Source organism: Diplotaxodon limnothrissa, linkage group LG1, assembly GCF_057381915.1.
Source record: "Diplotaxodon limnothrissa isolate DT_005_m linkage group LG1, D_limnothrissa_male_GT1.1, whole genome shotgun sequence".
Taxonomy (NCBI): domain Eukaryota; kingdom Metazoa; phylum Chordata; class Actinopteri; order Cichliformes; family Cichlidae; genus Diplotaxodon; species Diplotaxodon limnothrissa.
The window spans coordinates 9,859,507-9,931,595 of NC_140596.1; the positions used below are offsets into that span (position 1 = coordinate 9,859,507).

Consider the following 72,089-nt stretch of genomic DNA (forward strand, 5'->3'; position numbering starts at 1 on the left):
TCTAGAAAATGATCACCTGTAGTGTAAATCTGAAGCGCAGTGAGTTTTGCTGCATGTATGTGCAGCAAAACTCACGCTCATAATAAACAATAGGCAGCATGGCCTTTTAGGACTAAAATGACTGTAGGTAATAATGTGTTGAGGGTAAGTGAAGACCTCTGGCACCCAGCGAGACCCCCAGCTCTGCTTCTTCCCTCCCCTTTAGCTGGCCCCTTCTCTCTCTGCAGGCACTGAACAAAGAGAGGACCCAAACAATGGATCACTCTAAGAGTTGAATGGCTTTGCGGGTCAAGCACTAACCCCCTCCCTCTCCCTGTTTGACAGAAACACAACCCACACTTGTTCTGCTGAAGAGAGGCTGACCCTCCCGGCAAAGAAATAATGAACACTGTCTGGGCATTAAACTGATAAAACTACGGGGACTGGAATCAGTTTGGCAGACAAATCACCTCTAATGGCGTGAGGCTGGAGCCTGTCTTCTGTCCTGTCTCTCTCCTCTTCATTACAAGTCTACTGTACACTGTCCAGGCATCCATATAGTCATGTTAAGCTGCTCAACAGAGTTCATAGCTCAGGACGTGACCTTAAAGAGCAGCTGTCCACTCTTTTTCTTCAGGCATCACTCGTTTTTTACATTTACTTCATTTTCTGTTTTCAATCTTGGTTGCTTGTAATGGTGTTGCAAACAAAGAGGCCATCATATGCAGTCAACTGGAAATGTGTTTGGGGAGTTATTTGCTAGGCAAATTGACTGATCAACTGCCACAGAAGCCTCTGTTGATAAATAAAAGCTCCGCCTATCACATCTCTCGCAGCATCAGGGTTCAACCCAGACATTTGCATGTTTCATAGTCAAATTTGTTAAAAATACGTTTGCAAATCATTTCTAGAATTTATTGTGCACCTTCTTCCTGGAGTTTCACAGCAGCTGGCAGGTTGTAAATCACATCACAGAAAGATGAAGAATTTCTTTTCAACTGCCTTCCTGTGCATGTCTGAACCATCATGTTCAGTTGTTGTATGGATTCAAAAACACAGTCAGGCATCTGGTGCTGTAAGGTTAAGGAATTGTTTTAATGTTATAAATTATGTGCAAATGCAATTAGATCCAGGTCTGTTCATAGCCCCGGCAAGGTACGATAAGATAAAACTTAATTATCCCCATAGGGACGATGGGTAAGATCATCATCATTTACTGATGCCTCCCTCCTCCGCTTCTTCTTCCTACACTTTAACTTTGCTCCTTCTTAGCTCTCTAACGCCTGTATGGTGTATCAACTGCATTTGAGCTCCTGTCATATTTGTATATGGCAGCCATGACACTTCTGCGGAGCTCAAACGGTGGTTTTAAAGCTCCCTGTCTGCATGGGCAGCTGAGGTCTGGAGGCATCCAAGCTGTTCAGTCTTTCACCTTCGCTCGCGGCCCCTCCCCCAGGTCAGCGGCCATACATTAGATCAAGCTAGGCCTCAAAGGGTCAAGCAACCAGTGCCAATCATTCCACAGTGCACGATACGCAGGAGGGCAAAAAAAACTATAAGCCTTTATAAAAAATATTATCTCTTTATCATTTGGTAGTCAGTATGTTTTCCCTGATATAGTATTTATCCCTTATTTGCAATAATGTCACGAGTTGAGATGCCAAATTTAATCTGCCTTCAAAATCTACTACTAGTAAAGAACTGTGTTAGAATTTTAATGTTATATGTGCAATTTCCTGAAAAATCTCCCATATAAAAATAGAACTGTTTTTACATGCTGTACAGGTATTTCTGTTTAATGTAAGCAGTTTAAATAATTCATAATGGCTATTTTATACTATTTCCCAATTTAATGTAAATTAGCAGTCATTTAAAAGTGTTCAATAAAAATAAAAATAGTAATAGTAATATTAAAATGGCAACAACAGTGTGACAGACATGTATACACCCTTTTCTTTTTTAACCCTGTTCTTTCCAAGCTCCTTACAATAATAACAACATGGTGTTTCTGACTGCTCTCTGTGTATCTATGCCTGCATATACTCCAGACTGCACTGTAAGGAAACTCTATGGCTCATTTGCCTCTGCTCCTGCACCCTGAGAATTGACTGTGTAAAAGAATCATCCTCAGCTTGAATCTATTATCACCTGATCCTGTACTGTTGCAAGTCTGCCAGGTCCACGGATAGAACAGTCTCACGTTTAACCCTTTCCTCTCTGCTGGATGGCATTCTCTTTCCCTGACTATTACCAAGAGTAAATGTTTTTCTTCACCCTCTCCAATGAGTAATTTTTGGTGTCGAACTTGTCTCTAACCTTTTCCTACCCCCTTTTGTTTGGCTTTTGTTTGGCAACAGCTGTTATCATGGATTTCTTTTTCTTTCTTTTTTTTTGGTCAGCTGTGATTGCTTCGGGCAAAACAGGAGCAGATGGTGTTTTGCTATGCATGAATGGAGCGTTAGAGGAGTTGGACTGAATAGGCCAAGTTTTGAATGGTGTCTACACAGCACCTGCCTCTTGTAGCAGCAGGGACATCCTAGTGGCATGATCTGTCTTGGCTTTGCTGCCATCGTAAGGGATGAAAGAAAGAAAGGGGGAACCTTGTTGGGTACCGTCCATATTTATTGATTTTCCTGCAAGTCGTGGCATAATGTGGTGTACAGTCAGTTTGAGTTAATTGGATGTGACACAGCATGCACGTGTAATCTATCACTCTAGTCTCCTGGTACACTTTATCAGTTTTGTTGCCATAGAAACATGTTGGCTCTGTAATAGCCTATATTAACAGGCTAAGTAAGTTGCAATAAAAGGCAATTTCAGAGTTGGGATCCTCTGCTGAACACAAAGCCTATAAAATACTGATGAAATAAATCGGAAAGTGGCAGCAGGGGGAGAGCGAGCTGGATTTTTATATTCTTAAACTAAACAAAGTCCAAATAAAAAGAAACTGCTATCATTTCCATGCAATGCAGGGACATCTGTCAACCTCTGGGGCATGATGATCTGTCACAATAAAAAAAAAGAAGCTTTTTCAAATCACTGACAGCTTGCTGAGCTTTTTTTTTTTAGAGCAACTGTATAATTCAACTGAGGATAAATGCTCCAGATGCATTTGGTCTGCAAAACACTGACAATGCACAATAACAAACTGAGCTAACCATAATAATCTGAAACAAACCAGTCCCTAACTCATATTTTCACTGATGTTACTGTTATAAACAGTTTTTCTTTGGACTTTCGATGTTTATTCCATGACCTTTATTACGTTGACTGTAAGGTAGTAGTGGCTTTCTTATCTGCTTTCCATTTCTGCTTAAGCTACACTCAAATACATGGTGTTTAAACATTGTTTAAACATTAGATAACAGCAGATTGTGATCTGTTTCAATATTCTATTTATTATGATCACATACAGTTAATCATTTACTGTTGTGGGGAAAGAGGATTATTCATTACTAGCACCAAGTCACCAGAGTACAGACCAGTGATGTGCGTTTTTCTTTTGGTGCATGCTAACATGGAGGTATCAGATCTGTGACAGCGTAGCAGTGCACAAGCTGACAGAGGTCACAAGACTGGCAGATCAGACTTACCTTAACAGAATTCAACAAAAGCAGGGGATAAGCCTAATGGCTGAATCACTCGGTCTCCAAGGCAACATCATTGTGCTGAATTCCGTGGATGGAAAATGTGTGTACACATGCATGTTTCTTGTGCAAACGTGTTTGCGAAAGATCAGAAAGATGGAAAGGGAGCAAAAGAGTATAAATCTAAATATTTATGCATGGATCAAGTTTTCTGCAGCCTGATAAATTTATAATTGTTATATTTGTTATATTATATTTCCCCTAAAATTCATAAAAATAATATTTTAAAATTAAATCAAAGTGCTAAATTAACTGACTAAATCAGAAAGGTTGCAAAGGGTATCATAATATTTACACTAAGCCTATTGAATATTCTATTAACTTTGCTAAGAGTCTTTGTCTGTGGTGCTCCTTCAGTCTGGCAGGTCAAAAGTTCTCTAAACAAGCGTTACCATTGGTCAGGGATGTCAGCAGTCCGGCAGACTAACAGAGCAGCCAGCAGCCCCTTCCAAACAAAGTTCACTATTCATCTCAAAGGTCAATAGTTCTCTATGTGAAGCTCATCAACGCAAGGTCAAGAATTCTTTAAATGTAGTCAGCCATTTCACTGGAGGTCTGATTCCTCCTAGTAAACAAAGCTTGACATTGGACTTGTAGAGGCAGATGTCTCTGCACTCTACTGGATCAGGTCTTATTAGGGAAAAAAAGGGTTGTTTTTCCTCCTTTTTCTTTAGGAGACAATGTTTAGGTTGCCGTATCATAGTGGCAGGTTCTGCATCTGCGACCAGACTGTGCGAGTGACTGCAGCGTGGGTCTTATGGTCAGATGGTCAGTGTCAGCAGGGCTTTTGTTAAGCTCATATTGTATCTGTGCAGTGAACGGGAAAATAACAAAAGAGCAAAATAAATCATTAAAATACAGAATCCCTTAGCTTCCACATCTGACTCCTTAGTCATCCTTGGCACTCTGCCCACCAACTGACCTCAGTGGGGAAGAAGGGGACAATTAGGTCACTTCATGACTGCATTACTCAAATGACATATTAATGTCATACTGCCCTTCATGCATTTCATCAGCCTTAGTTAATGATGAGGACAGGAAGAAAGAACTGCATAAGTTATTGACTGCTTCATTCTGTGATCATATCATATTGCACCGAGGAAACAAATGATCTTATGGATACAAGGCTGATGCATAAGGCAGGTGAATACATTTATTTATTCACCTATTCAGATGAAGCCAGCCTTCATGATCCGGGGATGTATAGCAGTGTATTATTCTTGTAAATTATGTGTGCGTGTATAATGGTGTTTTGAAAATATCTGTAACCTTTTTATTGCACAGTCCCATAACTCCAACCCTGGCTATGAGATATTTGTACACACAGTGACCGCAGTACTGAGGGGTTATGGAATAACAAGAAGCTCCATGCATTATTAATGGGCTCTGCTGTGAATCTGTTCAGAATAATAACAGCGATTTCCCAGAGCCTCATTACTGTGTGTTTTTAAAGCATGTGTTTGGTATCCATGGACACCCGCTCTCACATTCTCTTCTTCCCCCTGTATTGAGATTCAGGTCATGCACGGCACTTGCTGTTTTTAATTTTCATTTCATCATAAGCACTTTAAGACTGTTGCCAGTGCTTATTTGCAGTTTTCCTGCAGACCTCTTCACTCAGGCTTCTGACAGGACAGATGCTGCAATTAATCACGGCAGAGAAATGGGCATCACTTCCACACCGAGCTGAAGAACCAATCACCGCAGCAGCAGAGGCAGCAGAGGCAGGCCTCCGCTCCAAATTACAAATGCCTTCCTAAAACTAACTAATTGAAAACAAACCAAAATGTGAAAATTCTATCAAGCCGCTATCACAGAAGCGCAGGAGCGAATTCACTTTCCTAATTTGTAACTAACATTAACCCGTGTTTAAAATGTCTCAGCTGCCATTGGAAGAAATAAAGGCCCCTTCTCTGGGCCAGTGGATTCACAGCCTATTGTGAAGATATGATAATTATTGTTTGCCTGCCTTCCCTCCCCCGCTCACCATATTATTCAAGGGAGCACAGCAAACCCCTGGGGATGTCTTGGAAATGAAGTGATTTTAAAAGGGAGTAAGAAAGAGGCAGAATCCAGTGCACTGGTGTGTGAGAAGGGGACTGTTATTGAGACAAGTACCAGTTACATGCTGACCTCGTCCAGTATCAACACTGTTTTTACACACAGTAACAATGGACTTCCATTCAAATCACTGAGAAACAGCACACAGTATAATAAAGCCAACATGAATGCTCATATAACCTTGTAAAGTATTGTTCTCATAGATTTACTTCATAGAAAACATACAAATTTATCTTTTTATATCTGGTGAGCGCTATGAATATCTATAACTGCGGTTCTCTTCAATAACTAACAAGGAAATAAAGGAGTTACGAATAGAAATTATGATTAATATAAATTTTGAAAGAAAACAGTTCCTTCAAATAAATATTTGTGATTGAGAGTTTAATTTTCAACAGAGACACAAAGAAATATATAATACTTCATACAAAATTATGGCTACTATCATATTAGTGGTGGAATGTCTCTGGATTCGTCTTCATGGCTGAGCAAAAACTCCAACATTAATTTACTTTTTCTATCTTGAGCAGAAAACAACCTTTTCAGAACTCCATACGGATATGCATCGACTCTATGGACAGTTTTCAAATGCAGTTGGTTTTTAAGCAAAATACAAACAAAATTAATTGCTGCTATTGTAACTCATAAAAAAAGTATAAAAGAGCAGAAATGCACTATGTGATATAGCAATCCACAGGTCGTTTAACAATGTTTTAATTAAAGCCTCACATATTAAAACTTTACAACAGGTGATATGAAAAATGTACAACATTTTCTTGTTTCTTTTTTTCCCCCGGGACTTCTGTACAGCTGGCAAAAATACCTCCGATGCCTTTTCAGTTGGCTTTGGCAGTGCAACAAACTGGCTCTGCTAGTTTTCTTTTTTCCATTTTTTTTTTTTAAACAATGACAGTATCAAGGAGCAGAGTAAAAATACATCAATCCCCAAACCATCTGCCTTGATCCAGAAATTTGTATTTACCATAAAATATCCCCTTTCTTACACAAAATAAAAACATAATTTAATTGTTAAACATCTGAAGTAAAAACAAATAGATTAAAGAAGACTTTTTTTGGGAGGGTGCCAGTTACACACTTTTCGGCAAATCATCTGGAGGGTAAATTACTGGATAAAGGAGGTCTCGTCTCTTCCCACTCTACGAAACATGTACAGCAGATTACAGCTAGAGTGATGATGGGATGAAATAAATGATTTATGGCAGTTTCTCTCTCTGTCTGTTCAGTCGTTCATCCACAAATCTGGATCCCAAGACACTGTCTGCATTTGTGAAATGTTTTACATTTGTGTTCCAACACCACTGGGCCTCCAACATCCGATGATCTGTAGAGTTACGTCTGCAAGAATGATGGGTGAAAGAGAAAGGTTGGACTAAAGAAAGTTTGCTATATACCGGCCAGTGTGGGAGCAAAGACGGATGGTTACTGGTTTCCAGCAAGGATCCTGTGAGTCATTCAGTCCAGGCAAGAGCTGATAAAAATCCTTTTGATGAAACGCATTCAGAGCGTCCTCACACTGCGCTGAACTGACAACTCTGGCCTCATAAATAAAGCTTTATTGTTAAATAAAACAATGAAAGATTTGCTTCTTTCAACATACTGTGTGTCCAGTCAGTTCAAATTGAAAACTGAAAGACCTCACAAACAAATAAACAATCACTGGGTGCTCGCCCTAAAAGGCTTCTGTCATAGCTTAGCCTATTTTATAGACAAAAACCCAGTTAACATATTAATCCCCTGTACACGCATGTGCATATCTGTCTATAACAATGGACAAGTTCTTTGTATAACATTCTAAATCTTACACACACTTCTTAAGTGCAACTTAGAAAAGCAACATGTTTGATGCTTTTTATTCTATTCCTGTTCTTTTAGATAGGACTTCCATTTGGCTCAGTAAATGCTGACCTGGGATAGGACCTGGGCATGGGCCTGAATTTGGGAAGGATGCGGTTGCTGCTGTGAGGCTGGCTGCGGGCTGCCAAGTGATGCAGAGCCTCCCACTGAATGGGGTGTACCAGGAGAGTGTTGAGGTGGAGAACACTGGGCCTGGTGCTGCTGCTGCTGCTGATGATGATGATGTTGCTGCTGTTGCTGTTGTTGCTGCTGCTGCTGTTGCTGCTGCTGCTGCTGGAGTTGTTGAATCTGCTGCTGATGCAGCTGATGCTGCATCTGCATGTGCTGCAGCTGCATCTGCTGCTGCTGTTGTTGCTGCTGTTGCTGCTGCATGTGGTGCTGCTGCAGCTGTTGCTGGAGATGATGTTGGAAATGCTGATGCTGCATCTGCTGCTGGATTTGCTGGTGATGCATCTGCTGCTGCTGCATCTGATGATGCTGGAGGTGCTGCTGCATCTGCTGCTGCTGTTGCTGCTGCTGGAGCTGCTGCATTGCATGCTGTTGCACCGGTTGCATGGGTGGGCTCATCTGAGAGACTGCTGTGGACTGGGCACCTGCCACCATGGACCCTCCAGCACCCATCTGGCCGAGCAGCTGCGGAGGCATCCCAGATGACATGTTCTGGTGGGAAACTGTAACAGAGGTCACGATTTGACTGCCCCCTAGTCTCATCTGCAGAGGCTTTGGGGCAATGGCCCGTGGCAGGGCTTGTTGGAGAGCCTGGGAAGCTGATGGCATGGAGGGGTGCTGGTTGAGGGGTGACGGCAGCACCAGGCCAGGGGACAGGCTTGTGGAGGCCAGGGTCTGCTGCACTGAGCGAATTGTCTGGGCTTCAGCTGATTCTGCTGCAGCCTGGATAAGTGAAAAACATAAAAACTTATTACGATTACAGATTTCACCCATTTAAAATCCCACTACCTCCCTTTAAATGACTAGCATATAGTATCTAGTAACTACTTCAGTCATTATAAGTCCTCTACAACTTCACAGTGCATAATATGACACAATGAACTCAATAATTCACATCACCTTTCGGATAAATTCACACATTTTAAAGGTGAAAAGAAGAAATGGTTTCTCACCTTGGAAACCAGGCTCGCACGGTATGCTGCTAGAGCTTTTAAATATTCTTTCTTGGCAGCTTCTGTTTTGCTTTTGTAAACCTGTGATGACACAAAAATGTGTGTGAACAGAAAATTACAGCTTTTAAAATGGCAAATAATAATAATTTAAGGTAGACTGCATACTACTTTAGAGTGGCGCTAAACTCTGTAGTACCTGCTTCTGTTCCTCTCCAAGACCATCCCACATAGATGCCACAATCTTTGACACTTCTCCAAAGGTGGCATTAGGATTCTGACCCTTGATAGCAGCCTGAGTGTCTCTAAAGAAAAGGGCATAAGCTGACACCGGCTTCTGGGGCTCATTGGGATCCTTCTTCTTCTTCTTTTTCGGGGTCTTAGATTTCTTTGTGGGATCAATGGGGGCTGGTCGTTTCTCCCCAATGACCTGAAATGATGGCAGAGTTGACATAAGGACAATAACAAAATTGCTCTTTAACAGAGTCTACTTTTTACTGCTACCTTTTAATACAGTAATCCAAATCATTAAAAGTTTGCTCACCCTGTTGGCTTCATCCTGCTCATCCTCATTGATGGAGCTGGAGGGTGAGGGTGTTGCAGACTTGCTGGCAGGAGGTGAGGGGGAAGTGTGGGTGATGTTGGGTCCTGCCATGTTTAAGGTTAGCTGTGTGTTGAGCTGGGATTGGTTGATGGTGGTCAGCTGATTTCGTGACATCATACCATTGGGGCTGTTCATGCTGATGATGGACTTCATCACCATGGCTGGGTTGGATGGATATTGACGTAGATGACCCGGGCCAATGTTCTGCAAACAAATTCACATAATGGCAAACACCACTGGTTAAAATAATTCAATAAAACTGTACTTTTTAAAAATTCATGTTTTTGTTGACTGAGGCCTTTTCTGTTTTTTTTTCCCTGTACAGACTTCATGCTGCACCTAATTTATTTCTGCTATCCAGCTTGAATAGCTGTACTCGCTGTGACACCATGCTGCCCAAAGCTTGAGAACCTGTATTCCTTTACCACAGCAGAAATGGGGTCATTGGATTCTGTGGGTTGTTATGTAGCAGATTACATGTCATGATGTCCTGGGTCTTAAATGTCTCTGTTACAAGACATGATAAATTATCTCAACACCCAAGGCGCCATCTTTATACGTCAGTAATAGATGACTACACAGCTTGGTTGATTCATTTCAAAACTCTATTGTATGGAAATCTGTGACACAGCTTTAGACTGCCCAGTCCCTGTAGGGGAACAGTGGACTTCAAATGCCACAGTAATATTACATGTGTGTGTGTGTGTGTCAGTTTGTATGCACTACTTTATTTAAGGTTATACAACTCCGAAGTAGGCACCTTTCAAAGATCATGCTTCACTGTTAAAGAGTGGGAAAAAAAATACTTGTACAGATCAACTCCATAAATCAGCCAGTTGAAGGAATGAAGCTTAAGAGGTTTGGACAGGTCCCATCCATTCTGCCATCCAGGGTATAATGTAATAACATTTTCTCTTTCACCTTTTCCTAGTAAAACATTCAGTTCTTGAAAGAGTCTTAAAGAAGGTACAGGCGAAGTGTTTGCATTGATTGTGGTGAGGAGGAAATTACGAAGCCTGCCAGCTCTCCAGAGGGAAGACTGATCAGACAGCCAACAGAGCTGACATGGAACAGAGAGGGGATGTGAACACAACAGAAAAGGTGATTTGTTCTCCCTGGGTACATCCATCTGGTATTCAGCAGCACAAACTCAATCTCTCCCAACATCAACACATCATAAACCCACGCACCTGGCTTTATTGAAAGAACCTTATGAATGCCCGTCTTCGAAAACAATATTGTAACACCATTCCAGACAGAAACATATTGGATCTACAATCCATTTCTTTCTCATATGCCATGTCTACTGCTTATCATAAATACAATCTATGAAATGAAAATGGATTTATATTTACATGAAAGAGCGGGTTTCAACAAAGAGATGAGGAAAAGTTGGGGAAAAAAATTTAAAAACATATTGTTATTGTTCTTCAAATATGGAAATCCTCACAAATAAAAGCTGCAATAAACAAGCCTGCAACCAAATGACTGTGATTTACATATCAGCAACCCACTATGTTCCAAGTGCTATTGTCATCTTCATTACTGGGAACACGATGGCTCACCGTTTGCTCTTTGCTCGCTACGAACATCAAAGATGCACACACTGAGCTCATTAGTCGTGGCCATCTGTATAATAACACTTTTGCCCAATCCTTATGGTGCAGTTTTGACTTAGAGCAGTGGCTCATTTTGCTGTTTGGGATGTGGTGAATCCTTTGAAATGGCTTCAAATTAAATATAGTGCATTAAAGAAACAAAGAAAAAAAATGTTTTAGTGATCACCTTTAGACACATCATTATATCACATTCAACACCCTGCTAAATATCTGGTTTTACAACATATTTCTACAATAACCAGAGTACCAGCAATTTAGCACCTCACTCTACAAAAAAGCAACGGCAGTTGCGTCACTGAAATGCCAGCATTAGAACATCTGATTTGAATAAAAACATAACAGCTAATAAGTTAGTTGAAGAAATCATCTTAAGTAACAGTTGTCTTGATTGCGAATATGAATCTGATACTAGGGAGGTTTATTTATGTCCCTCTGGCTCCTCATTTGCATTTTGATTGCAGCATTGTCTGGAGTCACAGCAGACATCCAACCAGATAGTTTGATAGTCATCGTAAATCTGCAAATAATTCTTTATCTTGGGTACACAGTGGCCAGATGTGCCCTCCTCAATCAGATTTGTGCGTTTCTAGGTGTGCTCCTATCTGTGTGTTTGCACATCAAACACTAACAAGCTGAAATGTACTCTCTAATCAATAAAAGGTTTTTTGAATGTAAATTCAGTTTGTGCGATACCCCATTGTGTTGCTTTAAAATTGCAAAGCTGAAATGACTAACAACAAAATAATGATTTTTAGAATATTTCTTCTTTTTTTGCAGCATAGATTGTTTTGTTTTGTACATTATCACCAACTTTAACCACTCTGAACACAGCAGCAGCATAAAGTGTTCTGAAAGCTAGCACATGAGTGTAAAAAAAATGTTTATTAAATTCATTTATTTATTTTTTGACAATGCATGAAACCCTTTCCACAATAAACGCAGGTCAATAAAACCAGCAGCGGAGCTGAAAAAACAACATTATGCATTCACCAAGTGATAGAAATCTCAACACCGATGTCAATGAAAACAGACTCTAGTCTGTTCTTAAAGATATTGAAAATCAGAATTTGGGAAGAATTTATGAACAGTGGCACCAAGCTGTAACAGGCTGAAAAGAATGTTAGCAAGTTCAATTTCCATTCAATCAATGCCAGAGCTCTTGGAAATGTTCCGTGGCAGGAGAGGAGTAAAATCATCTATATGTTAATTATAAGGATGAATCCCCCAGTAACTTTCGCCAGCATGAAAGGTCAGTCCTATTAAAGATAGTTTATCAGTGCTCTGCACATATTCCTTTACTCTGCTTCTAAACGGGAACATCATTTTATTTTTTTTTCCCTTCCATTTTCTGCAACCTGCTGAAGTCTGTGCTTAAGCCAAATGAGAAAAATGGAATTTTGAATGCCGGTAAAGGCTATAATAGCACGAAGATAAATTGTTTTTCTTTCCTCTGCCCTGTCTCAGTCAAACACACTTCGCTCTCTTTCCCTCTCTGTGGTGTGCAAACTCACTCCATCCATCTCGCCAACCTCTAACCCCCACTTAAAAACAAATCTCTCTCCTTCTCTCCTCCCCCTTCAAACTGCAAGGCCAGCAGGTCCCCTCCCCCCTTTGTCTGGTGCAGCCACTGACCCATACCCCTTTCCACCATTTCTCCTAGTGCATTATGGGTATTTAAAACTTGTCCAACATGACATCATTTCAGTTTGTGAGCTGCCTGAGAAAAGTAAATTACAGAATCAATCATGCAGAAGGTCAAGCTGAGACTTCATTACAAGTATTGCATGCCTGCATGAATATCTTTCATTTCTGACTGACCCAATATGTCACAATAGCTGTCTGTCGGGAGAGGAAAGAAAAAAGAAGAAGAAGAAGAAAAAAAATCTCTTAAATTGATGTACAACTCATGTCAGTGCTTCTTGGCTTGGAAAGGAGATAAGAGGACCGTGTAGAAAAACATGCTTTCTGCAACACTGCTCACATTTTCCATTTGATTCAGGATATAGTGGTTTTTGACCAGTCAGAATTGTGGGTATTATACTCACTCACAATCTACACAGTATCGTGGCATATCAAATCATGTGAACGGCAAACTACAAATGGCTTTTTCAGACTTACTTTTATCTTGCATGATGGATGCCGTTCAAACGCTACCATCGCTTATTAGCATATCTTTGCGGCTGCAAAGCTAATGACATGTGAAACAGCTAGTTGGTAATGAAAAATATATAATGCATTACCACATAGTGGTAAATGTAATAAGACAGCAGGGCTCATATCTTCTAAATATTGATTTTAACATCTAATACAACCGGTTTACTAGTGTAGGTATCAAATCCAATCAGAGAGGACACAGAGCCCATTTCACTACATGCTTACACGTGTCAAGAAAACCCTCAAATGTGGTGAAGGCACCAGGTGTTTTTTGAAATAGAACCCAGAGACCCTTGCTGTGCAGCAGGGAGAAAATCGAGAAGAAATTGTGAATAAAGCAATACTGGCAGCTCTAACTCCAGTACTATTTGGCACTATTGAGACTCAATCACAAATCAGGAGGACACATGCTGGGAGACAAAAATGAGAGTCAGAAGCTTGTTAGGAGAGCAGATTAAATAAATAATGACTTCAGATTCAGGGCTTGCCAGGCACATTGCAGCTGAGAAAATGTATTTCTCTTTGTAGAAGCCCAGCATCTGTGGCCAATTTGCAAGACATACGCTGAACATTAAGGGGAGAGGAATTAGCAGAACACTTGGCAATGCAATGACATGGAAGAAGCTTTTTGAAAATAGCCCAGGTATATTTGCTGGTTGGGTTTCTCATTAAGTTCTGATAAGAGACAGGCTTTCACACAGGCTAAGTATTCTACATGAGTAAGCTAGCACAGAGGAAGGAAACCAAGACAAGAGTTTGGGAAATATGAGCATGGTGGCTTGATGAAAAATGTAATTGCAATAGTGCACGGTTTATTTGTTTGCCCCTGAAGCCATAACAAATAACACAGAATGTAATCATGTATATAAGGTTGTCATTCCTTTATCAGTGTGCTGACAAAATGACAAAATACCCCTGTTAGGGCCTTCGTAAATCATTGTCTCTATATATGGAATACAGTGAAAACAGTGCTGTTACTTATCTCATTTAGTTGCATTCTCTTCTCAAAGCAAAGATAAAACCACAGATGAATAGAATTTCTAAAGGCATTGTCACAAGACTTTTGGGGATCAATCCCATTTACAGGAAAAATGAGGGGCCACCACAAGTCTTCCTGCGGTACAATGTGCGATGACTGATAACGAGTGAGTAGTGTGCCGACGACAATGCCACGAGGCAAAGAGTAAAAACCCACATTCTCCCCTCAGTTTTTAATAGAGTCTCTGCACAATCAGAGACATGAGCCATGCAATTGGTGTTAAAGAGGAATAATGTTTGAGAATCAAATCTAATCCTCCAGCAAGTCATGAGAACAGTCAGGAATGTAATTGTGTCAAGGTTCCGTTTCTTCCAGATGCAGAAAGCTTAACTGACCATGAAATGAAAATTCTTTAGGCAAAAAGCCTTCAGGGGCTCACTTACTGTATGCAGCAGAGATATTTTAAAAGCTGCAATTATTTCACATGCCAGAAGCATGGGAGCAGGAAAAAGAGCTGTAAAAATGTTACAGTCCTTTCCCATATGGAATGTAAATAAATATACCTAATATCACTGTGATTCAACAAATGTGTTAGGGAGAAATGGGGACAGAGGGTCTAAAACACATTACATTTATTCACACACACTTCTAATAATAATAATGGCGCCTCATCTCAATGCAATCTGATTTGTGACTCACAAAGCAAATGCACCATCAATACCATCATCTTTTTGCTGATGCCTTTGTCCTTTCAATTCTTCTCTCCTAAATGAATCTTCCATTTTTGTAATGGCTCTGTAAGACAACTAGGCAGCCAGTGACATTTCCATTTTTCCTCCTCAGTGCTTCCATGATTGTGGCATTTGAAAATGCCTGTCCAACCTCAGACAACGATCTCACAATCTGTAGCACACAACAGTATCAACATAAAGAAAGTGATTATTTCACTCTACAGTTCTATGTTTAATCAAGTGCAATAATATTAACCAATTAAAATTATACGTGTCAACATTTTACTAGTGGGATAATTCTCCCCAGTCCTAAACTCTAAAAATAGCATGTGTCGTTACTGAAGACCTCATGTGACACTTTGCTGAAGCGCAGATCAGCATTTACAGCAGGAAAAAAAGGTTTCAGGAGGTAACATGAATTAAATATGAGCATGTGAAACTGTGGCACGTTTGGGTCCCATTTTCACCGTCCTCCTGGGGATGAATGAGCATTGTACTCTAACACCTGTGATCTATTCACATCTGTTCACCTCATATAGAGAGGGATCATTCACATTCCTGTTTTGTTTTTTTGCTGTTTTTTTTAACAGATAAAAAATGCTCATAGTAAGTAACATAATATCATGACATTTACTCAATGTGATCATATACCTCCTGTGTTGTAAACAAGGCCAGATGCTGTGCCAGATGCACCGACAATAGGAGGCATGCAAAACTCTGAAGGTGACATTACGGTATGGTTCAGTAAAAGGGCCTTCTTATAAAGGTGGATTAGTGCAGCTCTCCAAATTCTGTCTTAAAGTCTTTCAGTTTGGATACATCATCAAAAAATAAATCTGGAGAGTAGGACACTTGCTGGAGAAGCACTGGTGCAAGATTTCTTATTCTAGATAAATGAGAGCAAGATAATGGTTTTTTTTCTTCACTTAGTTGTGAGATGGCAGTGCTCACCACAGACTGGCCGTTGTTGACAGACACCCCTTCTTGGTCCATCATGTTGCGTGAGATGGTAATCGAGGGCAGATCCAGACTCTGTGGGGGAAACTGGGGGATTAAGGGACCCCTGTGTGGAGCTGGGGGCTCAGGCATTGCTGGGAATGGCGAGTCCACTTCTGACAGACCCAGACCGGACTCCGTCTCAGGTGGAGGTGTAATGGGAGGAATCTCAAACTCCTCATCTCCCAAGCTGGGTGTATGAAAAGTCTGCAAGAAAGAGGAACAAAGAAGAAAATTATGAAATCCACCAACACAAAAGAGGCAGGAAGCATTTGTTGAGGTGGGCCTTATCTAACAGGCTGGAAGGAAACCTTCAGGGATTAAATCAGATGACTTTGTTTAAGAGATGGAGTGTTTTAGTGGAGTGGTAACACACTTTTCTGTAAGTGCACTAAGATGTAACATTTCCTAAACCTATTAAAGTCCACTTTAAGGAAAAAGAAGGAAGAAGGCGAGTGTGGAGAAAGACGTCAAAAGCAAAAATATCAAGCAGCAATCATGGGAGAGAGAGGATACATGATAAAAGCCCTTAATCTTGGGGATGTTGGGTTGAAGTGCAGTGAAAATACACGTCACAGGGAGATGGGTTTAAAGAACATTTTCAAAGATTATAACGCTTGGCCAGAAGTGTTTCTTTTTGTTCCCCTTGCCTGCACCCTTAAATCTGCTCATCAAACAGCCTAATCCTTCTGCCTTTCGAATTAAAGCTTTTGGTCACACTTAATTTGCTTATGTGCCTTCTTGGAGATGGAACTGTTCACCTACTTGGGTCTTGTTTTCATCTATGCATTGCATTAAGCTACTCTCTGCAAAGCCAAAATATTCATACCCTCACAATGACCACACTGTTGGTTACTTGGAAGCACAGCAAGCCTAGCACCTAAGATAGCAGGCCCTGCATTTATGTGAACCTGCAACCTCTTTAAAGCACAGTTCACTTACTGAAAGTAACATGGTTTAAAATGCTCACACTGAGTAAAACAAAACTCATGTTAAACTCCAAGAATTCTTGGAAATGTTAGGGTATGTGGACAAAGAGAAGCTACCGGTAGTTCTGCATCAAGAATCTGCTTGAGGTTGATCACAAACACCACTTTCTTGGCCCTGCGTCACTTTTATAGCAGCGGTTGCTTGTTAAGCCTCCTCCCAAATCCTCATCTAGTTCCTGAAATTTCTCAGACAATCATGGCATGAAAATAATTGGCAAAAAAACAGAAGGAAGCAGGCACTTATGCCAATTCGAACAGCCACAGATGAGTTTCCCCCATGCCGATTCACCTTTTCACACACCTGCCTGTAATTCTCAGAGGGATTGAGAGTCCTAGAGATGTTCATGCATTGCTTTTTGAGATAAGCTCCTTTGAAAAGGGTCCTGTTTTTCCCCTTACTCTTACCACTTACTCACATGTAAAGCATCATTCAACACCCTATAGTTCTGGCATGGTGTAAAAACAGGAATGGGGACCTTAACCTCAGCAGAGGTGAAGATGTGTTATCTAAAACACCTATAAACCTGATATTAACAACCCTGTCTTCCTCTGCTCTGCCTCTGGTAGGTAGGGGATAGAATAACAGAATAGAGACAAGGGAGGGAATATGCCAACACAGACCTTGATTAGGGAGTATTAATGTTCCCCTTGCTTGCTTTAGCACACAGACACTTGAAACTAATTCATTGCCTACTCAGGGCAGCTGTCTTGACAAGCACTGATGAATTCCAGTGGCGGGAGAAGCTAATAGAGTTTTTATTCTCCCATTTTCTTTCTCTCTTCCTGCTCCCTACCACTGCTTCACTTTTCAGTGCTTGTTTCATAGCTAGAGAATCCGTTCTCCTTTCGGAAGGAGCTAAGGTCATATTCAGGGCCTCTGGCTCTCAAAGTGTGAAATAAATCACAAGCACCTTAGGAACATTTACTAACAGTCCACTGTTGTCATATTATGCTCCAGTCCACTCAAAAAACCACTGAAAGTTAGTTCACAATAATGCCTGTTCAGCAGCATGTGAATGAAAACCCAGTGTACGTTTATAAGGTTAATAAAACAAAACTGTCATGAGTCATGGACAAAATGTTCCAGTAGCACATGGAAAAGATCAGAGATCGTCTATCATCACAGCCGTCATTCAACTTTTTCAACTTCCCCCGTGGAGCAGGGTCAATCCCCATACCAGCCTTCAGATCTATTGCCCCAGTCTCATCTGGATCACATCATGCAACAATCTGAAGACATTGGCACTCTATCATAATCTCTCTAACAGGAGAGTTTCATCCTGTCTTGTCCACTACAGCCAGATACACTGCTTAGGCTGTGATTCTATGGCCACATTCATCCACGTAAGCCCTGCGGGGATGTTTTTGAGGGGGGGAAAAAAAAAAAAAAAAAAAAACATCACTAGCATTTTTTTGCTCTACTCGACTATGAATACTATTTGCTGATCTAAGTAGGTTTCCTGTGGCATTACTCTGTGTAAGGTAAATCAGGGCAGAACTATATAGGGCACTGGCTCCTATATTCTGGTGCATTGTGGCCTGAATTACAAAGCCAACCTAGAGATTTGAGACAAATGTCAAAGAGGAAGGTTGGCTGAGGTCAGCTACACTTTTGTAAGGGAGCAGTACAAGCATGACTGTGACCTTTAAGTGAAACACAGACATGTACTTGGTGGAAAGGAATGCTGGTGTTTAGTATCTGCTAAACAGCATGGAAGTGGAGGATAGCGAAAGCAAAAATCACAGTGGATGTGGGAAGATGGAGCAAGATCGGTATCACAGTCTGCGCCTGTATGCTTTGCCTCACTCTGTTAATGATGATACAAATTAACATCAACACCAGGGGCACTGATAATGGAGACATGGAGTTTTTGCCTCATATAGGGGGGAGGTTATGGAAGATGTCAGCTGTCTGTGTAGAAAAGGCCCTCTCCCTAGGGAAGAGGTGCCAGATTTTACTGGATCCCACAGAGTGTTACAGTGTTGCGCACTGTCTGGTGTCATTTCACATAAAGCCAGTTTAATTCTTCACCAGGAGCAGCTTAGGGGGCTCTGATCGGAGATTAAGAGATGCACAATCCACTTTCTTCGCATCACCAGCCTGATTATCCATTTAAATTGTTCTGAAAGGCTCAGCAGAGCCAAGTGCCAAGCCAGATGCTGGCTTGGGAAGTGCAGGCATGTACATGTTAAGGGGTGGGCAAAGCAGAACACAACAGACAGAAAGAGAGAAGGATTGTGTGTGTGTGTGTGTGTGTGTGTGTGTGTGTGTGTTTCCATTGGCAGACACATGGTTCAGTGGTCTGAGGACAGACAAGGGCTTGTAACAGAGAGGCCTGATGTACCCAGCATGAGCATCCTAAGCAGGTGTGTGGGAAATCCCCCAGTTCTTAGAACCCATTGGAGGTGGATCAGCCCAAATTGTACCAAGAGAAATTCTCAACAGTTGTTATATTGTGCTGGGTCAATTTTCAGTGTAGGATCTATGTGATTTTAGATAATCAATCAATCACAGGAAAATTTACAAAAATGTCAAGCTTAACTCAAAGTCTTGTTGAACAGCATCCTAAATGCTTGCACTGACAATGCAAATGATTTAAATATCCCTTTTGCCATTTTTACTTGTGTCATAGTAAAAACACAAGTAAAAATGGTGCCATAGATAAACTTGTTTCATAGATAAACTTCAAAAAGTTAAGAGAAATGACAAATGTAACTTCAGTTTGTTAACTCGAATTATGTTTCATTTCGTTGCACTTGACTTTAACAAAAATGTTTAGCTTATGTTGCTACAAGAGGAGCTCTGAGCAGAGCAAAAAGTAGAATGATACTAGAAAGTTGTGCATATCTAGGAACTATGACTTGATTCTCTTCGCATGTGTTTTTTATAGTTAGTTTATTTTTGTCTAAATTACTTTGTCTAGTAAAGATATTCCATAGTTTAGGCAGAACCTGCTTGAACATCTTTTCTGAAATATGTGGAACTGAATGTTTCAGCATCAGTCCCCTTAGTTTCACAATAAATATATGTACCAAATCTCTTGGCAGCCCATGCTTTCCTTTTCATTTTCAAGATGTCACTGAAAGCCAAAAATGTCAACCTTATTATGGTGCTCAAGGACAAGTTATCCCCAAGAGTCCTGTTGCTAGCATGCAGTGGAAAAGAATGAAAGCACAAGACTTTAGTGCAAACACAAAATGTTGTCATAAACAGTATAACATTGGTTTATAGAGAATGTATGAACTACAGAAATATAAAAGGGATGTGACTGGGATGGGAATCACTGAATTTTCCCTTCCAGTGGATTATCCCTGCGGTGCCTTGGAGCTCTTTCAATATCAGAACAAGAGGAAGAAAAAGCTTTTCAGGCAATATTTCCAGTCGTTCAATAAATGTAGTAATGCAATTCACAGATGTAATAACCAAGAGTTGTTAAAGGCAGCAGCATGCAATTACTGCATATAATAGGCCTCAGAATCAATAGAGGCTGGACTGAGGATCCAGTTTCAAATATCTAGACAGGCAGAGTGCAGCTACTCAAATGACAACATCAACCATGGCACCCCTAATCGGCACTATTTCAAATTTGGATCATTTGTAGTCCATTTCTACATATTTATAGTTCATTACATGATGCTAATTTGATTGGGAAAGTAAAGTGATACATCTGAGTGGAACACAATCTCAGTGTACAGTATCCTTTTCACTTAGGAAAGCAGTCAACCTTTCTCTCCTAGGATGTATGCTTTACCAGGCACACCAAGGTCATCTTATCTCATTCTCTAAGTGCATAAGGTAAATGATACAACAGCCATCCAAACAGCAATGCGAGTCTGTCGCTCTGAAGCAGAAGCAATCTCACACACTGTGTGCAGTTTTAAATATACAGTATCCACTGTGTAAATAAAGAGTAGCTGGATGTAAACAGGTTTGCATTTTTTGCTTTAAGTCATTTGTGGTAAAGCAAAACATCTGTATATATAGTAACTTTGAAGCAAGGAATAACCCATGCTTATTCTTACACATGAAAGAGTAGGCAAAGTATCCCTATGGCTCGATTTGAAAACAATAACTAACCAAACGTGGGGGCATAAATTTAACTTTGCCATGTTTATCATGGAGCCTTCATAAAGGAGACTTCCTTTCTTCTCCTGTAGCCACAACACAAACCAGACACAATCGGTACATTTAACCAGTGCTATTGTACATATGGTGTGAAACCTCGCAACTCAAAGTGGAAATCACTTTAATCTCACTTTAGCTCAGATTGCAACAAACAATACTTTGGACACTCCAAATCTTGACAAGAAAACCCTATGCTTAAGGCTTCTTCTTGCTCTTTCTTTCCTTCAAAGCACAATACCATCTGTGCCCTAACACTGGAAACAGTTGTTCCTTTTGATAAAATGCAAATGAGCTGGGCTGTTTTTATTAAGGAGTGCACCCCCAGCCCATTCCCCCCGCTTTCACTTACTGCCACAGTGGGCCCTCACAGCTGGGGGCTGAACGCTCTCCAAGCAGCCTGTGTCGGCATGGTCCCTGCTGCAGTGGGCCTCAGCAGCCCGTGGATACAGAGGATGCGCCCACTCAGCGTAAATGTGGGGGAAACTTAGACTTCTTCCATAATACTCTGCGGCTTTGTGAAGCAGCCACTTTATGAACATGAGGTCATGCGCTCCAGACACTTCTGTGTAGCTGCCCGAGTTTGAATGTCACAGTTGCATCCCTGCTGCCCAACTGACATGAATGAAAACAATACGGTTAACAATGACATCTATTTCAGTATTTTGGAGCTACTATGTAATGATGCTTTGCTTTGGGTTTTGAAGCCAGATCAATCTCCCCTGCTAAACTGGATGAGATTAGACAGTTTGAACCACAGAGGATGATGGGTATTTTTGGTGCACTTGTCTCTAATGACAGGGCAGCCGAGTGGGTGGAGGGGGAATAAAATGGATAAATTTAGCACACTGTTAGGACTGCTATGGCTCACAGAGTCCGTTATATACCTCCAGAAGAACAACTGCTCCCTTATTCTTTTCAATGCGACAGTATAGTACACAGTTTTTGCAGCAGCTCCTCAGCCAAAGATTGCTGGTGACATTTCACTTTCTGTAAGTGCCAGGAGATAGCACAGCTCAAAGAGTGACACAGCTATGGAGTTTGTTTATGCTTCTTTATTACATCTTTGAAAAGAGAAGGAAAACAGGTGTTTTTATCCTCAGCTTTCTGAGATATCACTTCATCTTACAAAGCATAGTTGAAGCAGTCACATCACATTAGCGTCCGCTCTCACAAGTTACAACCAAGCCTGAAGAGGTTTTAAGGAGAGGAGGAACAAATTGGATGGTAAAAATTTATTTCCTGATTGAGATGGCAAAACAGTCATTTATTTCCAGGAATATTTCCTATCAGATATGCAGCTTATTCTGACAGTTATTCATGGCACTTCTACCGCATCCCATTATTTTCAAAGAATTATTCAAACGCCAAAACCAGAGACTGCTTTATTCCATAACATGTATAAAAAGGTGTAAATTATCATTTTATTTAGTCATGTTTAAAAAAAAAAAAAAAAAAGACAAACAAAGACTCATTTTCACACCCAAATTTGTTTACATTCATGGAAAACAGAGTATACTTACATCCCCAGCAGCGAGCAGGGCACCATTCGCCTCAGCCATGTTCATGTAGTTGTTATTATTCTGGAACTGGAAATGAAAACAAAGAGAAAAAAAAAACACAATCAGCCGAGTGGTGTCCAGATAACATCCAGTGTAAATCAACTCACTTCCCTCTCATAACCAACACCTGTCACTCAAACAGATTGTCATACATGGCTCTGAATATTTGCACACTGGGTTAACCCCTGTCTCTACATGCATAAGCACATTCTGCCACTCTGCCATTATTGTGACATGATGAGAGGCATTTGAGAGGCCCTGGCCAATTCAAACCAGGGTAATGAGAATCTGGTCCAGCTATTCAGCTCTTATGGGATAGCAATTAAGGATATGTTTGCATCACAAAGCCAAGTATCAAGATGCAGTGGCAGGTTATTAACTTAAAATAACCTATGGGAGAGGAGTGATACTGGGGGGAAATAAGGAGGTAGAGGGTGTTTTTATTATGGCTGCTGTACGTTTTAGGTCAACGGGAACATTTGACTAAGTCCATGTTCATGAAGAAACTAATTTCCCCCTGATCCGTTACAAAAATATGTTTCTACTTCAGCATTTACATATTAATAGATACAGTCTTTAGTGGTGAGTTGGAGCCATACTGTAAAGACACATTAGTGATTAAGGGAGTTGATAAGCTATCAAAACCCTGTACTTTGGAAAGAAATAACATGTTTTTACAACATCCCCCCCGCCCCTACCAACCCACACATGGCCTGTTGGCAAAATGGCAGCCACTTCCTTTCTTCATAGACACAACCATGCTGACAGGTAGGAACAATGGGACATAGAATGAAGAATTATGGGCTAGCAGCTGGGCCCACGAGCACAATGCACCTCTCTGTGAGTGAGGAGAGCAAACCCCAGCCTACACAGCTCAGAGGAGAAAGAAACGCAGCACGTTTGCGTCTTCATGAGAACATTTTACCTGTTTTTAACAAAGCTCTGAAGTCATCTCTTTTGTATGTTTATTACAAAGTCACTCTCTTAAAACATCATGAGTGAAAAAACTAATAGACGGGGGGGAGGGGGGGGAGAGGGAACAGAAAGAGAGCGAGGCAGAGAGCAAAATGCTTCTTATCAGAGCAGAAGCCAAACAATAGTGGAAACAAATTAAGATCAGAGCAAACTGAGAAGTGCATTAATATATTTTCGAGCCCTTTGTGGTTTTCTTTCTATACTCTTTTTCTTCTGAGTGGTTAGTATGCGAATGTAATTACCGAAAGAACTGCTGCTAATCAACTGCGAATGGTATCCATTAATTAGGCTATGCCCTGGAGAGAGAGTTGAGAGTCAGCAGCAATGTTAACAGTGTTGCGCACCAATGAGAACAGGGAGCCACAAGCTCCACTAGCAGTTGCTGAAGCAGGTGGTATGAGCCACCTAGGCTTCCAGTGCCATCTTACCTGGAGCTGTCCTACTAAACTATATCCAACTCAATTGAGTTTACATATTTGAACAAACGTATAAAGACACACACACACACACACACACACACACACACACACACACACACACACACACACACACACACGAGCCTCTGCTGGAAAAGTAACTGTCAATTGCTGGCACTGCTTCGCTTCCCAGCTGTGTGGAACTTTGAGTCATGACATGGCTAGGTTACGTCAGCTACTCAGCTTGTAATTAACCTTATGCTGGGCTTATCTCGGAAGTGTTACTCCGTTCCCCGTCTTCTTTTAGATAATAAATTGAAGTCTCAAAGATATCCTTCTCTATTCAAGCACTAGAACATTGTTCTGATTGTGGGGGAGATACGGCTTCATGCAGGGCTGCTTCCGCCTCTTCTTGCCCTGTGCCTGAACGAAAGATTTTTTTTATTTATTTATTTTAAATCCGGGGGGGGGGGGGGGGGGGGGGGGGGGGCACCAGTTGCTCTCAAATGCAAATAGTTGCCTGAGAATTTAGAGGGAAAAATGTACAGTGAAAAAGAAGGAACTTTTGATTTTTACTTTGTTGCCTTGAAATAAAGAAAAAAATTTTGCCCTAGATTCCATGGAAACTTCCTGCTCTTATTAATAGCCATTTTCAACTCAATTACTTGAAATGTTACACCATTTTGTAATGCAGAAAACACAAGAAAAGTGAAAAAAGTGTGAGTGTTTGTGTCTGTCTGTGTGTTTGTCTGTGTTTGTCCAATAAAACAAATATCACACAAAGGCATCCCTGAATTGTAAACTGTAAAACAAAGATATTGATCCAAATCACTTCAGCTTCATTACAGAAAACATGATCAAGTCAAGTCCATGTGCCAATTAGCAGTGTTAAACTCCCTGGGCTCTGTCTCTCTGACTCATGTTTTTACTGTGTTTCCAGGCCCCTTTAAGAGCAGTTCAGAATCTCCTCAGAGAACTGTGCCTAACATCCCAAGAAATGTCCCCAGTTACCAGTATCAATCTTCACCATTAAAAGCTGTACCATGTCGGGCCGGAGGCCTCGGCGGACAAGCAGAGCAGGGAGTGGAGATTGTTATTTTTATTCCCAATTCATTTCTGGGGTAGGGGCCATTTTGGGCCCATGTTTGCGGCATTGCCGATTGAGTCAAATGCCAGATTAAATTAAGTGTGATTGGAGGGACCGCGCAGTTGACGGTAAGGGACCGTGCTAAAATGGGTCAGCGTAGACAATGAAGGCCCTGTAATTAAAATGATGTGATGAGCTAGAGGAGAGCTGTGGCTGCCATGTGAAGAGTCAAACAACTGTGTGCCTGCCCATATGCAGACCTAAATGAAAAGTTTGGGAAATCTGAAGGATGGGATCACTTGATTTTTGGAAGATAAAGGCTCCTAAAATACAACAAAATGACTGTAAATGTCTAGCACTGCAGTCACAGCCCAGACAGGTTTGCTATTTGCAAGAAACCAGGCTCCTCAGTCTTCCCAGTTCCAAAAAAAGTCAGTTATGTACTTGGGCTTTGCTTCTTTCAGCGGTGGGGAATCATGAGGAAGCCATAGAAAATGGTGCTTTAAAATAGCTTTGGGGTAGAAGGCTTTTACTAACAGAGTGAATTCACAGATAAAGGTGCTCTGTAATATGAACTGTGCTAAGAGTCAGACATGGCTACATGGCAGCATAAAATGCTGGGTTCCCAGTGTTTTTATTTCGCCTTCTGCACCACCAGCACATTTCTTCAATAACTGTTTAACAGGAGAGAATTAAGAGCTTACATGGACCCTGATCCTGAAGTGAAAAGACTCCAATGTCTGAATAATCACAGGCATTTAGAAAAGCCAAGCAACTTTGCAGCAAATAGGATACGTGTGAATTTCTAGATTTTTCTACAAATGCAAAGTATTGCTTTTCTTATTAGTCTTCTGACTAGATTTCAGAGATTTTTATTTTTTTTATTTTTTTTTAAATCGCAGTGAATGTTTCAGTTATTCATTATCAGAGACAGTAGTACTAATCACAATTTAAACATGTTTTTTTTCCTGACTAAAGCCAGTGTAATTTTGCTTGATTTTTTTCCAGCTATCTTTTAAATCCCACTTCAAGAACATTTGTATGAAAGAATGTCCAGTGGGAAATAAGGTGTTTTACAGCTATTACAGCAAACAAAATTATTTCAACCTCAGGGTGAACACAATATTGCACCAACATGACCCCCTCTCACTCCCAATATGATGGAGTAACCACACAGATCCTATCAGTAAACATGAACTGGACAACGAAGAATCCACAGAATACAAGCCTGAAGAGCCTTTGATAGCACAGCTGCCTTCTCTTCATGCATACAAATGAAATGTGCATATGTTTTAGTGCAAACATCAAATATTGCTTTATCAATGGCAATTAAATGATAAAGCATGACTGGGAAAATCCAAGGTGACAGTTTTCACCAGAAAAGGGAGAAACATAAAAGAGTGTTTTCTTTTATTTTCAAATCAGCTTCAAAAGACTGCTACTTGGTTTTACTGTACAATCATAAAGTTATAATATCATAGCTGTCTGTCAGCAGGTAACCAAATTGGACACATTCTTGCTCCGTACTGAAAACCGCCAAACTAATTCAATCAAGAGCCTGGGCTTTTCCAGAAGCAAATCAACTGCTGACAAACGATTTTACAGTTCAGCTTGAGCTCAGTAATCACAGCCTAGCATGTGTTCTCTGGAACATGACACTTGCGCTAATATGTTCTCCAGTGGTCTCCATAAAAGACAGTGAAAACACCACAGTTAAAACGCAATCTTCGATCCCAAGTAGCCCACTGTAATTTTCGATCTATTATTTTATGCAATTTCCTTTAAGGCCCTGCCCATAACCAGGTTTAGCTAACTCTCACACTGAGTGCAGGAGGCTGGAGATTCAAAAGAGCAGCACTGTTTCCTTCCCTGCAATACTGGTCGGACTGTGTTGTAGCCTCTGGGAAAGTTATCTTCCAGAGGTACTGCTCACCAAATACATGCTCATTTACAACCCAATTCAGCATAAACACTCTGCAGCTGCGTCTCTGGTGATCACAAGGCCTATTCATGCACAGCAGGCCACTGTGCATGCAGAGGCAAGCTGACATATATAGATATATTTCCTCCTATGTGTGCAGCAGTCAATTTGTAAAGCAACTCCACAACACAGCATGTCCACACAGTCAGCTAGCAAGCTGTGTTCTGATCTGCGGGCCGAATCGATTGGTAATTCAGTTTAAAGCTAAAATCATTACTCCCCCCAGCCCAGCACTGTCTTCCACTATTAAGACTGCTAGTCCTTAACTACATAAGGTAGCATTGAGGGGAAGTTCATTGAAAGCATCTCAGTCTTCCTTTGCCTCTCAGTGGTAGTACCCCTACAACAGTGCAGAGAAGCTGGTGTGAGAAAAAGTGGGATCTGAACTAAGCTGATGACAGTGTTGTTCAGGCTGTGTGGTGATTACCCTCCCTTCACACCACACAGACCACTATAGTCTCAGCTAGAGGTATCACAGCTTGCTTTAGTTTAGTAAACACTGACCTGGAGGAACAGTTTTCAACCCCTGCACAGATATCAAACCTCTCACAAAAAGACTGTTTCCTGGCCACAGAATGGTAGGGATTCTGCTCCGACGGGGAGACACGTTTATTTAACATTCGATCAGAGAAGGTTAAACAAGGATCTTTAACTTTTGGACCGTGTAATCATTAAAGTCTCTAAAATAAGAAACTTTAGGGCATCACAGATGGGGTTGTTATAAGCAAACCCAAAAGCAGAGCCTCTGTTCTTTACATTACTCCAAACGGCAAAGGAACACTATAATTCCGTCACAGCGCATAAAAACAAGTTTGCATGTCCAACCAAAATGACAAGCTTAACTATCAAAATAAAGGAAAAAGTTACAAGTGATTTCACAGCTCAGCAAATATATATTATATTTTTTTCAAGCTTCCCAGTCATTATGGCGGTGTTAAAAGACAGTAAAAGGAGAACTATAGTTTGTGTATTCAGCATGTTCCTTTGGGCAAAATTTATATTCAGCGCAGACACGGTGTATGAGAGCGATAACACGGAGACACAAAAAGACCAGAGTGAAACAGCATTTGTAAAGTCAGGCAGAAAAGTTGTCAATGACTAAAAGCAAACATCTGGCATATACTGCATCTGTTTATTTTTTTTTTTTTTTTTTTTTTTTTTTAAGAACACATTTGACCTCAACCACATTTTTATAATGGCTAACAGATCAAGTGACAATGTGAATTACCGATTTCATATTGAAATTTACATTTTTCCAAATAAAATAACTGCTACTAAATACAGATTCCACAAAAAGACTTTACAATGTGTTTGTCGTTTACCTATGCTCTCTCTCCCTCTCTCAGACACACGAACAACAAATCAAAGGCAGTGCAGCTGCCATGCATACCTACTATTAGAAGGAACTGGGTGCTCAGTGTCCTGCACTTGGTCATGTAAGGAGACCAAGGATCAAATCTCCAACCCTGCAATTAGTGGACAATCCACTCTACCTTGAATTATGGGCTCACTAAATTAATAGGATTTGGTAACCGCTATGCTAAGAGTACAGTGCTTTATTAGATAGTAGATCTGTCAGGTTGTATTTATGCACAGTTGCTTTGAGATGTCAGGCATCAACACATCTTTAGCAGGTAATGTAAAATAATTATAGAAAATGTCATCTCAGTTTAGTGTGTTAGGATGCTAACATTTGCTAATGAGTACTATACACATAGTTGTCACGGCTAATAGAAATGGGATCAGAAATGGGTCATAAAACAAAGGAAAATCTGGTGCAAAACTGTTGTTACTATTGGGAATCATGAATCTATGGATGTATGTAGGATACAAAATTTAACAGTACTCCGTCCCGCATCCTGTTGAGCTAATCTAGTCTGGACTAAAGGGTAGACTGACTGAAATGGCCTATGTTAGAGCAACAATGCCTACATGACTAAAATTAGTCCTTGTTACTCTTATTTTATATTATAAACGTAGCCAGTCGCTTTAAAATATAAACTTCTAAGACTTCTGCTTTCTTGTGTAAATGTGGACTTTTAAGTGTAATTTACAGCAAATGTAGCTGGACTAATTTTATAGCATAGTCGCTGCTAATATCACTGCACTAGTTACACAGTAGACCTAAAAGCACACAGAGGTTCTCCATGGCTACTGTTTTCTCTGAGGCCTAAGACTTGCAAATGTTGCCAAAACAAAGATGGTCTCAGGATTTGTCATAATGGACTGAGCTCAGCAGCCTCAATAGTATGCAGGTCAACATCCAACATCCCTTTTTTTCCCTGGCTGTTGAGTCTGCTATGTACTCTCAAGAGCAAATCCTAAAAGAAAGCGCGAGCTAAATGGGGTTCCATCTTTGATTTGGCGGGGTGCAAAGCCATTGGCCCACAGCCACAAAGGAGCTTAGGCAATGGAGAGGGCCTCAGAAACATGGTGTAGCTTTCTCACAATTGCTGCTGTTGCATGGACACACCGCTCTTGAGGAAGTAACATGAGAGAGGCTTGTCTTGTTGGTGTTGTCTTGCTTTTACTCCTAAGCCATGTCTCAAGGCTGTTTACTTTCAGCAGCTTTGATGCAACTCCAACTCAAGATGGTATCAGGGTGTGGATTTTAACCTAAGCTTGTCCTGTTCTGCTTGCCATTCTTCTACTTCAGAGCACAAGAGTGCTATCAGGTTAAAGAAGCTAATAGTATTTTTTTTTTTTTTTTAAATGGTCAAATGTCAAAAAGTAGAAGAACAGTTTTGTGCCAGTGGAAACAGGTTTGCTTCTGATGGCACTAATGGTTGTACTTTTTTCCTGATTTGTCAAATGGCTTTGTCACTAGGACTTCACATAAAGATCCACTGAAAGCTGCAGGGAGTGGAGCACAGACACTTTTTTCCCTTTCTTTTTTTTTTTTAAATTCCCTGTGTGCTGTTACTGACTAATACAATCATTATGAATGGCTCTGGGAATGTGCACAGTCAAGAGCTTTTAGTGCTGGACTCAAAACAATCCTCTATTTCTTATCTGCTAATGTTGGATATAAAATGATGTAAAAGCCTAAAGTGGTGAGAGCATTAACATCAAACTATTCAGTCCATTAAAAGCCTAATGTATTCTATAGCGTGTTTTTGAGCAATGTTATCAAGTAATTAGCCCAGTTTAACAGTATTTAAAGCTATCAAATATAAAATCTATTTCTTTCTTTTGAGAAATGTTTACAAAAAGGCATTAACAGCAAATAGTAAACTGGAGGGTTAGTCCCATTTTTCATCATAATTCTCAAGCCCATTAAAATCTTCATGTATGCAACCTGTGTCTTTTCTGTTATTCTTAGCAGAAGACCAGTATGCACAAACCAGCCAGTTGTTCAATCTCTATAAATCTGAAAAGCACAAACTGCTGAGCAGTGACTCGTATATCAGTCTATTATATACTACAGGGCTGACTGTATTAAACAAATGGCTAGGCCTGCAGCTGGAAAAGAGAGGCAATATAGAGAGAGCAGAGGTTATTGTCTAATTTAAATCTTGGCTGCTTTCCCAGAACTGTACCACATTCCAATTTGTGGCTGTGTTGCTTGGCGCTACTGACAGAGGTCCGGCTGCAAATACTCTCGGGCTCCTCTCCAGAAATGCGTCTCCAAACTGACAATCAACAAGTTGGCAGAGATTAACGGAATGATGGGAGCAAATTAGGTAAAATAATGAAAATGCACTAATATAGATGCCGTGCTCTGTTATTTTCTTCCACCTGTGGTTGCAATAATGTATCTATAATCATTAAGACTTGATGTGCAACAACACAGGCTCATAAAGAAAGCCAGTACATTGCTTCTGTAATGTCTTTGAGTTCCATAATGAAATAGCAGCTGGAAAAGACATCTGTGAACACATAGTAGTTACAGAATGGTTGAGTGAGCTCTTAGAAGCAATTAGCTGTTTCAAGCATTTTCTCCTTGGCATACTATTGTCCGTTCATCTGCTAGATTGACAGCACACCAGGACATCATTAGCAAACCTGACAGCTGTTGAGTCGCAGACATTGTTTTTCTTGTGACAGCCACCATCAGGCTAAGTGCTTCACTAGTGTTTTTAACAGTATTTAAACTCAAAATGTCACTTTAACATTTCCTACTTCAAAAGCAGCGTGAGATTAAGATACCAGCTTTGAATAATTACAAACACTAAGCCTCAACTTTGATTCCGTATCATTGCACTGACATTTAAAAAGATTCGGAACAAAGACACATTACACATCTTTTAGTCATAATGCAAAAGTTATTCCTCTCCTCGGTGTAAAAAGACAGGTTGGAGATCAAAGGCGTATGAAAAACCTAGAGGTCTGCTTTGTGTGGAAGTGGCATTTTTTTATTTTAAATTTTTAAATGGAGAAGATAAGTTAGGAAAGTGTTTACACATTTTTTTTTAAACAAAAACTAATGCAAAAGCATTTGTTTAATAAGACTTGTCAGTCTGTGGCCAATCAAAAGCAACCATATCTGGACTTAATTTCCCTAACGATGGTATCACACAAGAGAAAATAATCATATACATTATACCTGTAAAAATCCTCCCTGTACAGGTATGCTTATTTTCTGCTTTGACAACAACTCCCTTTGAGCTATTTTTTATCTAATTTCAGTGCAGGCGGCTAAGGGGGGGGGGGGGGGGGGGGGGGGGGGGGGGGGGGTCACTGACATTTTCTGTATTTGAGCCTTGCCCTCTATTTTAGGACCATGCTGAGTTCTTCCACTAAAATAAATGACAGCACGACAATCTACTCTCAACTCGCACCTTTCCGCGCACATGTTCTCCCATCACTCTTCATTTATCTTCATTAGGTTTGTTTGACCCATCACCAATCCTCTGCCAGTGTAAATATAAACACTACAGTCCATAGAGATCATCTCTATATGTGATATCTTGCAGAGGTGAAGAGCAGCTAAATGTAAATGGCCGACATGTATATGAAAACCCACTCTGGAGTAGTCGTGTAACAAACCTAGAAAGATAAATTCCACCGATCCAATTAATAAATATATAAACAAAGCCTGTGATGAGAAAAATCAGTGATTTCAACAGGGGGCGCCATGCTGTAAACTACCGACTACAGGTTTAAGCAGGAGTGCGGAACAGAAATCCCACTGTCAACTTGTCATCGGCTAATTTACCTGGAGCCAGAGGGGGAGATTCACTGGACACATAGGGAGAGTTAATCTCTTCATTCATCTTTCGCTAAAGAGATCGACCCAATTAGCTTGCCACATTGACTGACAGCCCTTGTGTCTGCTTTTCTCCCTTGACTTTTCCCTTGCTTTTTAAAAAAAAGAAAAGAAAAAATCAGGAGTTATGCAGTTTATGCTGGCCCCAGCTGAAGGCTGTGAAAATTATTCGAGAGTACTGTACAACAGTGAAATAATCATGATGGCTTTATTCAAATATGTCGAGTCTGAAATATTCACCACTACAATTTGCTGTGACTGATTAGCCAATGGAAGGGCTGCTTGGGGATAGCTCTCCAGAGCTCTGTAATTGAGCGGATTTGACTTGGGAGAGTTTTTCTTCTCCTGATAACTACACATTCCCTTTTGAAATGTACTTTTCCTTTTTTAGCCTTTCCTGGGAGCCAGTGAACATCAGAGTTATAACGCTTGCAGAAACAGCATGTATGTAGGACAGTTTATATTCTGATCGTCATCTGTTTAAAATGTGACTCCACATTGTGTGGATTTAATCATTTCCCACTGTATCACTGGTTGAAGGGCAGAGAGTGCAGAAACATCAGATCTGTAACCTCAAAGATCAGGGACAACAATAGCCTGAAGGTCTGCCACTGTGACCATCCATTTGACATAAATCTCTATGTTCCAATACAGATATTGTAGTGACAATTTCCCAAGTGCACCTTTATATTCTGCAGTTGGTTTATACATGTGAGGACTCGCAAACCAAAATCAGGAATAGGAAACAGTGCGCAGAAAGAAAGAACATCAAATGTGTAACAATGAGCCGTTTCATTTTAATTCTGTATGCTTAATTATAACATTAATATGTCAATCCTGATTTTGTCCGGTTCTGGAGACAAGGCTACATTTACAAATATCCGTGTGCCAAAACGTACTGAAAACAGCTTTCTTCTTTCACATTAAATCTCATTTATTTTCTACAGGGGGAAAAAAAGGAAAAGATGTTGTTATTCTTTTTCAAAAACACACCACTAATGCTCTGGGGCATGGTTTGTCATTGTTATTCAGTGCTCGCTCACCTACACTTAAAACATGATCCTTCTGGATTTTAATTAAGCACCAAGGTACCTCCCAGGGGGTTCTGGCTTGGCAAAGGAAACTACTTTGATTTATGTACTACTTTGTTGTTCCTGCTTGAAGCTTGCATGTTATGAGAGACTGTGGTGATGAATGAAAGAACTGGGCAATTATTCTTATTTGTTAATTAGTTCCTGTTGGGAATGCATTATTGTGGATTCCAACACTTTACCTGTCAACAGCTATGTTAGGACTGACTAAACCGAGTATCATGCTACAAGCTGGGTGCATGTTCGTACATGTTTGATTGAAATTGAATGTTAAATCAACTAAAGCTGTTAGGAATTTGCCTGATTGTCAAGCATGCCAGCAGAATAATGCAGCAATTTACATGCATCCCACTCTACCCACCCCACCCACACAGCAGAAAATGGTACAAATCAGCAAAAATACTTATTTGCAGAACCCGATGCAATGCTATTTCAACAGCAACACTATTCAAACAGAATTTACTGGCTGTTAAACAAGCAATTAACAACAGCTCGAGAACATTTAGTAGAAGTGCCAATTACTGATAAACCTTTCAGACTTGGGGATATAGGAGAATTTGACACCATAGTCTTATGCATTAATGCACAAGGCAAAACAATAAACCCATAAAATATTAACAGCCGCATTCAAATCAAAGTGGGAGCTGACGACAAATCTCTCGGTGTCACTTGAAAGGGAAGTTGGCCAGGCACCTCAGTGACACAAGGATGGTTTAAGAGGAAGACCTTGTGCAAGCTCTGCTCTCCTGGATGCATATCAGAAGCTAATGGACTCTCAAAACTACAGGGGTGCTGCGGGATTGCCACGATTAGCTCGTGGAACTGCTGAAGGTCACCACTGCTGAGCTGAGCAGCCACAAGCCTTCATAAAACCATGCAGCGTATCATTATTTTCAAAGTGTTTCATTATGGACGGTTAACCTTGGCTAACTCCAACCTAACACTTTAATCAGATGCCTGTAATGCTTTGGAAACATTGTAATCATTCAGTTTCTCTTCTTGTTTATCAGCGGGGGAGAAAAATAATATTGGAACTCCTTAAAAAAATGTTTTCCAAGGTTGTGCAGGTATTTGAAAAGTTACACTATTGAGTCAGAACCACCACAGATTAGAAACTCGATCAGTTTCCTTGGAAGGAATGTCATTTAAATGAATTGTCAGTGGCTGTCCGCAGAAGGAAAGCCCTGGCCAATGTAAAGGCCTCACAGACCTTGATCTTGTTTCTACTTCTGCCATCCCACACTACGACCACATGCAAGAGCTCACAAGCCAGCAGAAACATACATGCACATGACAGTAAACAAGGACATACTGTGAATGAGCCTCAATTTCACCTCAGAAATATCAGAAGTTGACTCAAGAATTTCATGGCCTCCATTCATAATCCCGCAATTGAGGTTTCTGGAGAATGGACCTTTATTATGTGGTTGGAGCTTTTACTGAGGCTGTGTCCATTGTTCCTTTTTATTGTGGAACTGAATAAAAACTAGATAGATTCATGAATACTGCATGATTTTCATCAAATAGAAAATCTCTTGGAAGAATTCTCAAAGCAGTGTTATTTCAGTAACATGTTGAGAGCTGTTTATTCAAATGAGGACAGCTGATGGGCAATTATAACCAAAAGAATAATGTCAGACGGAAGACAAGAGTTTTTTTTTCCTATTTTGTTTTTTATTTTTAAATGCTGAATATTTTTAATTTGAGTTCCCCACAGGATTTACTCCTGACAAATAGAGATTAAAATCTTTCTGGATTTATGGGAGCCATAAAAAAAGCTGTTGGTTGAGGGCGAGGAAAAGATTATCATCTTAGATCAATATTGAAAAAGTTCAGTGTGCCGTGTCTCATTCTTCAGGTCGGGTCTGCGCAGAAATAAAGAGAGTGATGGCAAAACAGACAGCTGAAATACAAGTTATTGTTGTTGAATTCCTGTGGCCTTGTTAAAGAAATGGATACAAAGACATTTCTGACAAACCAAGGTATGAAAGAGATATTAAAGGGCAAACATTTAAGAAGAGCTGTTTCACTCCCCTTAGGGACTAAAAAGAAAAAGACAATCCTCAAGCAATCAGCGCTGTGTAACAAGAGCTTGATTCACTGCAACTGAATAACGATGACAAAAAAAAACCCCACAGTAGTCATATCAGAGGACTCCTATCAGTCTTAAGTATGTTTATAGAAGATTGAATCAAGGTGCTGCAGGTTGAGATAGCAGATTTTTTTTAAACTCTGGGGACTATTAAAACTCTTGTTCAAGGGGTAACGCAGGTCTGTAGGCAGCAGTATTCCTGCTATGGTAGTTATTATATGAAAAGAAAATATCATCTAACTGACTCACACTTTGTTTGAGACATCATGTAAACAGGGGACAAAACGGTAATCAAGGTTATAAATTTTACCAGAAAGTGTCAAATACATCTAATTTTTTATTTTTAAAGGAGTGCTTTCATCGTTTCCTGCATGATAAACAGGTTTTCTTTCAAGTTAGTCTTCCTTGAACTCTGATGCAGTTCTGCTTGAAAACATGCCATCCATTTCGCCATTCAAACAAAAGTTTTATTTACCTACATTATTTAAGCTCTTTGTCCAACGGGTCTAAGGGATATTTGCACACCTGCTACTATTGTCAGTCCTTTTAGTGCAACCTGGTAACAAGCTGCATTATGGGAATGTGTGATGTAGGAGGGGGGCAGCAGAAAAAAGGGAGGATTAATCACACTGTGTAACAAGTAATACTACACACCTGCAGCTCATAGCCCTGTAATGAGAGAGAAATTCACACTCAACCTGATATATGAACAAAGGTTGGGATCATGAATAATAATACCTATGACGAGGCTGGTTTCGGTTTAACGGTTAAAGCAAACTGAAGCATATAACAAATTCAACCCCCAACCAGCGTTTATGCCTTTCAGTAAAATATCTCAATTTTGAATAGTTTTCAGTATTTATCTAACTCAAAGGTCATTTAGATGCAGAAATTAGGAAAAGCTGAAAGAATAAAGTCTAAATGTGAAAACAGAAGCGATAAATTCAACCTGCACTGCTAAGAAAATATTACCCATAACTGTATGAGACATCCATCAGTGGCCTGTGCACTTGACAAAGAGCCAAAGGCTTAAGTCAAGCAAGTCAAGTTAAAAGGAAAACTGCAGAATGTTTTGATACAGTCTGTGAGCCCATTAAGAGAATTGGACATTAGATCTATGAAACATGGAATGGCTGCCTCTCTGGAAAGCTTTAAAAATGAATGCGTCTTAACAGCGAGGCTAACCACTAAAGGGACACAACACTTATTGAATCAGCCAACCAGAAGTGATTGACTGGTCCTTTTGAAACTGCTTAATTCATGGTTAGAAACTGTTTTCTGGAGCACAGGGGGTTCTTCTTCCTCCTTTTAATAAGTCAACAAGGTTGAAGCTGTCAAAAATGTAGTGAGCCAAAACCAGATTAAAACAGTTGATCATAGTGGAAAAATCTCTCTTAAGGGGCTCTGTCTTGAACAAAAATGGGCACAGCATTGACTCATTCAATAGAACTTCTGAAGGTTAATGATATCTTTGGCCTTACATAACTTAAAGGTGCATTACACTAGAAGAGGTTGGTGTCGTTTAAGAATTGTACACAACAACATGTGTGCAAGGAACCATGCTATTGGTAACATATGCTAACACAAAACCTCTTAGTTAATCCTTCTTTTCAAAAACCATTTACCATTTCATTAATTTCCTGTCATATGATCAACAAGAATCATAGACACCATTCAATAAAAAAATATGATCTTGTAGTGCTGTACCTCGGGATTACAGACTACAATCCCATGAGGATTTGGGTGAGTGCTACTTTGCGCTTCAGACAACCTCTGCAATGACACAGACACCTTTGACATAACCTCACAACCATTAATTTTTCCACACTGTCAATCATTTAACTTATTGTTTTAAAACTAAAAAAAAAAATCGTACATATTGCGTACCTCCTCATGTCACAGCTTAACAAACCTCTTGTACGCCAACTCTGTTTGGTATTTGAGTAAACTCTCAGTCTTATCTTAAGACATCAAACCCTAAAGCTAAATCTCAACCCCCTCGCTGACCTGGACAATGTCATCTTCTCCACTTTTATAGGGAACTCTGTGGTCTAGATGAGTTCCATCTTTTGGTGTATCTCTTGAGTTATGGGTGCTTTTTAAGTGAGCTCAGCTCATGCTAATGCTTTGCCATACAATTTCAACATATGTTTTAATGAAGTCAGCAGTGAAATTATTACTGTCATTTTTTCATTTGAACTTTAATGATGCATTAACTAATTAGATATTTGAGAAAAGTCATAACACGGCTCCACATGTAACTAAGAACTTAAAGATCTAAATGATGTTAATTTACTTTTTTTAAAGCTATCCAAATGAGAACAAGTGTTGATTTATCCAGAAAGTCCTTAAAACACTGAAAAGAAAAACAACAACTCTTCTGTAATAACTTACCATAATCTTTTGTTATGATTCATGATTTGAACGGTGTAGTGATGTTGTTTACATGACAACACTGTGCATCTGTTCTCTTTATACCACTGGAAGAGATGTTTTTGAAACAGCCACATAGCTACACATAGTCAAAAGGGAGAATTTGTCATTTTATTAAGCAGGGCGAGGACAGACAACAGTGGAGTGGATCCTTGAGGTGAAACTATACGCACAAGGAAAGCCTACAGCACTAAGACACTCCATATCCAAGCATGATTTCTTTTTTGCTTTTAATGTGGTTTCCCCTATTTTTCATTGGACATGAGATTACATCAAGACCAAATCAGCACAGCAAGATGGTTCTTGTCTATAGAATGGTGCCTTATGGTTTGCAAATCGACCAGTTGGGAAATAACTTCATGGTGTGAGGTCTGCCTAAATGAACCACACTGAGTAATGCACAAGGAGATGTAATGAAGTGGATTTATGAGCAGTGATGGCAAGATTACAGAAGGTCTTTACGAGTGCTGATCTGGGTAATGGTCTATGTCTGTTGAAGATTTCAGAGCTGGAGGATTTGTCACATCCACCTCATAAACAAAGTGGACAACCTGATGTTATGTTTTCCACTCTGTTGGATCAGATTGTCATACAGTTGCAGAATGCTTGTGGGATCAAAGCAACAACCATTAATGTTGCTCAGAAGAAATGGCATGCAGAAAATGGAGCTGGGCATTTACAAAATACGTGTAGTGCCGTCTGCCACATATAGCAGTCATTCTTACAGACAGGAGCTCCAAGTGCACAGTGCGTCTTCGTGTAGAACAAACTAAAAATAACACTCTCTTGTCTCACTGGGAAAATTAGGTGTTTAATAAATCTGCTGAACTACATCTCCTGACAAGCTACAATTAAAGGACTCAGCAAAACACATCAGCTATTCACTTCTTGGACATTTAAACATTTAACATGCACCTTGGAGTCATATCCATCAAGTGTTGAGTTTGACAAAGCAGACAGCCTCCCTGCCCCTCCCCAAGACACGCACACACGGCATTACCGCACACACACATTTAAAGTTGTGTTTGGATATGTTTAGAATGTGTGTGATGAAATGGCACCAGCTGTGTACACTGGAGAGATGCACAAGGCCCCCTGGTTAAGAGAGTTAACCCCTTCCCTCCCGCTGGAGCTTAAGTGACAGCAGAGACAAAAGAAACCTGACGTACTATGTTAGCTAATGTGAAGCTACATTAATTCACTTCCTCCAGACCTTAAAATCTGTGTTGTTCCTGGTTTCCTTACATATGCATGTGTCAGTAGTTCATGGCCTACGGCCCATTTCCCCCGCTCAGTAAAATCCTTTAAGAAGTGCATCATTTTGGGTCTTGAAGAACTTTCTAATCAGGGAATAACAGCAGAGCTAGTCTGTCATATTATAGCTTATGGATGATAAAATACAAAGCCGACAATAAACAAATTATCCAGAGTCCTTTATCAATATGTGGTCGAAAAACAACAAAATAAAGCATGTGTAGCTAAAGAGGATTTGTCATCAAGATCATTTCTCAGAAAAGACTTATTATGCTGCACATAAGGCTGTAATCCTTAACAACTGAGTCCAAGTTGATTTGGCACTACCTGTTGTTAATAGTCTGTGGTTTCATGCAACAGCAAACACAGCATGTGCATCTAAAAATCAGTGTACAGTGCAACCGCCAAACTATTAACCCTGCCTTAATCAGTAATCAGTTTGTTACCTTTGCAAGTTAATTGGTTGATGAAACATGTCTACAGTTTGGATTTTTTTTTTCCCAGACACAGTCAGCAAATATGATTTTTGAATATATAAATTGTTAAAATGCTGACAACATTATTAAAAAAAAAAGCCTAGTCACAAATTTCTAAGATGTTTAATTATAGTTTGCCCTTTCCTTTTAAAATGCTTCATTAAGCACAAACTGTTGTATGTCTCTTAACAGCACTACACAGCAACACAGCAGAGATCCTGCAAGACTTCCCCCCCTTCTGTAGCTTTTGTCATGTACAAAGGCTACAGAATCTCATAGCAATGTGTTTATCTACATCCCTCTGCTATACTGCCATTAAAATACTCCAATGTATGGTCAATTCTCAACTGCAATGAATTATAATGTCTCAGTGGTGCTGGTATTAGTTTTCCAAATAAACCTTCAGTGTTAGCACCAGTGCAGGTGAGGAGTTTGTATTAACATCTGTTGGTGATTTCTTGGCGCCTGGAGGTAATGAAAGCCCACACTAAATGGATACTGTATCTGAAACATTATTAAACCTTTAGGAAAAAAAGACCAGATGGCAATAAATATGGCTATAACAGAGGGTCTCTTTCAAGAAACCATTAAACTCAATCACATTTGACTTTTACAAATACCAAAACTAGTTAAATCCAAACAGCTCTTTGTCTTTGGTTTATGTTGTGCCTGACTGAGGAGCTTGCCTAGAGAAAACAAGCAGCCTTAACCATGTTGCATCACTGAAATCTCTTTGAATAATAAATAAGTGCATATATATGTACGAGCTCATACACAGATTTAAAAAGTTTATCAAACTTCAAAAGGGAACTTTTATAAATTTTACCGACTACAACCTGGTGTTGTTAGAAGAATCCAAAGAGCCAGGAAAACCAATAGTCATTATCAGATAAATTGAAAACAACGCTACCTGAAGTAACAACCAATCAGTAAAAGTAGAAGCCTTGGTGTTTTTGCCCTTGAGCATACCTGTTCCGTGTTCACCCTCGAGTCAAGGTAGTTTAAGAGAAATAGACCCCACTGTGACAGCCTCGTCACTCACCCTGCACACGCTGTAGTCAATGTTTATAACCCACAGAAATAAGCCTTTACAATTTCAGTTTCAATAGAGAAACCGTGTTTAATTTCTCCAAACTGCAACAAGGGAATTTTTCTCACAAAATAGATTTTATATGAGAATTATTCAGCTTTGTGAAGTTGTGGCATGTTTCTCCTCAGCACCTTCATCTCTGTGCCAAAAAAAGGGAAAGAAATGGCAGCTTCATTAGTCATGACTGCAGCACCTAATTAAGTTTGTGCCACTCGTTTGGATTTTTCTGTAAATTTAAAAGAATCTCTGATGTTTGAAAGTGCCTCTGGGCCCTTCTGTCTCTCTTGTCATTAAAATTGAACATTTCCTGCACCAGCATTTTGAGTGGGTATTGCCTGTTTTCAAATCAAAACTGTAAATCTAGTGAAAGTTTGGCTGCTCGCAAAAGGTGCTGTGACAGCTTATAAATAGATTAAAGAAGTAATGCTTCAGCTCTGTGACTTGTAAGCATGCCACATCTTTTAGATGACTAACCGCTCTGCATTGTGCTACCTTTCAGCAAGCCGATTCAAATAAATTGGAGGCTTATTTGAAAGATGCATGCAAAAGAGCTTATTTGTTCACAGTGGAAAGGCATTGTAATTAGCATGAAATGCATGCTTTGTACTCTCTCTCTCTCTTCCTCTTTCCAACGTAACTGGTAGAGATACTGGATAAGCACCTTCTCACCACCCTCTCTCTCACTCTATGCCTCCTTTTGCATTGTGGCCAATTACTGTTACAGATGGAAAATTTCACTTGACCCGGGGATTTTATGAGCAGGAATAAAATCGCACTTCAACTTTTACACCAATTCAAAGCAATGTGGTTAAAGTTTCTTGAGGCTGATGAAGACATGATGAAATTGGGCACATATGACAACTTGGCCAAATGACAAAGAGCTGATGAAACACTGAGACAAACCTGGTAACTGTTTTAAGCAGCATCAGATTGCAAATAGAGCTGCATTACGGGGCTGAATAATTTGAGAGGGGGGTAGTGTGTCGTGTCTAAGTGTGCATGTGTGTCTGTGTGTGTTTGGGGGTGGGGGGGGGGGGGGTATCATTGTTTAAACTTCATAAAAAACTGTTCTTTTTGACTGCCACAATGATGTTCTCTCCTGCTGTTATACAAGAGAGTCAAGTTAGTGACTGATCACAGGCCTAACAGTGCGCGTGTTACATCACTGACAAAACATTACAAATCATCAACTGTGTTTTACATAACCTCATAAGCTCCAGTTGCAAGAGTTATTAAACTTCAGCTTTGTTCTTATTCACAGCTCGGACACGGTGGCGTTTGTATACAAATGCGAGGAAGCGAACAGATCAACATGTAAACAATGCAAATACATCATGCAACCTGGCAGTGGGCAGATAAAACTGTAGTGCACAGTATGACAGTCAAGAGTTTAACTGATGCCATGGGTAAGATAAGTGCACAACACGGCGCAACGCTGACAATGAATAGATTCATACGGAACAGATAGTGAGCTGTCCATTCCTCTTTCTGCTTGTGCATGCTTTTTTCCCCCTGAAATGTTAATGAGGAATATGATACTTGGAGCTCATTCTAAGAACTGCTTGCAAATGCAGTGAACAACATGAACTGAAGGCGGTTTGAAAATGAGGTTAAATACACAGCAGTTAACCAAACGACCAACAACCATTTCTTTATCGTGTTGTCATTTTATTTAACTGCATGACGTGGCCGGTCATGAAGAAGAGCAGGTACCTGACAGCCTACATCTTTTTTTGTTTAAATCACATTTGAACTGTAATGACAGGATGTTGAGAAACACGGAACCCTAAAGGCAACAGCGCCCATGACTGTGGAGCACATCAGTCTGTGAGAGTTTAGCAGTGCGACGAGGCAGGTTTGAGCTGGACAAAAAGTAACACTGTGCCGCTACACTTGTCCTGTGCTCCCGTTTCCTTTCCTAATGAACAACAACAAAGTTTGCGGCAAGAGAGGAAAGTACTGATTAGGCGGAAAGAGAACTCTGATTCAAGGAAGGAGGAAGTGAGTAAGGGGAATTCTAATTAAATCAACGGTCAGAGTTTCAATAATTAAGCTAAAAACTGTGTACTAGTGGTTCCAGTCCCAACGTGATCGCACAACACAAAACAACACTACGGCGCGAAACGGGAAGGATTTCTCACCTTATTGAAGTTGTAGTAGCCCAAACAGTGGGCAAAATCCAGGTTTGGTGGATCTCCCGGAATAGAATTTCCACCGGCAGTCGGATAAAATCTTACATCCATGGTGTGTGAGGGAGCCGCGCAGCTGTAGTTGTAGCCTGCTCTGCACGGAGCTCAATTTGTTTCTGCCGTTTACAATCCAAGCGCACAGATAGATGGAGAAAGAAAGGCGGCGAAACTGACCCAAGCTTTGTTGGGTTAAACGAGATATTACGGTAAGAGAAAGGGGGACAGGTAAAGTTAGGATATTCCTCTTTTTACACCTTACACCAGTCGCTTCATTTCTGTGGAAATCCACATGAACGCTGGACTGAGCCCAGGAAGCTGTCCCTCAAAGAGCAGCAGACGCTGTGTGCCCATGCATTTACACACAGCTGCTGCTGTATACAAAGAAGCCACGAGACCGGCGAGTGAGCGTGGGTCCACCTCCTTTTTCCTCCTTCAGACGCAGAGAGGGGGAAGGAAAGGGGAAAATGAAAACTCTAGGAAAGTGGTAATAAATACCACGAAGTAAAGTCCGCGCGTCAGGATAGCGCTCAAAAACGTGCCCGCGTCCTCCGCCGTGTTTCGCAGAAGTTTATTTTTCCAACTTGTAAAACTAGTTGGTGAAGCAGTTTGAGGAAGGAGCAACTAGCTGGCCGCTCGAGCCCATCTGCTAAACACAGGTTTTGTACAACAAGCTGAACAACACTCCACAGATGGTGCAATTAGTGAATGTGATGTACTACACTGAGTATCTCCGTTCAGCCTTCGGCTCTGCCTGTCGTAGTGATGAACAAGGCAAAATGTGTGAACAAGCCAGCCACTCCCCAAACACACTAAGCCACTCCCATGAAAACACTGCATTTAAGTCCATGTGACATGTTGGCATATGATAATTGATCATAATTATGAGTCTGTATGTGTATATTTTCTTAGCATACCTTTTTATGCCCTTTTAAACGGTGACTTTCATAATGAATGGCAGGTTACATCCAAATGTAATTTTACATCTTACTCTGTTTTTACTCTGCATTACTCTGCCAAAGCCAACAGGTACGATAGCTCCTGCAGTTTTTCTCCCGTTTGTTTTTCCTTGATTCTGCGAATTTTAACCTTCAGTTTAGTTTTTCACTATGAAGCTTTTCCTCCCACTGCTACTGTATTTCATGTTAATGCATATTTTATACACGTTTCTGTCTGTGGCAGTTTGTCACATATGTTTTCAGAACTGACAAGTGTTTTTGATTTTCAAGTCATATTGGTACTGGTCACAGGGCACCGAACAATATACATAAGTAGACAAAAATGATACACCAGGTCGACATTAATCCACAGTTCAATGATTGAAGAAAACTTTACCTTTCCTAAGCTGGAAGCTTGCAAAAAGAGATGAAAAAATATAATCAAAATATACTTTTTTCTGGTTGGTAACTTCTACACAAAATATTATAGCAATAGCAGAAGGTTCTGTGGATTCAAAACATTTAACAAGGTTTTAAATAGGGCTAAACTGTTCAACACCATATATGAACTTCGATAGCTTTACTTTAGACAAGTAAAGCTCTTAAAACTGGTTAGTATTATGGTATAAACAACTTGAAAAAGAAAAAGGCAAAACAACTACAGATTTATCCCAAACAATCAGAAAACTGCTTTTTGCTGTCAGTAGTGAAGTGTCTTTTCAACTGGTTAAATTCCCATGGTAAGATAAGTTGAACTAGTTGGAAGTTTTGGTTTAAAATTGGCTGGAAGCACCATATTTTCACTAATCTTTTATTTACAGCATGTTTTAAGTGCAGTACAGAGTCTCCGCTGGGCAAATATGTTTTAAAAGTGCAGGTTGTGAAATCACAACTTACTAGCATTACAAATGAAGCACAGCTGTAAAGTTACAACAGTGCAAACTGTCCATTGCATTGTCCATGGAATGTGCATGTTTTCAGCTGGTAATGCAGAAAATGTATACATTTTTAAATTTTGTTCGTTTGTTCGTTTGTTTTGTTTTACTTGATTCTAATCTTCTGCTCATTCTCTTTTACATTGCTGAATACACAGCAGAGAGCAGAGAACACACAGCAATACAATTTAATCTGTAAAATGAATTTCACTCTAATCTGCTGACAAACTAAAGAGATTTCCACATCTCCTTTATTATGTTATGTGACAGCAACCTTTTAATGTTTAAATGGCTCCAGTTTGGATGGATCCACACAGAGCTCTAATGTGTAGTCATCATGTTAGAAACAAACAGCAGTACAAAGCGCTGTCTCGGGGTTCAAATAATTAATTTGAAACAATCTCTTATGTTATTTTCAACAGCATTACATTTTATTGTTCGACATATTTATGCTCTTTATAGATTTTTATGGCTATTTTCATCATCTCTGGTAACATTTGTCTGATAACTTGAAGTAGGCTATGCTCATAGGGATCGTTTGTGCATGCAATGCCCCTTTTTATGTGAGTGTATACAGAGCCTGAAACAGAAAGCTTTGCTTAACAGAGAATGTTGATAACCACCATCAGTTTTGTCAAGTCAGCTAACGCAAAGAATTCCTGGCTGTGTTGAACTTCCCACCCAATATACCATCTGGTGTGGGCTAGCCCACCCACAAAGCTTTTTGCTCACTCAATACACACCAAATCAAAACTTACAAAAAGTATTTTTGTTGTTCACCTAGTGTAAATAATAATAATAACAATAATAATACACAAAACAGGAGTACCATTTCTAACTTCTTACTGAGTGGGAAGCCCACAGGCCAGCTCCAAAATCTCCTGCTGTACACCCTTTTAACGTCGTCATAGGTACATATGCACAGAGGTTTAATAAGCCCGCTTGTAAAAACTGATGACTCAACATGTTGTTTATGTTATATTTTTATTTTTCTGTCTCAATTTAAGCATAGGTCTGGTTTACAAGTAGCTTTTGCAATGCTAAGATGTGTTGTGACACTCTCTCTTGCTCTCCCTTGGTTAAGCTAACACTTTTAACATAGCGTAGATCTTTACTGACATGCTTTGGTGGGAGAAAAAGAGCTTCTGTGTCTTTATTTGCATTTCTGATTTGGTGCAGGGCACTATAAGAGATTTACAGATTTTGGAGAGTCTGTCTTTGCAATATAATTTTCAGTGTTCTTCAGCCTGTAGAAACTATACAGCTGCTACATATGGACTAGAACAAAGTAGTTTTCTAAATATTACTTTAACATCGTGTAAGATTTTTTATTATGTTTATTTTCTCCCAGACAGAGAACCCAGTATTTGAACAGGGACTCAAACCAGCAACTTGAAGGTTACTAGTTGGCTGCTCTGACCTCTTCAAGTTGCCCATCTATTATTTCTAACACAGGATGCAAAAAATCCACCTGAACGTAAGTTACCAAATTTTCTTGCCAGTGATTTCTTAAAGTCTACACAGTTACAAAAAAGTAAATTTTTCAATAAAAATAAAGATTTACGGTTAGGGTTTTTGATTTGAGGAAGGGTTTTCTTGGTTCTGGCTTCTGTCAAGCTTCACTTAACCATACTGGCATAATGAATGAGTCTACACATGAATAAATGCACAGCCTGAAACTCATTATGTCCATTGTATTCACAAATTAATAAAAAAGACAAAATCATTTGTCTGATTTGAGATTGATAAACTAACCAGTAGCTGAAACTAATTATCACACACAGCTTCTGTCAGTGAGATTAAAGAGGGGACTGCCATTCTTCCAATGTCACCTTCAAACATAAAGACTAATATATAATTAACAACTAATCACTGATAAGAAGAAATACTAAGGAGCAAAAAAATAACTATTATTCTACCAAACATCCTCCTGAATTTGTGTGTACACATACGTGCACCTTTACTCTTTTGTTTTTGTTTTAATCAAATAAAACAACATTTTTATTGAAGTTGATTATTGCAGTGATGATTCAACCAGACACATACTGTATGTATCCCTGGCCACTTTACACTATCTTGTCCACTTCACCGCTTTGTTGCGTTGCTCTACTCGAAACACTTACTCTGTCCTTGCAGTCTGTGCTACCAGCACACACTTCTCAGTTTCTAAGTAAGAAGACAAGACTGTGCAAGTGTTACTTTTAGGATGGTGCAGGAAGCTGTTATTTCCAGCTAGAAAATCAAAGACATTTTTGAGCAGTACCCCATAGCAGTGGGAGGGAGTATGTGTATGTAAGGAATCCATAGTTTACACCTATGAAAAATTCTTTGGAGAAGAAGACCATGCTTTATACATTAGTAAAACAAAAATGTTATAGGAATCTGAATTTACAACTAAAGAGAGGGTTAAAGTGAAACTTTAGGGACTTACTGCTCACTAGAACTCTAGTTGTGCAGTAAGGACATAAAAAGTTATTCAGCTGTCACAGTCATCTCTGTACTGACAAAAGAAGACATCAGAATCAAGCAGAGAATTAATCCTCCATGTGAATACATAAGCCAGATTTTGTCGTTATGTCATATTTGTCTGCAAGTGTCAGGTTAGCTTTATTTCCCATTAAATCTCTGCTTTTTCTTGGATTCTCTAAATGAACACAGTCTACTTAATCACTGTCTCGTTAAAAGTGTAGATTACAATAACACAACTTTTTGTTTTATACATTTTCTTTCGGTGCTTTTTCAGTTATGTTCAGTTGTTCGTTGATGTAAAATAGAATATTACATGAAACATGTTAAACTCTGAAGCTTGCTACGGCACATTATTAATAATTATTCCTGCACGTCACACGCTAGTTAAGAAAATAGTGAACGCACCAATGTCCTATACAGTACATCACTGTAACACAAAAATAGCTTTTTTCCTCTTTCTGTCATCTATATTATACTGCATTTCTTTACATATTCCGATAACATTATATAATTATATATAATTTGTCTTTCCTAGATAGGATGCATTTGAGGAGCTGTTATGAAACAGAGAAAAACCCTATGCAAGTGGGATGCGTGTTGGCATGTACTATATGCAAGCTTAATCAATGACATACAGTGCTAAACTCTGCTGTGCTGCATTGGAGGAGATAATCCTCATTTGAACGCTCTCCAATGCTTGCTTAGAGATGGTCAACAATCCATGATAGTTGCCAGGAAATCTACTTTGTAATTATGGACACATTGATGCATATGCACACCATTTTTTCGTCATGTTCTCGTTTGATAGTGGCTCTTGCATGCATAACGAAGCAATGCCTTCACATACAACACACACTGATACGCCCACCAATCAAATCTCATTCACTCATGCACATACAGGCACATAAGAAAAACCCACGCAGTCTCCCACACACCACATATCAGATAAGCAAGCTCCAAATTCAGCCTGGTTGCTGTTGTTATTTATTCCTGTTTTTAATGTTGTTTGGCTGTGCAGCCAGGCAGTGGAATTAATTTCCTTTCTGATGGTTGAGTATCAGTGTCTCAGCCAGATGAATTATGCTTTTCTACTATATGCGATTTCCTCTCAGCCTGGCAACACTGGAACCATTTGGTAACGTGAAAACAAATTATCTTCTGCTGGCTCCTGCTCAGATTCAATTAAAGCGGTGCAGAGTAATTATATGGAGATACAAAAGAGTAATAAATGCAAAATAATTAATTAACCTAATAATCTTTATTTATTGCAACCCCCCCTTCATATTAAGTGCTGAATTCTGTCAGTGAGTGACACCTTCACAAATAACTGCTGTCTGATGTTAGTCATTGGAGCCCCACTGAAGTCTGTTTTTGTGTAAGTGTCACAATATCTCACTTTCATCTGGCTCGGGTACCTGTCATCCTCAGAGCTATTATGGTTACTATCACCTTAATTCACAGTGTAAATATACACCCTAATGCTGAAATTTGTGTTTAATTGTCGGTCCCTTTAAATGGTAGGTCTGTACATTAGAAATCTGAATCTTTAAATTCTTCCTAATATTGATAATCAGTCAACTGAGGTTAATTACTTTTTATTTTTTATTTTTAGTATGACAGAGATAGGGCACAAAAAACCTTTGGTAAAATTCAGAGTGTTTTCATCTCGGGCAAACATGATACACGTCATTAGAGGAGTGAAATGGCTGAACAACTACACAGCCATTTCTGTGAAGTGTCACTGAGCAGTCACTCCACTAAGACTTAATAAAACACACACTCACACACTCATCACTGGCAAATTTAAGTCTGACACCCTCTCAGAGATATACAGTGACCCCGAGCCACACACTGAAAACATGAGGGGGTAACACACTACACACCTCACAGCAAATCGCAAGTTTCATTACTGTTCTGAATGGCATGTCCCATATAAAATATGATAATAATTATGCTCTTCAGTTACCATTCACATTTTATTAAAAACCTTAACAGGCTGTGAGGCCAAAAGAGGAGACGGCAATAAAACCTAATCAATGATGTTACAGCAGTGATAATCTGTTTATTAGGTCAGAGAATAGCTTTTAGGTCTTAAGTCATTATGCGTCACCTTTATCCTTCTATTGCCTTCTGGACAGACTATTTCCTTGATCATAATCATTACACCATGAACGTGGAAAAGAGGTCTGCTTTTTATAAAGAGATATAAGATCTGACTTTAGTATACCAAGTAGTTCAGACTATTTTATCTACAGTGGGGCAAAAAAGTATTTAGTCAGCCACCGATTGTGCAAGTTCCCCCAGGTCAGTAATTTGCACCAGAGGTACACTTCAACTGTGAGAGACAGAATGTGAAAGAAAAATCCATGAATCCACATGGTAGGATTTGTAAAGAATTTATTCGTAAATCAGGGTGGAAAATAAGTATTTGGTCAATAACAAAAATACAACTCAATACTTTGTAACATAACCTTTGTTGGCAATAACAGAGGTCAAACGTTTACTATAGGTCTTTACCAGGTTTGCACACACAGTAGCTGGTATTTTGGCCCATTCCTCCATGCAGATCTTCTCGAGAGCAGTGATGTTTTGGGGCTGTCGCCGAGCAACACGGACTTTCAACTCCCGCCACAGATTTTCTATGGGGTTGAGGTCTGGAGACTGGCTAGGCCACTCCAGGACTTTCAAATGCTTCTTACAGAGCCACTCCTTTGTTGCCCGGGCGGTGTGTTTTGGATCATTGTCATGTTGGAAGACCCAGCCTCGTTTCATCTTCAAAGTTCTCACTGATGGAAGGAGGTTTTGGCTCAAAATCTCACGATACATAGCCAAATTCATTCTGTCCTTAACACGGATCAGTCGTCCTGTCCCCTTGGCAGAAAAACAGCCCCATAGCATGATGTTTCCACCCCCATGCTTCACAGTAGGTATGGTGTTCTTGGGATGCAACTCAGTATTCTTCTTCCTCCAAACACGACGAGTTGAGTTTATACCAAAAAGTTCTACTTTGGTTTCATCTGACCACATGACATTCTCCCAATCCTCTGCTGTATCATCCATGTGCTCTCTGGCAAACTTCAGACGGGCCTGGACATGCACTGGCTTCAGCAGCGGAACACGTCTGGCACTGCGGGATTTGATTCCCTGCCATTGTAGTGTGTTACTGATGGTGACCTTTGTTACTTTGGTCCCAGCTCTCTGCAGGTCATTCACCAGGTCCCCCCGTGTGGTTCTGGGATCTTTGCTCACCGTTCTCATGATCATTTTGACCCCACGGGATGAGATCTTGCGTGGAGCCCCAGATCGAGGGAGATTATCAGTGGTCTTGTATGTCTTCCATTTTCTGATGATTGCTCCCACAGTTGATTTTTTCACACCAAGCTGCTTGCCTATTGTAGATTCACTCTTCCCAGTCTGGTGCAGGTCTACAATACTTTTCCTGGTGTCCTTCGAAAGCTCTTTGGTCTTGGCCATGGCGGCGTTTGGAGTCTGACTGTTTGAGGCTGTGGACAGGTGTCTTTTATACAGATGATGAGTTCAAACAGGTGCCATTCATACAGGTAACGAGTGGGGGACAGAAAAGCTTCTTACAGAAGACGTTACAGGTCTGTGAGAGCCAGAGATTTTCCTTGTTTGAGGTGACCAAATACTTATTTTCCACCCTAATTTACGAATAAATTCTTTACAAATCCTACCATGTGGATTCATGGATTTTTTTTTCACATTCTGTCTCTCACAGTTGAAGTGTACCTCTGGTGCAAATTACTGACCTCTGTCATCATTTTAAGTGGGGGAACTTGCACAATCGGTGGCTGACTAAATACTTTTTTGCCCCACTGTAGTTCAGGTGCATTCTATAGGTCAATTTATCTCGCGAGTATACTGTATATGTCGCTGGATATTGTATGAGTGAAGTATTTAAAGCTTGATTAATACAACAAGTTACATTAATTTATGAAATGATTTGGATGATCTACAACTTTTAATAGAGCGTTTTGGCTTATTTCAGCTTATTGTTTTAGATTAGAGCTATGCGACTGGCTACCCACAACCAACTAATATGTGATAACTATATGGATCTGTTATTTTCTTAATACTGTTTAATGAAGCGACCAGGAAGGAGGAAAAGGGGGAAATCAGCAAGAAGATTTATGTATGAATTGAAGGATGACATGCAGAGAGTTGACGTGACAGATGCTATAGGGATACGGTGGAATGCAGACAGATGATCTGCTGTGGTAACCCCTAAAGGGACTAGCCTTTAGTTTACATTAGTAACACCCTGGTAGGTATAGCTTTAAAATGATCAGTAGAGAAACACAAACACAATTTTTCCATGTTTAATCTATTTTCATTTCTAATCTACTAAATAAGTGTTTTCAACAAACTTGGCTTTCCCATTTTGTTTTTTCGCACTTCTGTCATGAAGCTTCTCATTTATTTGTGTCCATCCTTCAAATAGCATCTTGTGGCCACAGTTGGCTGTTGTCTGTGGATGCAGTGTTAACTCTGTTTAACTCAGAGTCATGGGAATCTTTAGTCTCTGTTGTCTTCATAAGTGTGTCCATGCCCCATTGACAAAGGTTGGTAGTGTGCAAGACAAACTGCCACTGGCTTTAACTTGGCTGTTCTGAGATCAGTTACAATTAGTTCATTCTGTGAAAACAGCTTTATTGCTAAATTTACTAAAGGAAATGTTATTAAAAATGTGCTTGGCATTGTCAGCTAATGGTAAGTGTTTTTGATAACTGTAGAAGTAATAATATTTTACAATTTTTCAGTGAGAAAAGAGTGTAGAAATAAAAATATCCTTGCAGAGTGCAGCATGTTGCAGGAGGATGTCAGCATCCAGAAAAAAAAGTAAAAGTCAAGCGTGACAAAATCTTGAAACGGTATGTTTTAATCTGGCCAATCTGTCTCGTTAAACAACGGAGGAAGATTTGTATTCTGTGTTTGAGGGTGGTGTTTTGTTTAGATTTTATTTATCTCTGCTTGCCTTGCTGTAAAACTCATCGCACACCACTGCATAATATCCCACCCAAAACCCCATGTGCGCCCTTTAACCACAAGGTTTGCTTTTCATGTTGAGCTGTTGGGACCAGTATAGGCTATTACCCTTAACAGAAATGATCGTCCATTAAAGCACACAACATTACTGGTAGATGTGCTTATTGATTTTTTTTTGTTCCTCCCCTTCTACTTAATGTTCTTATTGTGTTGTACCAAAACATGCATACATAAAATACATAATTTAATCAGTTGCACACAAAATGAAATGATGTGCACCACATCCCAAATAAACGAATAATGAATTAGTTCTGCAGAAGAAAAAAAACCACTTTTTGTTGCTGGACCTACTGCTGGCTATTTTATTGCACTTCTTAGGCCTGTGTGGACCAATAAGGAACAAGGACTACATACTGACAAATCTACAGGACACTTAATTACATTATTCTCAATTAAAACCTGTACTCAGCAACATTAGTCATCTTAGCTCTCGTCATTCATACTAATTAGCACTTGCCTTCCTTGCCACATGCTGAAAGAGGATATTTCAATATCCCATTAAGCGATTCCAAGATATGCCCTTGATTGACGTTCCCTTAAACCCGGGAAGTAATTACATTATACACTTTGGTTTTCTTTTAATAATTTTAGATTTCCCCAGGTTTTTTGAGTTTCATATTTAATTTGTGTTAGATTTATCCATATCTACACTGCGTAAAAAGAAACAGAGAAACATAAATACAAGACATCCTGGGACACTCATTCAGTTAATGAGTAAAGCTCTTAAGCATTACTGCATTACATGACTTGCAAAGTATTACTTAATTAGAATAAATCCAAAACTACACAGTGACCACATTTACACAAAGCCATTTACTGAATTATAATATAATCATTTAGCTAAATTCACTTCCCTATCTGTTTAACTATATTTAAGTGCCACATTTCTACAGTATAAAGTCTTTGCTTCACTCAGTTTACTCACTTGCTTAGATGCACAGAGGCCTAAATGGGTCCTCATGCTGAGCTGATACAGCACATACCTAGATGAGCTTCCTGAATTTGCATCTACCTCACAGTCAGCAGATTTCATTAGAACCCATTCGCTTGGAAAAGAAAAAAAGGAGACTGAAAAATGCATACAGTAAAGACTAATAAGAAAAAAGGAAATTCTTGTGTAAAATGTGTTGCTGGTGAATTTTAATAATGCACTTTAAAGAGTTTTGCACCTCTGTTGAACTGTGGGTGAAGGTGACGTCTCAGAGGTATAAAACATATATTAAAATTAAGCAAAATGCCTTGTAAGGAAGTGGGAAACTATAATTATATAAATATATTGTGATTCATCAAACTGAATCTTTTTGTCATTATACCAGCATGGATTGCAGATATTATCCATTTAACGACTGCTTTGTTTGGTTTTTATTTGCCTTATATAGCAAAGTAATTAGAACCCAAACTTCATAGCTTAATTGAAAACATGTGCATGTAAACCTCCATGCATTGTTGATGTCTTTTAAAATATTTACTTCAATGCAACGATTACTCCACAAAAATGTTAATTACTGGGTGTTTTGACAGAACATCTGTTACTCCAGAAAGGTTTCCTCATGAAATTTTTTTATAAATGTGTCCCATGGCGCTGCACATATTCTAAATGGTCTAATGTAATGAGTTTTTTGTAATGAATGTCCAAAGCATGATGATGAATAGTTCTGAGCTCTTATTTGCAGAATGCAATCTGTTATTCTGTAACACGTCAGGGCTAACCTTTTTTTTCTGTCTCATAGTCTTAACATAGATTTCTTTGGAAAGCTTTACATGTAAATTACAGTGTCCACAGGGTAATTGTCTCCTTATAATACAGTGAAGAAGGAAACTGTCACCAGACACAAAGATCTCACCACAGTATGAGTGTCAAGATACAATGAAGCTAGGGGGGCATAAGAACAATTACAAGAATATTAATACATGCAGGGATTTTAATACATCGTAATTTGTGATCTGGATTTTGCTCGCCATATTGCAAGTCCAAGCATTTTTCACTAAATCATATTGTTTAATCAAAATCAGTCCTTCACATAGTAATTGTAGCTATCCCTGACCTTTTCCTGTATCATGACCTAATTCAGGACATTATACATTTTTTTGTTGATTCTAACCCCAAAGTACCATACAGTACAGTACAATACAGATGCTAGTGCTGTAATATCAATGTCAATACAATGCTATTATAATCAGTATTAAAATGTATTCAGTATAAGTCAATCACGCCCTTGGTTGTAGTTAATGTATCTCCTTTGTGTGCCCGCCCACAGCCGTGACCTTTTTAAGTTACAGAATTCACACAATGAACATTTAGTTCCTGTCTCTTGTATAATGGTGCCTAAATGGGTTTCTTTTAACAGTACAAAAAGTGTTGATATTAGTAATGTAAACCTGTATTGGAAAACTGTTTACAGACTGTGCTGCAGCCACGCCTTTGTTATATTAACTCCGATAACAGGCAGTAGAGAGCTGAATGTGGGCATATGCAGACATAGGAGGAAATGCAGATATGCTGATATTTTACTGTCTTGTAGTTGGACACTATGATGTGAACTGACCAGTCTTATCATTGTGTATGATTGCTGTTACCTGGCAACTTTGCAATAACTATGCAATAGCTTATGTTAAGTGACAGAGTTTTTAATGTATTTATTGATTTTCTAAAGACACCACCAATGTGGTGCAGTTAATGGTAAATTACACCTATTTAATGCCAATAATTAAATAAATGAATGTTTAATTCCAAGCTCTACACCACACCTACTCTTGTTTCTTTAGTTTATTCAGGTACTTTATAAAGTGGAGGATACTTATTGGGTTGGTTCTGAATATTTGCAGTAGATCGAAGGTTGTGAGCTCCAGAATCATCTTATAAGGATGGAATTCTCAGCACAGGGGCTTGGCATTGACATGTCCCTTGAGAGAAGTGGTGAGAAAGGACATTCAGATTGTTGGTATGACGGCTGTAAATGCAAAGGATACGGTGAAACGGAGGCACGCGATCTTCTGTGGTAATTCCTAAAGGTAGTAGCCAAAAGAAGAACATTCATGTTGTCTAAAGGATGAGGATGAGACATATTTAATCCCTACATGCTCTTCTTGACCATCCTTTTACTCATCCTGTGAATTATGTTATAATCTGCTAGTTGAATTGGCATAACATTTTGTGCAGACACTGATAGCTTCTATGATTAATCCTGATGACTTTAGTGATCATTTAATCTTTCCCTACTAGCACCACGAGATTCAGATTTGTAAATTTTAATAAAACGTCTGGCAAATCAGTTGATGGACTTCCATAAAACATGGCACCAACATTCTTGTCTCCCTCAGAATAAATGTGTTCAGTTTTGGTAATCTCTTCACTTTTCATCCAATACTATGATCATCTATTACCTTTATTTTATTTGACTGAATAAAAAGAATACTGTTTCTAGACTGAACTTCTAATTAGAAAATTAAAAATAGCCATACCTAATCAGCATCAGCATGCTAACAGTCAGTATTGTCAGCATGAACATTTTGACATGGTGCTGTTAGCAAAGCAGCTAACCACAAAGCAGCCCAGTCTAATAGAAATGCTCTGTGGCTATTGACTAATCTCAGTGATAGCTGTTGCATCTGAGGTTTGATTATTTGTTGCCATTAGCTTTAGTTTGGGGCCATAATTCTTTCCACTTGAATGTATCAAATAATATTTGGGGATTTTTTAATCGTGTTCACATGCATTGCATTGGTCTGGTTTGGTATGGTTACAACAGAGTCTAATCATTCCCAGTGTATTTTAAACTCTACTGTGATTACAGCTCAACTTTCTTTGAATGAAGAGGGAGAAATCTGTTACCAAGTCGTATTCACCCTCATATGTCCTCTAATCACAGTAATAATGCTGATACCTTCTCAGCATCAAAGACAGGTTATTCTATTTGATCCAGTGTGACCGCTCTCTAATGCCTGTCACTGGCTATTTTCTTATGTTTATATCATGGGTTTGGAGGAATCCTTATGAATATTTATGCTCCACTACAACAGAATGCTCAGCATGAAATGAAATACTGCACTGCTTGAGGATTGTTTGCCGTGAGACACAAATCTAAATCTACATATTGCCCATTGCATACAAATAATAGTGCTATATGCTTCAACCTGCAGGACGCATCCATCTATCTCGTGATCTAGTTGAAATATTAAGATCCCATCTAAAGTGGATATTTTTTTCTTATCAGTTATGCTCCCCATTTAGTGTTTAATTTACATGTTCAATGGGTTTTGACTCTTTGGATTAAAAAGGATACATGTATTACTTCTTAATTTCTTTTTAGACACGTATGTCTGTTGCCTGACAATCACATCGTGCACAGTGAACTGCATTTTCTCTTCCATGGTCCAATAACTGAAGAAAGGTTCTTGATTTGTTTCTCCCTATGGCTGCAAATCTCATTTTTATAGCACAAGATATTATGTGCAAACCAATTGCAAATCCACTTTTCCAGTCTACTTTTCCATTATCACTATAAAATCGGAGCTCATTTTTATGATGGCTGAATGTTGAAATACATTAAAATGGGTCTGAGAATAGCCTTGCCCTCTTGGCCGTTGTCTTTTGAATTAAATGTCAACACAGGTGTAAAACAAAATGTAACCTCATATTCTGCTGAATATAAATGTGCCATTTACTGATATAGATGAGTCTGGAAGAGAAAGAGGCTCATAAATTAACTAGGGGCTGTCCGAGGTTGAGTGACACATCTTTGATTTGTTGCAAGCAGTTAATTTCAATCCAAACCCACCAAGCTGTAATTTCTTGCTGTATCTTGTCTTCTAGACTGCCATGCACAGGAATAAGGAATACACCACCATCAAATAAATGACATGTCACGCAACCTCTAAAAGTTACACTTTTGCTAATGTAAGTGAAAGAAAACACCCTGACGTCACACTTTCAGCTGAACAAACACGTGCGGTCCATCCTTTAACTAGTCAAAACTAATTGTTGGTTGTTCATGGGGACGACCAATTTGTTGATTCCTCCGCTCATATTTTTTCATTGTAATTGATTTCCACTGTGCAATTATTTCCAGACAAATGCAGTATTTTCAGTAGAGCGGTGTATTAAGTTGTGCGAGACGAGGCTCAGGAGGGCAGCCAGTTTGAACAGGAGAGAAACAGAGGGGTGGCTGGATCTGAGCCATGACCCTTCTACTGTCTCTCTCCAAAACTGTCATTTCCATTAGTGTAGACTCACTAGGGCCCTGACAAACTCTCTCATCCCCTCCAACTCTATTCGATTGGACAAGCACTGGACTGTGTCGTTAAATTCTTCATAAATGGTTGTGTTTTCTGAAGCATGACTAGCCCCATAGAGTTGCTTAATGAAATCAGTATATGGTATAGCACTGGGTGGGTGGTAACAAGTTACATGTAATGGAGTTGCATAATTCAATTATAAAATAAAGGTAATCATCACCAATTTCTAATCAAAAGTCCAGAGACTTAAGTCCAAAAGATCAATAAAAGGTTTGATTGTAAACCATTCTTTCTCTTTCCTTAAATCTTTTCATCGAGCACTGACAAAGGTCTCACTGGCTCAAATTTGAGTGAAACATTATTAAGGATTGGATAGGGACAGACAGTATGCACTAAAATATCAAGCTTTCTTTTCGTTGAGTTCACTTATTTAAATTGCTGCAGCAACTCTACCATATGATCAGGGAAGAACCTTTCAGTGCTGCAATATCTACTTATTTTCCTAATGAAAACAAAAAGGGCTTCTAATATTACATTTATTGTAGTTATATGGAAATAGCTACATTAATTATTAGAGTTTTAACACAGTACATTTCTAAAATAACCCTGCTGACACAATTTACTTATAAACCTGCATCTTTTTGTTGAATATGAAGCACGAGTTACAGTTGGCAACAATCTCAGTTGGTGAAAGCTGAATTTGCAATAATGACAGTTTTAGGTTAATTTTCTGTAGGAGAAGTGTGACCTATAATGCTGGACATACTATGCATATGAAATTGAAGAGAAGAGAAGAGAAGAGAAGAGAAGAGAAGAGAAGAGAAGAGAAGTACAAAGGATGAAATGTTCTCTACAGACAATCCATTTACTCCTAAACACACCTTGGGTTATTGAGAACGATAAAAATGCAGCAAGAGCCTTTTGTATTTCAGCGCACAGACACATGTTTCTCCGAGACTGACATAATTGCCATTCTTCCTCTATTTTCTATCTGGGCAACATCAATCTCTGTTGCTGGTCTGTCAGAACTGTCGGAGGCACGGAGCAAAGTCAGGCTTCCCGTTCAGGGCTTTGTGGAGTGCTGGAGCTATAAGCATGAGATGCAGCTGAGGATGAGAGATCACACAACTGGCTCAGCCAAAAGACTCCATCCTCCTCTTTACATCATGTGTCACCAAATAGATTTAGTGTAAAACTCTGACTGTAGCACCAAAAGCCCATACAGGCTGACAGTAACGAATTGATTGTTGTTGTCTCTGCGATGTCTGATATCACATCAATAACATCTAAAATGAAATTGCAAAAGCAGGGACCAGGCTGCAGTGCATATGGACACACATCAGATCTGATGATGATATGAACACTTTATATAAATAAGTATGGTTTGGAATCACATTTGAAAAAAAGGCGTATTGAATCATAAAGTATGAGCTTGTGCAGTTGGTTCCAAAAAAAAATGAAATCCTGTGCACTGTGAACATAGACTAATCACTGTTTCAAAATTTTTTTCCACAACTTTGGGATGAAAAAGATTGTTTGAGGGGAGAAGCAATATTTCACTGGGTGAAATAGGTGCAGGCAATCTGCCTTTGGAGTGGAGAAGGCAGCAGTGTTTTATAATGGAAGAAATTCAATGTGACATGTCGAGAATGAATTGCTCAGTCAACCAGAAATATCCCTTGTTCTAATGGCTTGGGACATTCAGTGGCGTGTTCTCTCCTCCTCCTCCCCCTTCTCTTCCCCACATATTTCTCTCCATCTCTCCTTCCTTTCTATCTCACTCTCTGTCTGTATAAACACAACACACATCTGTAATGAATAAGGTTATAAATAGTTCTTGATTGCTTGAACTATTCCAGAACGTGCAGCAGCCAAATTGAACCAGCTAGTGGAAGCAGAGCATAAATGACCTCCTGAAAAAACATTGTGAGCAATATCAATCCTGACCTTAATAGCAGATTATCTTGCAAAACAAAGCTGTCTCCAAGTAGTTGCAAGTATAAATTCCTGTAACTATTTAATGCAGTTTGTATGTGCATCTGAGGGATTTGAATACACGAAGAGCACAAAATAAATACACAGAAATAGGATTGAATTTGAGGAAAGTATCTTAGTACAACTTACCCTGTTTATACATTGTTGTTGATAAATATAAAGTCTGTAATGCAGTGTTGCTTCAGTGCACAAGTACTTACATTTCTTTATACAGATTTATAGATTAAATCTATATTGTTCATCTCCCTTGTATTTGCAGCCCAAAGTAATTTCCCTGGTGAATCACTGTATACCTGATTTTGTTTAAGTCGTATATGTTAAAATGATGAAGATATTTTCCAAGAAAAATAATTAAACTCCAAAATTGCTATGTTTTACGACTATACAGATACAAGCCTTGCATCCTTCAACGTTATGAGCAAAACATTTTCATTGAAGTCTTTTTAAAGAAATACACAAATATACTTAGACATGCATTATGTAAGCAAATTGCATCTTTAATTCTGCACTATTTTACAAACAGGCAAATGCAGGAAAAGAATTATTATATAAAAAGCCATATTTTCATTGTCCTCTGTCTAAATTTCTAACAAATTGAACAGCTGAATTATAATTATTTTCAATTATGAAGAAAAAAGGAGAAAGAAAAAATAATGGGTTTTAGTGAGATGATCACCACATGCCACCAGAAGAACTTTAGTGTCCCTTGGCCTTGATTCCACAAGCTTTTTAAAAACTTTACCAGATGAGTGTTTATTGTTTCACTAGATTGACTCATCCAAAATCTTCAGTTCAGTTTCCTTTGATACTCTGTCTTGTGTTTGCAAAGGCTATAGCATATCAGTTCACATGTGGTTTTCTCTTTTGAACCATTCAGTGACTGTTTGTGTCCCATGCTAGAGGGTACTGTCATCCTGAAAAAGACCTCCCCTGATCAGGGATGTTTCATTATAGGATAAAGATGATAACCCTTTATGTTGATTTACAGTGGCCCTTCCCTTTAAAGGAGCAAGTGAAGCCAACCCATGTGGGTCAGGTTTTCAGACTTTTCATCTGGCACCCATCTGTACATTCATTACAAACCACATAGAACTACATGACACCAACACTGGCTGGAGCCAAGAAGATATGTGTACATCTAATTTGGGGTCTAAGTGTACATACACTCACCAAGGGCATAAATGCCATGGTAATTTCTTTGAACTACTCTGGTTTAAAGGTGGAATAATTGTACATAAGGTTTTTAAAAAAAACAAAAATTGCATGCAGAAGTTTGAAATTATTTTGGATTTTCTCTAAACAACACAGGGTAGAAACTAAACATACACCCTCCCTAATGTTTGGTTAAATGTCCTTTAGCAAGTTGTGTCCCTTATGATATGGACTATGCTTAAAATCACAAACCTGAAAATTTGTAATGTGGTTATATTGGAGGCTTTGGATATACCATTCCAGAAACTTAAGGAGCTTGGAAGGAAAAGCGACAGGACTTCTTTAAGTTTCTTGAAGAAGTTTCAACAGATGAGGAGTAAAAAGCCACTTTTCTTTCCAACCTCCTTAGATTACATGACCTGGATAACTTAGAACCTACACAAATATTCCAGAAGCTTTATGTTAGCTTGCTTTCACCAAGGAAGATACAAAGGATCATAGTTTGTCATTTCTGGACTTTGTTGTGCACATTGATGAGAATGTAAACCTCAACACTGAAGTTTACGGAAGTCACAACTGTCTGCCACCTACAATCCAGTTTTGAGGTCCCTTCATTGGTGCATTATCACCCACTCACATCTTGCGTCAGTTGATATAAATAGGTCACATGATAGGGTAAGGCAAGGTCTCACAATGTTTTCACCCAAAACCACTGCTTATAAGAACCCCACCCTTTTCCTCATCTTGGCTAATGTGATGTGGAAGATGATGAATAGTGGGTCAACTACCATCTTAAGCGACAACTCCCACTAGGGCTTAAATACCTGGGACACTCCACTATTTTGGTCATAGAACTAAAGAAGCTACTCAGATGAGAGGTGAAACATCTTCAAGAAACTTAGAGGTCCAGTTGCTTTTCTTTACAAGCTCGTTAGATTGCCGTGACCTGGATGGCTGAGAACCTGCACAGACAATGCTAAGCCAAGAACCAGCCCAGCAGCCAGACCCTGAACTTCAACAGGTAACAAGCTGATGTGCAGTCAGGCTGCTGACTCCATTTCTACCTGTTCATGTTTCCCAAATAGAATCACTGCGGCAATCGCTTTTGTGGAATGTGTGAGAAATGAAGAACATTCAAAAACTGTGGAGATGATTCTTGTTATCTAATCCGATCAAGAAAAGCCCAAAACTACCATGACATTCATGTCCATGGTGAACAAATGGTTAACCAAAACTTCTAACACAAGTCTGATTAAGTGCTAAGGTGCTAAGCTTTTTAATATTTTCATATTTTTAAGATGTCAACAGTTTCTTTTAATTAAAACAGAAAACATGTTTCAACATGTTGAGGGGACAACAGTGGATTAAATACATTTGCACTGACAGAGAATATATCAGTGGAAGATAACAGTTACAAGAAATGAAGATGGCTTTTGGAAATATTAAAAAAAAAACCACTGAATACTTGCTTTAGTTATTACCAGTTACGGTGTTTTATCAGTGCTAATGCCATTTTCCAGTGATGGTCATGGCATAAAATTCATTAAAGAACATATAGTAAAATATAGTTTTATCAACACAATCATGCTAAATTGGTCATGTTGCACTTTTATCTGTGAAGTAGGGTGAAGATAATGTGGTGAGATGAATGTGCTGCAGCAGCAGAATTGTATTTTCTCCAGGTCACTGCAGTGTTGTGATATGTGTACTCTTGCCACTGATAAAGAATATGTATTCTCTCCTCAGTGGAGATAGAGGATACACCATCATGTATCCATTCACATTATTGGTTTTTGAGTGTATACACTATATGATTGGCACTTTAGCTATTCATCCAGACCACAAAACATATCTTACCTTACATGAAATATGATTTCTTGAGAAGTGTAATCATAGGTTGGGAGATTGCTTCTATTATCTGGGAGTGAAAATGATAAATTGGTGCTGGGAGGAAAAATGTTTCAAATGTCGGTTTCATCACTGAGCTATTTTCTACACGTGCTCTGTTTCATTGTGTCGCTTGTCTCATCGAAGCATTGTTGAAGATTGCGATGATTCTCCTCTCTTTTCGGCAGGGTCAACACAGCATCTGCACTGCCCTGGTCACAGGATGAGTTTGACTGCAGTCAGCACAAGGAGGGGATCTGTGCTGTTCACGGAACACTTATTCACAAATGTTAGCTGTAGCCAAACTGTTGACAAACATACTGGGAGCAAACGAAACTTGGAGGCTAAAAGTATCACAGGATTAAGATAGGGTGTCTGGCTCCTGATAACAGGAAGTAATACATTACTTATTAACCAACATTCACACACTGGAAGTTCAACACTATAATTTTGTACAGAAGCTACAAAAAAATGCTTGTTGATAGAAACTACACATCTGTTCTCATTTTTACTTAATTAAAAAAAAATACATTATTATAGAAAACCTATTTTGTTTTAGTTGTAATTATCAAAGACAAGATGTAACAAAGAAAGATGTGCCTTTCCAGGTGGTATTGCTGTAACTGAAACACAGTAGTGATGCAAAACAAATCCTGTGATGTTCAGTGTTTTTCTTATTGTCGATAGGTCATTGTCTGTTGCATAAAAAGTTCAAAAACAAGAACAAATTGATCCTATTAAGAAATGTTATCCTTGCCAACAAAGAGACAGCTTATAAAAACCACAGTAAACATTGGCTTCTGCCATTTGCATGTTTCTACTGCTGCAAAATTCAGTGTATGAGAATAGGTTTCGATGAATACACTAAATAATCATGTTTGAGCAGTTTGTACTAAAAACTAGGGTGACCAGATGTCTGATATCAAAACAAAAATATATACCCATGATCCATTTTTCAAGAATTAACATTATCTGTATACACCAGGTTGCTTTGGTCTAGAGGTCATTGAGGGTGCAGGAAAACCATATTAGAAGGTATTAGAAAACACACAGAGTTAGGTTTTCATCTTTTCATGTAATTTATTGGCAACAGTATAAATATACAATAACTCCAGCCTTTTCCTTTTAAGCTTTTATATTTACTTTTGCATGTGCTTGGTGCGCAATGGGGGGGGGGGGGGGGGGGGGGGGGGGGTCTGTGCGTTAGAAGTTATGTGTGGGTTGTTTTGTTTTTTTATGCAAGCACAGCAGAAGAAGAACTGGGTAGTTAGCTTACGTAGTGATATTTATCATGGCTGAATAATGAAAGAAGCATTACGTTAGACTAGCAAATTCCACACAGTAATATTTCACAGTATTTGAAACATTGTTTTAGTTACTAATGATGTGTAGGGAATGCAGTCCAATGTATTTATTCTTTTATTACTGTTTAAGTCGGAAAGAAAAAGGCAGTAAGACACTATCATAAATATACATTCATAATTGTTAGCTTATGTTGGCTTAAACGCAAACACCTGCACTGTCAGATGTGTAAAAGGGTGTGTAGATGGAAAGTATGACAGAATTCCCACACTGTTTTTTATGGTGCACGTAGTATTGCAGGTGTTTATGGTACAAATCCACAGCCGTCTAAAGAGTCTCAGGTCCAACAAAGTGGGCTGTAGAATTTGTTATTAGATCATTAGCATTGAAAACCCCCTTCGTCTTGGAGCTAATGCACTGCTGTCCATTCATACAGACTCATCTCCTCCTGAGCTCTAGCTGCGCTAAGCTAATACTCTCTGAGGCGTTAACATTAAGCTGGGCTACAATGTCCGTTGGAGCTGTGGAAAAAGGGGGCTCCCTGTGCAGCTCCCCATCCAGCACACTGTTTAGAGTCAGCACACCATTAGTCAAATCTCCCCAGCCATGAAAAAAAGATTGGGGGGTGCTTGGGGGGTGGGCAAAACAGAATATGCATGCATAAAATTCAACACATTTGTTCCCATGGCAACCATTCAGCATGTCATTCACTTGTCAAGCTGCATCAGGGCCGATGGGGTCCATTGTCTGGGTCCTGGTGAGCATGGTTGCCTGGAACAGACCAGGCCCCCTTTTCCTCCCTCTGAACGACATCCAGGTCATTCACCACGCTGTTATTTCTCTTTAATTCCAATTCAGTTCGTTTTTCATCGCTAATCACACGACAAATGACCACCATGGTTAAAAAAAAAGAAAAAGAAAAGAAGGGGATAAAGCAGTGCAGTACTGAGGCATGGCTTTTATGATTCTTATGAATAGGAGGGAGGGGTACGGGATTAGGGAGAAATTCAGGACCACTACTCTCAGAACAACACCTCAAAGATTTCTCCACTATAGTTTATATATTTGGTGGGCGGTGAAGGCAGTGCAGAGCCTCAACGTCTATGACTGGCTGTCAAGATTAGTTTAACAGTCACAATAGGAGAAAAGGCCATTTGACTTCTGTAATGTTTTTTCAACATGCTCCACAGTCACCGTTGATTGGCACTGCTCAAGCATTTCCCCTGTGAACAGCACTGTGCTGCTTGGATGTTAAGCTTGTGCAAAGGTTGTTGTATGTCGTACACGCTTTAAAACGCTTGTTCAGCTTCATTGTTCTTGTCTTTTTCACACAAGTATTGTTTAAGACACTGAATGAAAGAGAGCAGAGATACAGAACAGTTTCCAGAATTTTGTTTTCCTCTAACACGTTTCGTGTTTGAGCTCAACACAAAACAAATGCACACTTCCTCCTTTAGTTAATAATTAACCTTTAGCTCTTAAACATGACCTGCACATTTGGAAAAAGCCAACTGTGAGGTTAAACTGCTCTGAATGAAACTGAGAACGTGTCCTGCATCTGGTGCTAAAGCTCAGTCTTAATTTGGACTCACTGGAAGAAGAGCACTTCTTTCTAAAGCTTTTATAACATATTGTCTACTGTTCAAGTGCTCATAAGTAACACAACATTGACCTGTTATTAAAACCTGTGTGGTAAAGGCTGTTCTCCCTGCTCTACACATGAGGACGGCTGTAAGCTGAAGCGTTCAGTCAAACAGCTGTTTTTCAACACAACAGCATGACTGCCCCAATCACCTGCCATGGCCTAATCAATATAGATCAGTGGAGATAATATATGATATTGAACAGTGAGTAAATCTGTGTTGCTGTCAATTCGTTGAAGCAATTATAGATAAAGTTATATACTAAAACAAGAATTCAGTGTTAGAGTTGTGTTTAACATAATAATACATATTAAAACTTTTTGATTTGTATTATTTTTGGCAATATATTCACCCGCACTCATAACTCACATGGCTCTGCACCTTCAAAAGACACCACTATAACCTTCATACTTAGCTTTTCCAGAGATCAGGCAGAAGCACAGCTGTAGCAACTTGTAATACTATTAAATGAGACTTCTCATAGATCATCTGAGAAGTAAAAAAGGGGGATTTCTTTTTCTTTCTTTTTTTTAGTAGAACCGTATCTCAGAGCTACAGCAACCAAATGATTAAGTCTCCACAGAAGCATTACTCTAGTATATTAAAAAATGAAACTGACATACACAGACAAACTGCATAATAATACAAAAGTGTCCTTGAAAATGAAAGGAATGATAAATTACCAAATTGCAAAGTGAACAGGAAAGGGTAGTTAATCAAAAATGTGCTTTTACAATTAAAAGGAGACAGTATTCTAGAAAGAATACTGTTCACTGCTGTGTCCTGGTGTGTGCGAGGCCAAAAGCTTATAAAACATTTCAGTGTTACAGGTGATGATCAAAATGTACTCAGTGCTGTATATCATTATGACTGGAGCAGCTCATTAATGCAGTTGATTAGCTGAGACAGAGTTTGTTATTCACAGACAACAGTACAACATTTTATGATTTTCTAAGTTGGAAGCACAATGACAAACACATTCGTTCGTAAAATAGGACTCAGCTGAAGCAAGTTCATTCAGTGTTAAACCTTGAATATTTTGATTGTTTTTGATTGGCCATCTTTAAATTACATCATCTCATACCCTCCTTGTGTATTTCCTATAAATGTAGCTATTGTTTTGATACTGTAACTTTGCACTTGCTACGGTACCTTCAAATCAGTGTATAGCTATATACTGTGAGACTGCCACGCAATGTGAAAAAAAGACAGAGGCCATTTGGTCCAAATGGAATACTAACAAAAGAGAAATAAAAAGGGTTTTTAAAATATTATATATTAAAAGACACTATCTCTGATAATTTTATACGCATGTCTTTTCTCATTTAAAGGTACAATTGTAACTGAATGACAATGTCTCAGTGGTACTAAATAAATAGCTGCTGTTTGTGACTTTATTGTAGATGCAAAGAGCCCCCCCCCCCAAATCCCTGCAATGGAAATGCTGACTGCAAAGCTGCAGTTATTAAATTTACTACTACAGGTAATAAAATATCAGAACAGATTTACAGTTTTGCGAAAATTTGGTTAACATCCAAGAAAAGAAACAAAGCTATAATAAGCATTAATAAGTAATTTGTTACCTAATCTGTTACATTTATGATATCACTTTTTTTTAAAGTGTGTGTGTATAATTTGAACTCCTACAGACTGAAAGGTCTGGCATATCGTCATGCCTTATATGTATGAGAAACTAAAAACTGGGTGAGTGAGAGCAGGTCAGTCTGCCGTTTAAAAAATGTTGTGTTTATATTTAGGGTGGTACACATAGCCTGTATAGGAATTATAAGTAGGCTAATACCACAGGCTGAATAATGAAACTGAGACAAATGTACACACATGTTTTGAAGGTGACATCAACAACTTAAATGAACCAACTTTACTAGACAACTGAAGCAGGGCTGTTTTAATCAAACAATTAGGTGGGACTTTTTTTTAATATGAAAAATCTCATTATCTTTTACTTTAACAAATAAATCCCAGAAGCTTTTGTGTTTGGTATATTGTATGAAGTTTTTCTTTTCAATACTTCATGCATGGTTCTAGCAATAGAACAATGGTAAAAAGTTAAAGTTAAAACTCACATTAAATGGTCACGTAAGAGTCAAATTTGTTTTTTCATAGGGGCTGATGTGATTGAAAGCAGCATAGAATACTTTGACAATCACATGAACAGATCAAGGATAAGCCGCGAGGAATAAAAAGACCCGTAGGTGCACTCTGGCCCTGCTATAAAGTGAAGGGTGTGAGAAAATGGCAGTTAAACAGTACCCAGGTTTGGGGCTTCTTAATAATTTCTCCTCCATGCTGAAAGTTTGGGTGTGGGATTTGTGCCTAAATAGACATGAGATGTGCTCACCACCCCTGCTCACAGCCAGTACCGGGCCTAATGAGGCATTAATCTGAGGTGTGGGATGTTGCTCTATAGAAAAGCACAGGGTCAGCAAAGCACAATGAAGATGACAACAAAGACTGCAGAGGCAGTGGCCCAAAGGAGCATTTCTCTGAACTGTATGCTCAGCAATCACTTCAAAAGCACGGTGACAGAATATTCACCAAATTTCAATGGAAAACATATGAAAGGACCTTTGAACACTTTTGTTTGTAGGTTTTCCTTTTTTCACATGGGTGATTAACCTCACTTTTACTACCCCACCCCCAAACATATGCGCGCGCACACACACACACACACATTAAATGCTAGGAGTCCTTGAAAATAGCATGCTATCGTGTCTGCTGTTGATTAAAATGCTTGCTCATTAAATTTAGTTATGTTTCTTTTAACAAACTGCAATAGGTCATTTTTGCTTGGATGGTTGTAATCTGATAATAATGTTTCATGAGTGCAAGACTGTCTGACTTATTGTTGTAGCATACAGAAAGAAAAGATTTGAGATAACGTAGACAGAAACCAACTGTTGCTGACCCTGTTTTAAACTTCAATCTTAAACATTGACTCTATAATGAAAACAGTGAGGAAGAAATATAATGATAAAATATTGTCTTACTCTATTTGTTTCTATATACAGTTGTTTTTCAGATTAAACACCATTTTTGGCATTGAGAAATGAAACAAAAAGTTTATTGAATACATTTTTTAATTAGAGGTACCAGGTCAACTATAACATTTGCACAATGTCCCAGTGTGAGAAGACATATTAAAACAGTGGGTGACCTTTTATACCAACTGCTCAAAACCAATATTTCCTACAGGGTCAGTTATCACAAACTGCCTTTGTGTCTTTTATATCTGGATCATGGAGCCACAGATGGCTGTTAGACTTGGCCATCTGGATATGAATGTCCAGGCCAGAATGTTTGTATCCCAGAAGAAGCTGACTATTCCCAGATACAGAGAAAAGTCCAAGCTTGACTTTAATAAGTTTGACTACAAAATATGACTTCTTACACTTGAAACATTTACTTTGGGGAAGCTTAATAGCTGGGTAGGTGCTAATTTTAATTATTTGCATGTCTCTCCCCTGCTTTCTCTTCCTCTTTTCCTGATATTCCTCCTAAAACAAATATTTAAAAACATATTTTTATGCTCCTGATGTTCAGTGTAAACTGTTTAAACATAAAGATTTAACAGGAACTCAAACTGGAATTATGTTTGTTTAAGTGGAAAGGTAAAGTGCACATAAACATGTACATTGTAACTCACACAAACATATATAAATGAGTTACTCACAAATATGCCATTAAAAAAGTGAGCAGATAAAAAAACTATTTTTATTTTGCTGGCCATCATCTGCTTAAAAATATGATCCCGCACAAAGAAAACCAGACAATTAATGGCACATATAACTGCATAATGATTTCACTTAATGGTGCCCTTTTACTATCATTTTCGAAAACCATTTAATTTTGTTTTAAATTGATATTTATTTTGGCCTTCCTAATGTTATTTCTCCATGCCCTCATTGTTTTCTTATCTTTGTCTCCCTCTGTCCCTTAATTTTTTAGTTATCACTTCCTTTTTAATTTTTTTTCACCACCTTTCCTTCCCTGTCTCCAGTACCTTGACATCCTGTATTTGTATTCTCTCTGAGTCCCTGATTGTTTTTAGCTGTTGTATATATATTCTAACCTCTGCCTAATTTTACAGTCCTCTTTGCATATAATGTCTATAATAGTCTCTTTTGTCAGAATGCTTATATATTCATGGTGTGTCCTCTCTGTGGACCCCCAGAAGATCTAGTAGGTGATATGAATGCAGCACTACAGATGATACCTACCGCCACCATTTCTCAAGACTAACAAGCTGATCTACACCACAGCAGTGATCAGTGAGATGCTTGGCTACAAGTTGAACAGCCACAAGGAGCAGTAACCTCCATGTAGAAGGAGACTAGAGGCCAAGATCAAGGTAGCACGGAGGGAGGTTAGTCAACTATGGGAGTTGCAGAATGGTGCAACAAAGAAGGTGCCTTTAAAGTACAGCAAGCTGTCCATACCTGAGGCCTTGGAAACTGCCAAGCAAAGACTCACAGCCTTGGACAGCCCCTTGAAGAGGTACAACAGAGAGATAGAAGGCAGGAGAATAAACCAGCTGTTCTCCATGGCCCCAGCCAAAGTGTACTCTCAGTGGCAGGGGAACAAGAATAGCACCACCAGGGCTGGAGACAGAACAATACTGGAAGAGCACATGGGAGAAGGACACAACCCATAACGGCAATGCTCAGTGGCTAGTGGATCTGAGAACAGACCACAGCAACCTCCCTGAACAGGGACCAGTAACCATCGCAGTGGCAGATATCCAAGAAAGGGTCTCCAGTATGAAGAGTTGGACAGCACCAGGCCCGACATGGTTCACACCTACTGGCTGAAGAAGCTGACTGCATTCCGTGAGCATCTGGCAGCACAAATGAACCAGCTGCTAGTTGACGAGAGACACTCGGAATGGCTAACCAAAGGCCGGACAGTCCTGATCCTCAAGGACACCCAGAAGGGACCGGTACCATCCAACTACTGGACAGTAACCTGCCTCAGTACCACATGGAAGCTCCTGTCAGGCATAATAGCGGCTAAGATGAACAGGCACATGGGTCAATACATGAGTGGGGCACAGAAAGGGATTGGCAAGAATACCAGAGACGCAAAACACCAGCTACTGGTAGACCGAGCAGTCAGCTGAGACTCCAAGACTAGGCTGACCAACCTGTGCACTGCCGCACACCTGGATCCTGGAATGCCTAGACCTATACAAGATCAACAGGACTCTAAGAGCCTTCATCAGGAACTCAGTGGGGATGTGGTGGACAACACTAGAGGCCAACTTCAAGCCCATAGCACAAGTCACCATCAAGTGTGGAATCTACCAAGGAGATGTGCTGTCCCCACTGCTGTTCTGCATAGGCTTGAACCCCCTCAGTGAGGTCATTAACAAGACTGGCTACGGATACCAACTACAGAATAGAGCAGTTGTCAGCCACCTCCTGTACATGGATGACATCAAGCTGTATGTCAAGAGTGAATGAGACATCGATTCACTGATCCACACTACCAGGCTATACAGCAATGACATCGGAATGTCGTTTGGACTGGAGAAATTTAGTCAGATGATAACAAAGAGAGGGAAGGTAGTCAGAACTGAGGGGATCGAACTACCAGAAGGCAACATTGCAGAGATAGAGGACAGCTACAAGTACCTGGGGATCCCAAAGGCAAATGGGAACCATGAAGAGGCCGCTAGGAAAGCTGCAACCACCAAGTACCTGCAGAGGGTCAGACAAGTACTGAGCAGTCAGCTGAACAGTAAGAACAAGATCTGGGCTATTAACACCTATATCCTGCCAATTGTCAGATACCCTGCTGGGTTAATAAGCTGACAAAAGGAGGAGCTAGAAGCCACTGACATCAAGACCAGGCAGCTCTTGACCATGCATGGAGGGTTTCACCCCAAGTCCAGCACCCTGAGGCTGTATGCTAAGTGGAAGGAAGGAGGCTGGGGACTACTGAGTATCAGCACCACACTCCAGGATGAGACAACAAACATCCATGAATTAGTGCTGTCAGCGTTAATCTCGTTAAATGATGTTAATGCCATAACCGCATTAATGCGTCAAATTGCCGTTAGCGAGTTAACACGGATCGCCCCGGGCATGGGGCTGCACAGCGTCAACGCGTCAGCGCAAGTAGCTCGTTAACACAGATGTTTCTGTATACTATGCCGGCCACTTGGTTATGGCATTCCATGTATGCCCTGCCTGCTAGCATCTTGCAGTAATGCTTTGTGCAGCCACCGGTAAGATATTCCAATATCAGTCACTTCTTCAATCTGTCGGTGGTACATGCCATGCAGGAGCCTGTCCTTTAATCATGGTTCCTCCTCTTGCCCTCTTTCTCAGGTTTCTGCTGCCTGAGATATTCACTAAGCACATCATTAGTTGTGACCAGGTTCTTAATGTACTCATGCATCTTCGTTGTTTCAACTTGGATAGAGGTTCTGACACTCACTGGTCCTCAACCTCCTTCCTTCTGCTTAGCATACAGCCTCAGGGTGCTGGACTTGGGGTGAAATCCTCCATGCATGGTAAGGAGCTTCCTTGTCTTGATGTCAGTGGCTTCTAGCTCCTCCTTTTGTCAGCTTATTAACCCAGCAGGGTATCTGACAATTGGCAGGATATAGGTGTTGCTTGCACGAATCTTGTTTTCCCCATTCAGCTGACTCTGGTTCCAACTCTCCCATTTGCCTTTGGGATCCCTCAGGTACTTGTAGTTGTCTTCAATGTCTGCA

At 39.5% G+C, this 72,089-nt stretch overlaps 1 protein-coding gene across 2 annotated transcripts; it reads right to left on the bottom strand.

The window, feature by feature from the left end:
* Nucleotides 1–7,598: 7,598 nt before the first annotated feature.
* On the bottom strand, nucleotides 7,599–42,784 carry tox3 (TOX high mobility group box family member 3). 2 transcript variants are annotated; one of them, XM_085352386.1, is made up of 8 exons: nucleotides 42,683–42,784; nucleotides 22,399–22,464; nucleotides 19,705–19,707; nucleotides 15,719–15,970; nucleotides 9,225–9,488; nucleotides 8,880–9,110; nucleotides 8,684–8,764; nucleotides 7,599–8,453 (listed from the first exon to the last, which is right to left on the bottom strand). In XM_085352386.1, the coding sequence occupies exons 1-8, from the start codon at nucleotides 42,782–42,784 to the stop codon at nucleotides 7,599–7,601; spliced, it is 1,854 nt and encodes a 617-aa protein (XP_085208512.1). The 2 variants fall into 2 exon arrangements, with proteins under 2 accessions (XP_085208512.1, XP_085208504.1); XM_085352378.1 differs by lacking the exon at nucleotides 19,705–19,707.
* Between the last annotated feature and the right edge of the window lie 29,305 nt (nucleotides 42,785–72,089).

Coding starts and splice junctions, on each gene's coding strand:
- tox3 (XM_085352386.1), bottom strand. CDS start 42,784: ATGGATGTAAGATTTTATCCGACTGCCGGTGGAAATTCTATTCCGGGA. Junction 9,111..9,224: donor AGCAGGATGAAGCCAACAGG/GTGAGCAAACTT, acceptor CCATCATTTCAG/GTCATTGGGGAGAAACGACC. Junction 8,765..8,879: donor TTGGAGAGGAACAGAAGCAG/GTACTACAGAGT, acceptor GTGTCATCACAG/GTTTACAAAAGCAAAACAGA.